At 38.2% G+C, this 72,089-nt stretch overlaps 1 protein-coding gene across 1 annotated transcript; it reads right to left on the reverse strand.

Annotated features, from left to right (window-relative positions):
- Window positions 1-29,223: 29,223 nt before the first annotated feature.
- On the reverse strand, window positions 29,224-36,504 carry hhla2a.1 (HERV-H LTR-associating 2a, tandem duplicate 1). Its single transcript, XM_053476083.1, has 5 exons — window positions 36,432-36,504; window positions 34,157-34,465; window positions 30,039-30,314; window positions 29,603-29,929; window positions 29,224-29,297 (listed from the first exon to the last, which is right to left on the reverse strand). Exons 1-5 carry the CDS (start codon window positions 36,502-36,504, stop codon window positions 29,224-29,226), a joined length of 1,059 nt encoding a protein of 352 aa, XP_053332058.1.
- Between the last annotated feature and the right edge of the window lie 35,585 nt (window positions 36,505-72,089).

Raw genomic sequence — 72,089 nt, forward strand, 5'->3', positions numbered from 1 at the left:
CTCAGACTTAACAGCTATTTATAGAAGATCTAATGAGCTACCTCGGTTTAGGTGAGCACCCACATCACCTGACCGAGGTGCCTTCTGGAAAACTGAATCTGCAAACAAAAACTACAAAAAAAACAAAACAGTGCCCTCTAGTGGCAAACCCTTACAGTTATTGGAGACTCAAGTAGACTTGTAGACTTGTCAAGTTCTCAGAGAAACAGTTGTCAACACCAGTCGAGGCCAGAACTGTCTTCATGGTAGAGAACCAGAAACCATCCCCAGACACCAGACATCCCAAAGAGATACACGGGGCATCCATGTGACAAGATCTCCAACCAGAAATGGGGCACCAGGATGGGTCAGACAGGTCCGGAGGGCAGAGGGAGTCTGGATCACTCGCAGCTCAGGAATGACATGTAGAGAAAGGGAAGGAGAGAAAGGGGGAAAGAGGAAAGAGAGAAAGGGGGAGAGAGAGTAGAAGAGGAGAGAACAGTTAGGTTTGGTCACAGTCATATACACTCACCTAAAGGATTATTAGTAACACCATACTAATGCTGTGTTTGACCCCCTTTCGCCTTCTGAACTGCCTTAATTTTATGTGGCATTGGTTCAACAAGGTGCTGAAAGCATTCTATAGAAATGCTGGCCTATATTGATAGGATAGCATCTTGCAGTTGATGGAGATTTGTGAGATGCACATCCAGGGCACGAAGCTCCAGTTCCACCACATCCCAAAGATGCTCTATTGGGTTGGGATCTGGTGACTGTGGGGGCCATTGTACAGTGAACTCATTGTCATGTTCAAGAAACCAATTCGAAATGATTCGAGCTTTGTGACATGGTGCGTTATCCTGCTGGAAGTAGCCATCAGAGGATGGGTACATGGTGGTCATAAAGGGATGGACATGGTCAGAAACAATGCTCAGGTAGCCTGTGGCATTTAAACGATGCCCAATTATCACTAAGGGGCCTATTATGTGCCAAGAAAACATCCCCCACACCCTTACACCACCACCACCAGCATGATGGATCCATGTTCTCATTCTGTTTATGCCAAATTCTGACTCTACCATTTAAATGTCTCAACAGAAATCGACTCATCAGACCAGGCAACATTTTTCCAGTCTTCAACGGTCCAATTTTGGTAAACTGGTGCTAATTGTAGCCTCTTTTTTCTATTTGTAGTGGAGATAAGTGGTACACGGTAGGGTCTTCTGCCGTTGTAGCCCATCCACCTCAAGGTTGTGCGTATTGTGGCTTCACAAATGCTTTGCTGCATACCTCGGTCATAACGAGTGGTTATTTCAGTAAAAGTTGCTCTTCTATCAGCTTGAAACAGTCGGCCCATTCTCCTCAGACCTCTAGCATCAACAAGGCATTTTCGCCCACAGGACTGCCGCATACTGGCTGTTTTTCCCTTTTCACACCATTCTTTGTAAACCCTAGAAATGGTTGTGCATGAAAATCCCAGTAACTTAGCAGATTGTGAAATACTCGGACCGGCCCATCTGGCAACCATGCCACGCTCAAAATTGCTTAAATCACCTTTCTTTCCCATTCTGACATTCAGTTTGGAGTTCAGGAGATTGTCTTGACCAGGACCACACCCCTAAATGCATTGAAGCAACTGCCATGTGATTGGTTGATTAGATAATTGCATTAATGAGAAATTGAACAGATGTTCCTAATAATCCTTTAGGTGAGTGTATTTAATTTGCAGTTTACAAGATTAACTGTCCCCTGAGGTAGGCTTTTCCAAACAGTTAAACTTCAAGGTGTTTCAACTGTGTTGAAGAAAAAATATCTGGTCTTAAATAAATTTTATAAAATCATCATCTATCGGTAACGATGAATTAAAGTGCCAATGTTTTTCAATTTGAGGGAGATCAGGAAGATTTTTAGACATGGACAACAAATGAACTATGATCCGATATTACAATGCTCTGATAAGCACAAGAATTTACCATTGTATACAGTAGTTACCCAATCGGAATGGTTATTACCATCGTGCTCACCGCCGTGTAAATACGACAGCGGCCAAAATAAATGAATTGCATTTCAAAGTCATTTGTAAAATGGCCGCCAGGTGGCGCAAAGTGAGATTTTCACTAGTCGCAGTAAATACAAAAGTGATGGTCATTTCCACATGAGTACTTTACACAACAAACGATGAAAAATCTGAACCAAAGCTATTGATATGTACTGTACGATAATGAGTAAAAAAAACATTGGTTAAATGTTGTTTAGATCAAGTTCACCAGCTGACAATTTGATTTGTACAAAGTATAAACTGTTATATAGCGTATCTCTGTATCTGTTTATTGTTATTTAAGTTCTGGGTTATTTCAGGTACTTTAAACACATTGTTGGGTTGCTCATGTTGGGTCATATGAGATGTAGTTTACAAACGAACATTTGGTTGTGACCCAACAACTAATTTAATCATTATTCTTTCATTTCTTCAAATGCCAGCCTGCAAAATGCACAAAATATTACTGTTATTGTGTCACAGGTGTAGTTTTAAAAGTTGTTTAGGCAGGAATGCGTGTGTATACAGATCAAAACCTTCATCAGTTATTAAAGACTCTATTTAGAAAAAAATGCCAGAGCGATTTCGGAGCTTCAGGAAATCTTCCCGCGCTCTGCGCATAACACCGGGCCAACTCCTGTCGGAAAGAGTTTATACACAATTTCTAAACGTAGGCTATTGTTTTTTTTACTTATAGTAAAGGCTATATAGTCTTATATAGTTTTATTATATAGTTTTTGCACATCTAAGTCCTGATTTGTTACATTTTTGAGGACAATAGTTTTTTCAGCCTGTCACGGCGTGCGCTCAAATGAATAAATATTGCTCCTCACTCACTAGTTAGGCGGCCTCTCCTTCAGATATGCGAAGGAATTAGGCACGGCTGGTGAGTTGTCCTTGCTAATGATCCCGGGCTTGCACCCCGCTCTATAAAATACTTGGGAAAGTGCGGCATGCAAGCGGAACAAATGGAACGCGCCCCAGGGACTTCAAAGAAGCAAGAGCTGGGAGGGGCCGGTATGGCCATCCGCGGAGAGCAGGGTCAGTGCAAGCTTTACACAACAAACGATGAAAAATCTGAACCAAAGCTATTGATATGTACTGTACGATAATGAGTAAAAAAAACATTGGTTAAATGTTGTTTAGATCAAGTTCACCAGCTGACAATTTGATTTGTACAAAGTATAAACTGTTATATAGCGTATCTCTGTATCTGTTTATTGTTATTTAAGTTCTGGGTTATTTCAGGTACTTTAAACACATTGTTGGGTTGCTCATGTTGGGTCATATGAGATGTAGTTTACAAACGAACATTTGGTTGTGACCCAACAACTAATTTAATCATTATTCTTTCATTTCTTCAAATGCCAGCCTGCAAAATGCACAAAATATTACTGTTATTGTGTCACAGGTGTAGTTTTAAAAGTTGTTTAGGCAGGAATGCGTGTGTATACAGATCAAAACCTTCATCAGTTATTAAAGACTCTATTTAGAAAAAAATGCCAGAGCGATTTCGGAGCTTCAGGAAATCTTCCCGCGCTCTGCGCATAACACCGGGCCAACTCCTGTCGGAAAGAGTTTATACACAATTTCTAAACGTAGGCTATTGTTTTTTTTACTTATAGTAAAGGCTATATAGTCTTATATAGTTTTATTATATAGTTTTTGCACATCTAAGTCCTGATTTGTTACATTTTTGAGGACAATAGTTTTTTCAGCCTGTCACGGCGTGCGCTCAAATGAATAAATATTGCTCCTCACTCACTAGTTAGGCGGCCTCTCCTTCAGATATGCGAAGGAATTAGGCACGGCTGGTGAGTTGTCCTTGCTAATGATCCCGGGCTTGCACCCCGCTCTATAAAATACTTGGGATGTTTCTATGTTTCAAGTGCGGCATGCAAGCGGAACAAATGGAACGCGCCCCAGGGACTTCAAAGAAGCAAGAGCTGGGAGGGGCCGGTATGGCCATCCGCGGAGAGCAGGGTCAGTGCAAGCTGTACGCTGCTCACCACTCACCAGCCCGTGCCCGCATGCCAACCAAACCTGCACATACACATTCCTTCCTTTCCATCTTTACTCCTTTAACCCTTTCTTTCCCATTTTTTTCCCGTAAGTCCTCGCCTCGTGTCCGTGCTTTATGGTGCTGCCCGTGCAACATGGGTCGAACCCGTTACAGATCATAACAGCCTACTGCATTTCATTCTTATAATAATGCAAAAACACAAGCGAGGCTGAATGACCGACATCTGCTGACGCAGTAGAACGTCCTGACAATGTTATAATTTTATGGTCATTTATTTGAGTTAATATATCTACTACAAATTTAAAGAACACAAGATATAAGATGACACAAAACCCTACACACGTCTTTTCTAATTACACGTGATAAAATCTAAAGGCTCACTGTGTTAACATTTATTTTGCTTAAATTTGATCCTAATAAGATTTAATTTAATTTTAATTCTACATTTGTACTGTAATTTTAGTACTGTGATTATAAATTCGTTTAAATACAGTGTTTCACTTGATTTTATCTGCTACTACGTGCAGCTCTAAAGGACCACGGCTCATTAATCCTGCAGAGAATGAACTAAGGCATGAGGCGTCAGTCTGTAGTTATATAGCGCCACTTAGCGTTAAAAGCCGGCAAACGCACAAACCCAAATGCTGCCGCCAAGCGCCGCAGTGGTAAAACCAACATTCTGATTAGGTAACCACTGTAGGTATAGGATTGAGTGATAAATCCAAACAGCAGTTAAAAAGCTCATACTCTCCTCCTAATTGGAAGGGACCATCACTAAAGGTCACTGTTTTGTGTTTTGTAGTTTTTGTTTGCAGACTCAGTTTCCCAGAAGGCACCACGGTCAGGTGATGCGAGTGCACACCTGAGCCGAGGCAGCTCATTAGGTCATCTATAAATAGCTGTTTAGTCTGGAAAACTGGATCGAGCATTGTTAGTTTGTACTACTGTCATTTATGTGGGCATTTTTTTTTGTTTGGTTCAGTTTGTATTTTGAATTTTGTTTTGTTAGGCTCTAGTGTTGGCATTGTCTAGATGTTCAGTGTGTGTCTATGTTTGTGGAGCTGACTCGGTCATGTACCTAGTTGTTTCTGTAGACAAAGTGTTAATTGCTGGAGATTTTAATATTCATTTTGAAAATCCAGAAGACCCTCTGAGAACAGCATTTATGTCCATACTGGACTCGGTAGAAGTAAATCAGTGTGTAGTAGGACCCACTCATAAAGCAGGTCACACTTTATATTTAATAATATTATTCGGATTAAGTATAAGAAATTTATTCACAATTTCACTATCTGAAGTTATCAATGTGTGACCTTGGTGTGATTATAGATTCCAGCCTTTCATTTGAAGCTCATGTAGATAATATTACCAGGATAGCATTCTTTCACCTCAGAAATATTGCCAGGATAAGAAATTTATTGTCGCTAAACGATGCAGAAAAACTAGTTCATGCTTTTATCACCTCTAGGTTGGACTATTGTAATGCGTTACTGTCTGGTTGTTCAGCTAGATGCATAAATAAGCTTCAGCTAGTTCAGAATGCAGCAGCGAGAGTCCTCACTAGAACCAGAAGATATGAGCACATCACCCCTATCTTATCTTCACTGCATCGGCTCCCTGTGAAATGTCGCATTGATTTTAAAATACTACTCTTAACATATAAAGCATTAAATGGTCTTGCGCCGCAGTACTTGAGCGAACTGCTATTGTCTTACGAACCGCCACGCCTACTTCGATCTACGCCTACTTCAGGCTACTTGTCAGTACCGCGTATTATGAAAAATACAGCTGGGGGCAGAGCTTTTTCTTACAAAGCCCCAAAATTATGGAATAGTCTTCCAAATAGTGTTCGGGACTTGAACACAGTCTCAGTGTTTAAGTCCAGGCTAAAAACCTATTTATTTAGCCAAGCCTTTTTATAAATAGATTTGCCTTAGGCAAAGGAGCAGGTCTGGGGGACTCATGGACGTAGAGTATTATGGTGAACTGGTATGTTTGGATGCGGTCTTCCTCACTCTCATTGATCACTCAGGTTTGCTGACGGTGAGGTGATTGTTTGCTTTATATCTCAGAAAGCCCTCATGTTTGTGTTTCCTTCTGGCTCTCCCTTTTAGTTATGCTGTCACAGTTAGTCCTGCCGAAGTCTCTGCTTGCACTCTACAGTTAATATACATTCACATTATACATTGTGTGACTGTGACCATACTTAACTGCCATCTCTCCTCTTCTTCTCTTTCTCCCTCTCTTTCCTCTCTCCTCCTGTCTCCCCCTTTCACTCTCTCTCTCTCTCTGTCGAGCTACACATGTCGTTCCCGAGCTGCCAGTGATCCAGACTCCCTCTGCCCTCCGGACCTGTCTGACCCATCCTGGTGCCCCGCTTCTGGTTGAAGATCTCGTCACATGGATGCCCCGTGTGTCTCTCTGGAATGCGTCAGGTGTCTGGGGATGATTCTCTCTACCTAGAAGATGGTTCTGGCCTCAACTGGTGTTGGCTATTAAAGCTGAACTGCCTGCCACCTAACACACTGTATAAATGCAGATCATTTACTGCTTTCTGTTTCACCCAAATGAGGATGGGTTCCCTGTTGAGTCTGGTTCCTCTCAGGGTTTCTTCCTATTACCATCTCAAGGAGATTTTCCTTGCCACTGTTGCCCTCGGCTTGCTCACCAGGGACAAACTAATCATTTTAATTCATACAAATTCACATTTTATACAAACTTAAATAATTCTTTTAAATGTGTAAAGCTGCTTTGCGGCAATGAAAATTGCTAAAAGCTCTATACAAATAAAATTGAATTGAATTGTGAATGTAAAGTGTGGTGTGTGTTTATTGTTTATGTGAGTTTTGTTATTTGTGTCCTCACAAATAATATTTGTTATTTCCCTGAGTGTTTAGCTAGTTGGTACGTTTAGCTAAGTGTATGTTTGGCTAGGTGCATGTTTAGCTATGAGCATGTGTAGCTAATTATCATGTTTAGCTAACTGCCATGCCTAGCGGATTGCTATGCCTCAAGCCATAGTCCCTTTGTGTCTCTTCATGTCTCTCTGGTCTCTTCGTGTCTCCCTGCGTCACTGGTGTCTCGTTTTTAGTTCCGTCTCCGTGTCTCTAGTCTCTACGTGTCTCTGGTCCTGTCTTTAGTCCCTCCGTGTTTCTAGTCTTGCCTGGTCCCGTATCAGCTCCCTACTTAGTGTTTGTATGTGGCCTGTGTTTTGCCACAGGGCTTATGCTTAGTGTAACAGGTATTAGAGCCTGTATGTGTCCTTAAGCCTGTCTTTCGCCATAGGGCTTATGCTATGTGTCCTTAAGCCTGTGTTTTGCCACAGGGATTATGTTTAGTGTAACAGGTATTAGACCCTGTATGTGTCCTTAAGCCTGTGTTTCGCCATAGGGCTTATGCTTAGTGTAACAGGTATTAGAGCCTGTATGTGTCCTTAAGGCTGTGTTTCGCCATAGGGCTTATGCTATGTGTCCTTAAGCCTGTGTTTCTCCATAGGGGTTATGTTTAGTGTAACAGGTATTTGAGCCTGTATGTGTCCTTAAGCCTGTATTTCGCCATAGGGCTTATACTATGTGTCCTCTAGCCTGTGTTTCACCATAGGGCTTATGCTTAGTGCAGTGGTTCTCAAAGTGTGGGGCGCGCCCCACTAGTGGGGAATACAGATATGACAGGTAGGGCGCAATGAACGAGAGGGAATTCATGGAAAATAATAGGAAAGTACCTATTCTAATTCATGCTTTTGTTTATTGATTTATTTAATCTTTATTTTCCTCATCGGACACTCGAAACTAAATAATGACACAAAAAGAAATGGATCATTAATACAAATAAATTAAAATAACATCAGAGAAAAAGTGGAACCATAGTGCAACAATAACGGTTTAACGTCGGCATGTTAATTGCAGAGGAACAATATATAAGGAAACATTCAGTATTATATATGCCATTTCATTTATTCCAATGTGTATGCTGATGTTTCTGTATTTTTGTTAAACATTAATATTTTATCAGGCAGTACTAGTCTGGCATTTCTAGTTTCCAGTGCGGCAACAAAGTTGCTTTTTGATCCTTCAGACGCTGAACAGAAGGGAAGATCAATATCATTCTACGCTTTTTGTTGGTGTGCGGCATTTTGCGATGATCCCTAAATCATTCGTTGCGCCGTAGAGAATAATGGTGTGTATGCTTTTAAACTTGTATAATTTAAGGCGGATGTAGCTTAAACATAATGTAGAGAGAAAGTATATGTGGGTATCTTATTCTCGGGTTTATTTACGCAGCTATTGAATTCGGAGATGCGAATATCAAACTAACTTTACCGCGGACACAAACAGGTGTTATGCGCTAAAATGCCCCCCTGCCACGGATTGCCCCCCTACATAATCTCTATCAATTATTATATTAGGACATACATTCAAAGGTTTATTATTATCAAATATATTATTACTATTATAATTAACCCTAGGCACGTGACAGCCGTCGAGACGATTAATACAAATCCCCAAAATGATTATTTTATGGCACATTTATTTTGCAGGGGTTTGTCAATGTACAAATAAATTATTTATCACAAATTACACTAAATAAATATTGTTTATGGCGAAAAATTACAGGAAAAGATTTTTATTATAAAATAAGCAATATAAAAATATACATGTAGTATATGAAAAAAATATATAATATATATATTTTTGCCCTATACAACCTTTTTGTTTTATATTGCTTACTTTATAATTAAATTTATTTGATATAATTTGTAATTTGTAAACCATAAACCTATAAATTTAGGTGGGCAAATCGTCGCCTACGTCGGGGGCATTTTAGACCATAACACAGTAGCGTACTGTATGTAGTGAGCATAATAACATCAATGGATACATTTGTTACATGGACCACAAATAAGCAGGTGTTTCAGCACTATCAGCCTAATCAACCAAAAAGCCAGCCGAAAGGAAAACATGATGAAGCCTATGTTGCGCTTGGATTTATGGTGGGGATGGGGGCAGAGGAGAGACCTCTGTGTGTTTTGTGTCTTAAACCGCTGGCAGCAGACAGCATGAGACAAAGTAGGAAGACACTTATCGACAACACACCCCAGTCACGTTAATAAGCCACTTAACTTTTTTGAAAGAAAGCTCTAGATAAGTGACGAAGTAAGCCTGTTATAACGATTGCACGTGTATTTTATTTGTTTTGAACTTGGTGTTATTTGATCTTACTGGTTTAGAAATTGATTTTTCAATAAAAAGTACACTTGGCCGTTTTTGTTATCATTTTGTTGACAAGTGGGGTTTGAAAATTCGCCCACCCCCTTAAGTGGGGAATGACAGAAAATGTTTGAGAACCACTGGCTTAGTGTAACGGGTATGAGAGCCTGTATATGTCTCTGAGTCTGTTTTGCCATAAAGCCTATATTTTACTATATGCTTTTAAGTATTGTTTGAGTTTGTTTGTTTTGTGTCTTTATTTATATTTTGTTATTGATCTTATTTTTTTTTAAACACCCCACTGCACCCCCAAATGCAGTATTAATTTGTCTAAGGTGTGAGAGCACCTTCCTTCTCTTGACTGGATGGTTTAAACCCTTAACATCTCAGCTCACAAAGTTTAAATAACTATTTATTCTCCTTGACAGAAGATGTGGTTAGGTTGTAGCGCAGCCACATAAACACATGTGGCAGTGGTGGCTTAGTGTGTTAAGGCTCTGAGTTACGGATCGGAAGATTGCCGGTTCGAGCCCCAGCTCCGCCAGGTTGCCACTGTTGCCTTAACCCTAATTGCTCCAGGGGTGCCGTAAAAATGGCTGACCCTGCGCTCTGACCCCTGCCTCCTAACAAGAAGCTGGAATATGCGAAGAATAAAGAATTTTACTGTGCAGTAATGTATGTGTGTGACGAATAAAGGCTTAACTTAACTTAAAAAACTTAAAGGGGCATTTTAAACAATAGGGAAATTATTAACGAGCTAATGCTGCTCACCTGTGCACGGAAATATGCCCTATCTGGTTTTATTTGTCCCCATAGACAGTGTTGGTCACAGGGTTAAGCTCTCGCAAGCATGCGCGACAGCGCGCTGCTTTTTTGAGAGAGAGTTTGTTGGATGGTTCAAAAGGAGTACTTTTTCCTGGTTGGATTATTCCTCGTAGACACTAACAATTTACCTCTCATTCCGTTACTCGAGTTACATCTATACCGGTGAGGCCGAGCTAATCTCTCCCGTGCATCATTTCACACACTGCAATAACATTGACTCTGGACAATCATACATGCACTCACACACTCACATACATTGTTTATATTTGTATATATTTTGTATATATTGGTTTTGGTGCACATTGTTTGTTGGTTGGTTTTTGTTTAATACACTTTGGTTTGGTTTACATCTAGTTATTGTGTCGTGTCTTTACTTGTCCTGCCTCGATTGCGCAATACCGGAAGTGTTGTTTAAAAACCCGTTTTTGGTTCTCGACCCCCTAGCAAAGTAACTAGTGGTTTAATTAAATCCAAGCGTTACAAGGTAAACATAAATAATATTGAAATGCCCAGCACCAACCTTAAAACAAAGGTGTAAAACATAGTTAATTTATTTTTGCATCTCTTCTACCGAGTGTAGCCACCTCTTTTGTCCAGTAGAGAGAAAGTTATCCAGACCCGAATTTAACAACTATAGTGATTTAACCACAAAATAATCACAAATTAGGTACCTAAACAGATATTTCTGCTATATTTTATACTGTGCATTATCACTTTTTCCACATTTTGTTATGTTAGCCTTAATTTAAAATGGATTGAATTCATTTTTTCCTTCAGAATTCTACACACAACACCCCATAATAAAAAGGTTTACTTGAAATTTTTGCAAATGTATTAAAAATAATAAAATTGAAAAAGCACTTGCACATAGTATTCACAGTCATGGCCATGAAGCTCAAACTTAAGCTTAGGCGCATCTTGTTTCCCCTGATCATCCTTGAGATGTTTCTGCAGCTTAATTAAAGTCCATCTGTGGTAAATTCAGTTGATTGGACATGATTTGGAAAAGCACACACCTGTCTATATAAGGTCCCACAGTTGACAGTTCATGTCAGAGCACAAACCAAGCATGAAAAGTCAAAGGAATTGTCTGTAGATCGCCGAGACAGGATTGTCTTGAGGCACAAATCTGGGGAAGGGTACAGAAAAATTTCTGCTGCTTTAAAGGTCCCAATAAGCACAGTGGCCTCAATCATCCGTAAGTGGAAGAAGTTCGAAACCACCAGGAATCTTCCTAGAGCTGGCCGCCCATCTAAACTGAGCGATCGGGGGTGAAGGGCCTTAGTCAGGCTGGTGACCAAACCGACATAACAAAACGTGGAAAAAGTGATGCGCTGTAAATACTTTCCGGATGCACTGTATGCGGGGAACAATATAGTACAAAATTTATTATTGTACCCAGTAAAGAGGCTGATGACTTTGGGAGCAGATGCATCCCTCTGTCGGATGGGAGTGCATGGGCAAGTTGTTCAATTAAGTGAGTGATGTTTCCTTTAGCCATAAGATAAACATGTATGAGGGCATTGTGTCTTATGAGAATGAGTAAATCTATGTATTGAAGCATTATATCTTGTTAGAAAAAGAACACGTGTGGGAGTATTGTGTTGGTGGGAACAGGATGTTGAAGAAGTGTCATGTAAACATATATAAGCATGCATCGTGGAAGAGACAAGAGTTTTTCCTCTGCAGAGAAACTGCTCGGCTGTATTCTGGAAAGAATAAAGTCTATTTGCCTCAACATCCCTGGGAGTGATCTTTGGGTAATTGTCCCTGAACTAGCCACAACACGTTCTAGGTCTACAACTTTGGCTGTTAATTTGGAGTTGTTTTCCCAAGGACTAGAGCAGATGTTTTCCAAATTTCTTACACGCTGGCTCAGGCCATCCGTAGCGAGTTCTAATGAGGGTAAGCACTGGCCATGGTCCTCCACTTTCGCTTGAATTTTGTCTAGCTTACCTTCCAATGAACTAAATGAGGATTTAAATTCAGCCGCTAATGCTTCACTGTGTTTATCTAATAGCGCAGAAATAGCCTTGACCGTTAGAGTGGTCGCAATGTCATCCTTTTCCCTGCTTTTAACACTCCAAGTCACCATTGTAAGTAAAAAATAGATGACAGTGGGGTATAAAGTTATTATACACTGAAGAGTACATTTAACATTGATGGATGAATAAGGGAGTGAAGAAATTTAGAATTATTGGAGCACCTATCTACCACGTCTACTCCATGTGGTTGCTCCACAGTTATTTAATGTAATTAGAGCTTAAGACATAAACAAATCATAACAATTTGTTGTGTAAAAGAAATACTACATTGATGGTAGTTTCCACATCCGAGTACTTTATACAACAAACATGAAAAACCAGAGCTAATGACATTTACTTAATAATGAGTAAAAAAAAAAAAAAAAAAAACATTGGTTAAATTTTGTTTAGACAGACTATCAAGTTCACTTGCTGACAATTTAATTTGTACAAAAAAATTACTGTTCTATTTAACAACATTAAACTTTAACTATGGAAATAACTGGAAAATGGGCTTTCAGAATAGATATAAAGTTAATAGAATAAGTAAATAAATAAATTTTCTTACATTTGCGTATTAGACTTGCACCTCCAGGACCCGGGTTTGATTCTCGGCCAGGCTCGATTCCCGTCTCTGTGTGCATGGAGTTTGCATGTTCTCCCCATGCTTGGTGGGTTTCCTCCAGGTACTCCGGTTCCCTCCCACAGTCCAAAGATATGCAGGTTAGGCTGATTGGTGTTTCCAAATTGCCCATAGTTTGTGAATGAGTATGTGGGTGTGTGTGTGCCCTGGGATGGATTGGCACCCTGTCCAGGGTACCCCGCCTTGTGCCCCAAGCCTCATGGGAAAGGCTCCAGGTCCCCGCAACCCTGAATACAGGATAAAGCGGTATAGAAGGTGAGGAAGCAAATAAAATTGTTTTAGTAGAGCCTCTTAACTCGCTATTAATTCTAGGTTGTTGTGTCTGCTTTACAATGTCAGACAACATTTAAATGCAAATAATTCCCCCTTCCCCCTTTTCCCCAGGCGTTCACACCTATACATTTAGATTCCTCACACAAAACAGTAAGGCCAGGGTTAGAAACTAAAAATGCCTCCTTCCCCACTTTAACTCAAGTCAGACCCTGGAACTAGGAATACTTGCAGTGCAGTGCTTTAGCCCTTTTCCTAAATTTGTGTAAATTTCAAATCTTCAGTGTTACTGTTTTTAATCCCTGGAATGGAAAAAATGAAGATTTTCCTTAACATGCGCCGTATTGTTTTTTTAATTACTCTATACACAGTCACTTTTTTGGTATTTTTCAAAAAATAATTTTAATTTTATATTATATTCTAGTGCTGGTCTATTTTAATAAAATATAAAATTTAAAGATTTTATAAAAAATAGCAAAGAAAATAATTCCATTTGTAAAATAGCATAAAAAAATCATGAGTATTATATAGAGTGATTAAAAACAATAAAACGCCTGTAATAATAAAGAAAATGTTTTATCTCTTTTATTCCCGAGGTTAAAAAACTAACAATGCCACTGTAGAATCCGCAGAAGCTCAGGGATCCACGAACAACCTCTCGCAGACGAGCCTTTCTCTGAATATGGCGTTTTCACAGGTGTGGGGCTAAGAAAAGCTCGGTTTATTAATCCGCGCACCTGGTTTAGGTTTAGTACTCAGTGTGCACCGTTTGATCAGTTTGTATATCTCTTATGTTACAATTAGGGTCTCCTAGGACCCCTCCCCATTCACCATCACCGCTGGTCTTACAGTGGTTAGTCAAGGGAAATGCCTATTACTGCCGGGCACTCGGTAAAGCCGGTATAAGACGGAAACAGCCAGAATAAGTCAGTCGCGGTTCAAAGTAATTTGTAAAATGACCGCCAGGTGGAGCAAAGGGACATTTTGCAAAATGGCCGCAATTATTTTTTAGACAGACGCTTTCTATCTGTCTATTGTTATTATTAAAGAAAATAGCACAAACAACAGCTCAAGGGCTTGTAAAAACATTATTATTTAGACTAGCTAATAATTTTATTTGTACAAAGAATGAACTGTTATATAGCTTCTGTTTGTATCGGTTCATTGTTATTATAAAGACATCAAAGTTTAAATATAGAAATAACTGGGAAAATAGACTTTCAGAATAGAACATTAGAATAACTAAAAAAAAAAAAAAACACACATTTCTTCTTTGATATAGTCTGATTATAGTATAACATATCGCGGCTGTGTGACGCATCCTGTACTTTGCGTTCCAGATTCTTTAGTGAAAGTTGTTGATGTTTATTTATTTTTAACGCGCACCCTGTCTGCTTTCATTATGTTTTGTCATCATTGTGAGTGTACTTAAATAAAAAGTCTTATAAAGGCTATGTAGTTTATATAGTTTTATTATATAGTTCTTGCACATTAATCTGACAATAACTTTAGCACACCCACTTTTTTGATGCACACCCAGAGTCTCTTTTCTGGCTACACTAGTGTTACACCTGATAAAATCTAAAGGCTCACTGTATATTTACTCTTTTTTGGGTGAAAATATTTTACTTTTAAAATATTTACTGTGATTTTAATACTGTGATTAGAGTTGGGTAGTAACGAGTTACATTTACTTGAGTTGAGTAACTTTTTATAAAAAAGTAAAGTAGTTTTACTGCACCATACTTTTTACTTTTACTTGAGTAGCTTTGTGAAGAAAAGACGCTACTTCTACTTCGCTACATTCGGCTACTCGACTACACTCGACTTGTTACTTTTCTAACTATTTATTCCACACATGCCGCTGGTGGATCTAGTGCTTGACTGTTTCACTAATCAAATGCAAAACAATGATCACATGACTCCGTTTGACCAGTCAGGTCTGTATCCGGTGTTCTATAAATTCATCCTCTCCGTGAATTCGCCCTGCATACGCTTACTGCGCATGTGCAAACGCAAGTTTCCGCATCTTTCTCTACTTTTGCAGAATGCCCATAAATTCATGCTGTATCTTGCGGTTACTATAGGATGCTTTTTTTATGTTTGCATGATTATATGTTAAGTTTAATTGTACATATAATGTTACTGTAATGTTACTTATATAGTCTATAAATATATGAGTATATTTCAGTACATATTTAAGTGCTAACACACTGTTCTGTATTGTTTTCGGTGAACTTGAACGCGTCACAGAATGAACCGAAACTCAGTGTATACTTGCCTCACAGACGTGAAAAATATATACTTATAGAAATCTGCTTTTATATAAAATAATGCAAAACAAATTATTAGATTATGTAATTCGCATGAAAAGTAAATTGTAGGCGCGTTCTACTGGTGCAGAGGTGACATTATCACCTTCAGCACAGCCGAAACCTAAAATATCACAAATTTATCACTGAATTATTAAAATGGTCAGAGTGAGTTTCCTTGCTGTTTTTCCCGAAGCATCCATAAGCATTACTCTACTTCTGCCGGTGCGCTCTGGAAAACTTCATATAAAAAATAATCCTCCATTTATTTTTAGGTGTGCCAGCTGCCACTGTTCTTATATGGCTCTTTATCGAAGTAAATCATTCAGTAAAAAGCCTGTAACTTTCCATGTAATACAGGTACATCTGTATAAATAAATTGTTTAAATGTATGTATCATGAGCTATTGAGCAGTGACGTATGTAAACGACTCAGTTTAGATGTAAGTAAATGCTGCACTGTTTGGGGGAGGGACGTGCTAATGATGATTTGTTCTGCTGTGTGTGTGTGTGTGTGTGTGTGTGTGAGGTGTCAAGAGGTCTTACATACTCATGAAAAGTCGTGAAATATTCAGTGAAACATAGGCTCTGCTGAAAAAAAGTTAGGCACATCAGTCACTTTACCCCAAATAAAAGGTTGTAAAATTAATAAACCGAGATGCGCGTTTCTTTGCCGCACCCCTGTGAACACAGCATATTCAGAGAAAAGTGCATCCACGAGAGGTTGTGCTCAGACCACTCAGCTTCTGCGGATTCTAAAATTGACAGTGTTACCATTTTTTAATCGCTGGAATAGAAGAGATAGAAAGTTTCATGCCTTGTATTGTTTTTAATCACTCTATAAAACCCGTGTTTTTTATGCTATTTTAGAGATGGAAAATACAAATGGAATATATATATATATATATATATATATATATATATATATATATATATATATATATATATATATACAATATTAACTTTCAATATTTTATAAAAGTACCAAAGAAAATTATTGTGTATAGAGTGATTACAGTCAATACAATTTATGTTATAATAGGGAAAATCTTCATTTCTTCTATTCCAGTAAAACAGTAATAAAGTCAATTTTAAAATCTAGAATCCAGAAGATGACATTTGCAGAAATTTTAAAAGAGGCCTGAATCACTGCAGATTTTTAAAATCCAGGTCTTAAAGTGGGGAGGGGTGCATTTCAGTTTATCTAAATGTATAGGTGAGATCAGCTGATTCACACCTAGGGAGGGTGAATAATTTGCATTTGAATGTTGCCTGCCATAGTAAAGCACACACAGTAACACAAAAAGAACAACATCCCAGGGCAAATAAGAGCCCCTGATTATAAGGCATAAATATTATTAAATATTACAACAAAGTTTGGAGTTAAGTGCGGAAAGTACGTGATGCGGTGGAGCAGAACAGAGTGGCATGCGAGTGAGGCAATGTGATGCGCCCCAGGGACTTTAAATCAGGACACTGGAATTCTGCCCTTTGATCCTCACGCTCCTGCAGCGCCTTCACTCCATGCAGGCGTGCTGCCTCCGCGTGCTCCGTTCTGCCCACCGCCACCTTTCGCCAGCTGTGTGCCCGCATGCCAGCATGGCACAGCCCCCGGATCTGCACGTGCACTTCATTCCTTCCCCTTTCTTTCCGTCCTCCCTTCTTTAACCCTTTCCTTCCCTATTTTACCTAAATAAGGTACCCCTTTCCCCGTAAGACCTCACCTCGTGTCCGTGCTTCATGGTGCCGTCCGTGCAAATAAGCTCGAACCCGTTACACATACCAAACCCTGAGCCCAAACCTCATTTAAATAAAATTAACAAATGCTGTAAGTAAACAACAATAGCCCAAGTTTGGAAAACATTTAGAAATTCTTTCAGAGGCTGCGTGGGCCGGAATTCTGCACAGAGCGCCTGGAGATTTCCTAAAGCTCAAATCTCCGAAAACTACACTTGTGACACAAAAACAGTAATATTTCAAACATTTTGCAGGCTGCCGTTTTGAGAAACCAGAAAATAAAGAATAAACCAGTTGTTGGGTCAAAATAACACAACCAGGTGTTAATTTGTAAATGATACACTACATTTCATATGACCTAACATAAGCAACACAACAATGTGTTTAAAGTACCCAAAATAACCCAGAATTTTGACCCAGCATAAACCACCCAACCATGTTACAGAAACAATACAACATTTTTTGTGCGTCTTTTTTGAGTTATTGTAATGTTTTATTCTGAAAGGCTATTTTACCAGTTATTTCTCGAAGTTTAATGTATTTTTGAATGTAATTTTTAAAATAGCAATAAGCAGATACAAACAGAGATAGGCTATATAACAGTTCATTCTTCGTACAAATAAAATTATGAGCTAGTGAACTTGATATTCTGTCCAAACAACATTTAACTAATGTTTTTTTTTTTTTACTCATTATTATACAATACATATAAATATCTCTGGTTCAGATTTTTCACTTTTGTTTTATAAAGCTCTCAGATGTGTTTTAGAGGGTGACGTAGCTTCCTGTTTTTGTATCGTTGCCGCGAAAGTTTCGCGTTTGTATCAGCGTTTAAATTACATAGCTTTTTCCTTTATAGAATAATAATATTAATAGCAACTAGTTTTTACATCTTCATACTATTTGGCCTCGCCTTTTTCTGCGCTTTTTGGAGAACGCGCGAGTTTCTTCGTCTAAAAACAACAAACGGAATTCAGCTCCAAACAACTAAACTCCGACTCAGGTACGATATAATGTCATATATTCAGCTCGTTTAGTGTGTAGAGTGCAGGATGTTTAGACATTCTTTCTCCGTCGTTAGTGGTAATTTTATTTGTGATAGGTGTGTGTTAGTGAGCACTCTTAGTAAGAATAACTTTATAGAGGTGTTTAAATTAGCGAAGGCGATGTCCGATGAAGTAGTATGCTCTGGTCCCATCCCAATGAGACGTGGCGACATGGCTTACCGATTATGGTCGCTAAACCGCTGGATGTCCAGGTGGTGCTCCGAAAACAACGTGGGCTTCATTGATAATTGGAAGACCTTTGAGGGCAAAACTAGCCTGTTAGGGCGGGACGGTGTCCATCCCACTCGGGAAGGTGCTGCTCTCATTTCTTGCAGTATAGTCTCAGAAGAGGCCTAGTTAATCGGTGACAATCCAGAGCCCAGGCCAGGGAGCAGACAGACAGGCTAAACCAACCGTCTGCTAGCTGCACAGAGTCGTCACTCAGGGTTTATCATATTGAGACTGTGTCTGTTCCCTGAAATAAAAACAAATTTAGAAAGACTCAGAAAGTCTGTTTTAGTTATTTAATTAACATAAAGACCACAAACTCAGATCACACTGAATGCGCAGCCGGCACCTCTGATCTGAAGCTAGGACAGGTAAATATTAGATCTCTTGCATCTAAAGCAGTTATAGTTAATAAAATTATCATGGATCAGGAGTTTAATATACTCTGTTTAACAGAAACCTGGATTAAACAGGACGAGTATGTAGCTCTAAATGAAGCTAGTCCTCCTGGGTACAGCTACATACACCAGCCTCGGTTAACTGGTAGAGGAGAAGGCGTCGCAGTTATTCACAATGATAATTTGACCATTGTACAAAAACATGGACACAAATTTAATTCATTTAAAATTCTTTATAGTAACATAAGTGTATTTAACTATATTAAGTCAGCTCAGTCGATTCCACTAATTGTTATTTACAGACCTCCAGGGCCGTACTCTGAATTTCTTAGTGAATTTGCAGATTTCCTCTCAAACCTAGTCGTTTCTGTAGACAAAGTGTTAATTGCTGGAGATTTTATTATTAATTTTAAGAATCCAGAAGACCCTATGAGAACAGCATTTATGTCCACTGGACTCGGTAGGAGTAAATCAGTGTGTAGTAGGACACACTCATAAAGCAGGTCACACTTTAGATTTAATAATATTATTCGGATTAAGTATAAGAAATTTATTCACAATTCCACTATCTAAAGTTATCTCAGATCACTATCTTGTCTCAATTCAAGTTTGTCACAGTAATAATGTACGCACAGCTACCGTATAAAACGTACATTCACATCAAATACCCAACAGAGTTTTTTCAGTAATCTCCCAGAGTTCCCAACTTCGATTAGGATCACCGTCTGACCCCACAGAACTCGATCAGGCGACTGAGTCGACATTTCGCTACTGGAATTTTCCTTCCAGTTGAAAGGAAAATTATTAGAGATAAGAAACTTGCTACCTGGTATAACGATTACACGCGCACTTTAACACAGACCGCTCGGAAATTAGAACGTAAATGGCGTCAAACTAAATTGTTAGTATTTCAAAAAGCATGGAAGGAGAGCATCCTGAACTATAAAAAAGCTCCTAGTGTAGCTAGATCAACATATCTCTCCACTCTTATAGAAAATAACAAAAATAATCCTAGATTTTATTTTAGATTTAATGCTGTAGCCAAATTAACCAGAAATAAGACCACTGCAGAAATCTCCACAACATCAACATGCAATAGTGAGGACTTCATGAACTTTTTTTAATAATAAAATTGTAAATATTAGGCATAAAATTGAGGTTTTGAAACCAAACAATGTAATTGATGCAGATGTTTATCCAGCCATGTCAGATCAGAACCTAGAATACTTTACTCCTCTTAAAGAGAATGAACTAATTTCACTACTCTCTTTTGCAAATTCATCAACCTGTATATTAGATCCTGTACCGACACATTTACTTAAACAGCAATAACAGAACCCCTGTTGAGAATAATTAATTCTTCACTCAGCATTGGTTATGTTCCAAAATCTTTTAAATTAGCAGTTATCAAACCAATAATTAAGAAACCTGACCTCGACCCCTGTCAGCTGTCCAATTACAGGCCAATATCAAACCTCCCCATTATTTCTAAGATTCTGGAAAAGATAGTAGTGAAGCAGCTGTGCTCATATCTACATAGAAATGGCATACATGAACTGTATCAGTCAGGATTTAGGCCTCATCACAGTACAGAGACAGCGCTCGTTAAAGTAGTAAATGACATTCTATTGGCCCTTGATCAGGGTTGTGTAACTATGCTTGTATTACTTGACCTCAGTGCAGCTTTTGACACCGTTGATCAGGCTATTCTTCTTCACAGATTAGAAAATGTAGTGGGAATTAAGGGTACAGCCCTCTCCTGGCTCAGATCCTATCTGACCCATCGTTATCAGTATGTAGACTTAAATGGTGATTATTCTGCATGTTCTCTAGTGGAGTTTGGCGTTCCGCAGGGTTCAGTTTTAGGTCCACTGCTTTTTTCCCTTTACATGCTTCCTCTGGGCAACATAATCCGTAAGCATGGTATTAGTTTTCATTGTTATGCTGACGATACACAGTTATATGTCTCAGCAAAACCTGATGAGAAAAAACAGCTTACTAAAATTGAGCAATGTGTGCAGGACATAAGAAATTGGATGCTAATTAACTTCCTTCTGCTAAATCCGGATAAGACAGAAGTTCTAGTCATAGGACCGCATACAGCTAGGAGTAAAATTTTAGATCACACCGTAACTTTAGATGGCCTTTCTGTTCCATCAAATGCAACAGTGAAAGACCTTGGTGTGATTATTGATTCCAGCCTTTCATTTGAAGCACATGTAGATAATATTACCAGGATAGCATTCTTTCACCTCAGAAATATTGCCAGAATAAGAAATTTAATGTCGCTAAACGACGCAGAAAAACTAGTTCATGCTTTTATCACCTCTAGGTTGGACTATTGTAATGCCTTACTGTCTGGTTGTTCAGCTAGATGCATAAATAAGCTTCAGCTAGTCCAGAATGCAGCAGCGAGAGTCCTCACCAGAACCAGAAGATATGAGCACATCACCCCTATCTTATCTTCACTTCATTGGCTCCCTGTGAAATTTCGCATTGATTTTAAAATACTACTCTTGACATATAAAGCATTAAATGGTCTCGCGCCGCAGTACCTGAGCAAACTGCTAGTGTCTTACGATCCGCCACGCCTACTTCGATCAAAGGATGCAGGCTGCTTGTCAGTACCGCGTATTATGAAAAATACAGCTGGGGGCAGAGCTTTTTCTTACAAAGCCCCAAAGTGATGAAATAGTCTTCCAAATAGTGTTCGGGATTCAGACACAGTCTCAGTGTTTAAGTCCAGGCTAAAAACCTATTTATTTAGCCAAGCATTTTTATAAATAGATTTGCCATAGGTAAAGGAGCAGATCTGGGGGACTCATGGACGTAGAGTATTATGGTGAACTGGTATGTTTGGATGCTGTCTTCCTCACTCTCATTGATCACTCAGGTTTGCTGACGGTAAGGTGATTGTTTGCTTTACATGTCAGGAAGCCCTCATGTTTGTGTTTCCTTCTGGCTCTCCCTTTTAGTTATGCTGTCATAGTTAGTCCTGCCGGAGTCTCTGCTTGCACTCTACAGTTAATATACATTCACATTATACATTGTGTGACTGTGACCACACCTAACTGCCATCTCTCCTCTTCTTCTTTTCCCCCCTCTTTCTTTTTCCTCTCTCCTCCTGTCCCCCCCTTTCACTCTTTCTCTCTCTCTCTGTTGAGCTACACATGTCGTTCCTGAGCTGCCAGTGATCCAGACTCCCTCTGCCCTCCGGACCTGTCTGACCCATCCTGGTGCCCCGCTTCTGGCTGAAGATCTCGTCACATGGATGCCCCATGTGTCTCTCTGGGATGCGTCTGGTGTCTGGGAATGATTCTCTCTACCTAGAAAATGGTTCTGGCCTTGACTGGTGTTGGCAACTGTTTCTCTGGGGACTTGACAGTTTGATAGTTCATGACTGGAACTCTCTACCTGAAGTCTACCTGGGTCTTCAATAACTACCTGGACTCCATATTAACATCAATTAACATCAGCTATTATAGCTGAACTGCCTCCCACCCTACGCACTGTATAAATGCAGATCATTTACTGCTTTCTGTTTCACCCAAATGAGGATGGGTTTCCTGTTGAGTCTGGTTCCTCTCAAGGTTTCTTCCTACTACCATCTCAGGGAGTTTTTCCTTGCCACTGTTGCCCTCGGCTTGCTTACCAGGGACAAACTGACCATTTTGATTCATACAAATTCACATTTCATACAAACTTAAATAATTCTTTTGACTATGTAAAGCTGCTTTGCGGCAATGAAAATTGCTAAAAGCGCTATACAAATAAAATTGAATTGAATTGAATTTGCTCACTCCCTCAACTGCTAATAAACAGTACTGTTGCTAAATAGGTCTATGTTTCAGTAAAGACAACTAGTGAAGTAGGATAATAAATTTGAGAAATGTGTAAAGGAAATTACTGGTTGTTGAGAAACTTTCTTTTACTTCATTCTGACAAGACAAACATTCCTACCAGCACCATAGACAGCTTAAAATAAGCTGACTGGTTACCTTTTATGCCGCCCTTAGTCACAACGCGAAGGCTGAGGTTCTTTTTACAGATGTTTACTATGTTCATTGACACCGTAAAACTAAATAAACAGGACAACATAACACACATCAGCTAAACATTCAAATACACAGAAAACATGCATACAACAGTAAACTCAGAAGTTAACAAAAATATCTTTACATTCCACTTTTGCCTGCTTGTGAGCTAAGAGAGGGGGTTTAACTTAAAGTTCCTTAGTTGGATGGCTTACATTCATCAGGAAAAACATTCGACACATGCACGCGGCACAATCACTCGTCTTCTCATGCCGATGACAAAACAGGAAGTGGCATACAAAATGCAAGATGGGAATAAAATAAATAAAAGACCAAAGTTCTTGAATATTGTTCAAACAAACAATAACTGAATAAGAAAATCACAAGTGACATTATAAAATAATCAAAATATAAAATTATGCTAATTAAACTAATTAACATTTATATAAACAAGCAAGTTTATATAAACAAATTTACCACTTGCGGGACTAATAAAGGTTTATCTTATCTTAAGTGTTTAAATACACAAGCGCCATCTAGTGGAAATTAAATACATCTTTAAGCAAATACACTCCCACCATCACACTACAATATGTGTGATCTTTAAAATTATGAACACTAAAGTAATGCATCATAAAATTACCAGTTAGAACAAATTTCTGTACACCTTAAGCACACTCAGTTAAAGAACTTCATGAAATGTTACATCTTAATCCGCTTCAAGCAATAACACTGTTTTGTGTATGGGTCTTTCTAAATAGACTAACTTGCTTGTGCGTGCACCCTTGTTATCCAGTGTTGCATCACTAACAAGAAGTTTAATTTTTTCTACTTTTCCATCAGTTCCTGGAAAGACTTCTACAACCTTGGCTAGCTTCCACTGATTTCTTGGTGCTAAGTCATCTTGAAGCAGAACAATATCATTTATTTGAGCATTTCTCCTGCTCTTATTCCACTTATTTCTCTGCTGCAAACTCAACAGATATTCCTTTCTCCACCTGGTCCAAAACTCATTTGAGAGAAATTGAACTCTCTTCCATCTCTTTTGAAGATAGAGGTCTTCCCTTACAAACTCTCCAGGAGGTGGTGCAATGATAGTTGACTTCATTGTTAGTATATGATTCGGTGTCAACGGTTCCCACCGAATCATTGATATGTTCTGCGGTCAATGGTCGACTATTGATAATTGCCATGACCTCATACATGAACATTCATAAGGAAAAAGTGTCCAGTCTTGCGGCAGACTGGTCTAGGATGGACATCAATACACTCCTTATAGTCCGAATCTGTCTCTCCCAGACACCACCCATGCGACTGGAAGCAGGTGGGTTCATGACAAAGGTACAGCCTAACTCCTTCAGATGTTCTTTGTTAATTCCCCTCATCAATTCCTGGAACTCACCCTTTGCACCAATGAAGTTGGTACCTTGATCACTATGCAGCTGACTTACATTGCCACGTATTGCTTTTCTTAATGCTCTGCGTTGTTTCATTGCATCAGTGCTAAGATCGTCTAATACTTTAAGATGAACAGCTCGTGAGCACATGCAGGTGAACAGGAGTCCATATCTTTTCAACTCTTCTCTTCCCAAAATGGGCCGAAATAATCCATGCCACTATAAGTAAAAAGGTTTTGCATCCTCTCCGGTGTTTGCATCTCTCCGGTGGCAAATCTGCCATCTTTTGCTTCTGATTACATTTCCTTAACTTACTACATTTTACACATTTGTAGATAAGAAATGAAACTTCACTACTGCATCCTAAAATCCAAATAACATTGGATCGAATTTCATTCAGTCATCCCTCGCCCTTGATGTTGCACTTTCTCATGGAAATGTTTTATGAGTAGATGAAATACATGACCTTTTGGAAGAATGGCTGGATGCTTAACATAAGGGTGAAGCTCAGACTGTCAATCGGCCTCCTACACGTAAGACATCATGATCATCAATAAAGGGACTTAACTTGTACAGCTTACTAGGTTTATTTGAATGAACTTCCTTTCCTTGTCTTAGAGCTTTAATTTCATCACTGAACACTACCTGTTGTACTGCACGAATTATGAACTGCTCAGCATCCCTTCTCTCTTTAAGCGTTGTGGCATCAGTGGCTCTTTCCACCAAACCTTTTACTCTCCTTGCACAATGTTTGAGTATAGCTATGGCTTTCACTACCCTTTCCCAATTTAAAAATCCTTTTAGGCAATCCAAAAGAGATTTTTGAGAGATCCCTTCCTCTGCCTTAGTTATAAGAACCTGTGCCCTTTTTAGTTCTGGGTCTCCTTCATTAACCTCTCCAACCGTGATGTCTCCCTTGGGGAGTTCCTTTTGCCATAAGAAACCTGGACCAGTAAGCCAGTTAGATTTCATAAGTTCCTTTACAGTGAGCCCCCGAGAGGCATGTTCAGCTGGGTTCTGATCTGAAGCAACATATCTCCACTGACTAGGCTCAGTACATGTCCTGCTCTGCTGAATTCGGTTGGCTACAAATACGTGGAACCTTCTTGCATCATTGTTGATATAACCAAGGACAAACTTGGAATCGGTCCAATAGTATTCACAGACACCATGTCTGGACCATGGTCTTCACCGGTTGTGCTGGTGCGTAAAAAGGGGCCAGCGAGACCTCGAACTCTGTGGAGGCCGGTCCACCTCAGAGAGAGGGTTGCGGCCCTCCTTCCTCCGCAAAAAGACTCGGGCATTCACAATGCCAGCGCCGATCACCGTCACACTTCCAAGACTGAGTCGCCACCGTGACCGGGAACGATCACAGCTCGGGTGGAGGCAGTGTGGCGTGGGCGGGGTTTTGATTGGTAACCACCATGCTTTGCAGGAGGGGTTGTTAGGTGTTCACCCTGTTGGGGAAAGGTGTTTGGGTTAGTGGCTTCGGCCAGGGTGTGTGTGTGGGTTAGATGTGTGTGTGTTTTATGGAGGTTGGATGTGTTGTTATTGTTATTTCGTGCTGGTACAAAATAAATTACTCCCAGCCATTTGCATTGGGCAGCAAAGAAGCTCACTCGTCTCTCTAAGTGCCTTCTTAGCAGTGAAAAATGCTACAATATAAACAAGCAAGTGTTTAAATACACAAGCGCTATCTAGTGGAAATTAAATAAATCTTTGTGTCAGCAAATACACCTTTGAATGGCCTTCCAGTTACTCCATGTTCATCAGTAAAAAAATCTTTAAGGATTTTGGTAAATTTATATAACACATAATAAATCATATAAACACATATAAACCATTAAATGGCCTTTAACTACACTACCTGAGTAAACCTTTGTACTTTTATGAGTCTGCACACCTTTCAGTGAAAGGTGCATGCTCTTTATTAGTACATAAAATAATTACTACAGTAAAGATTTTTCTTATAATGTCACACAATCAAACATTTCTAGCCCTCACAGATAATCTATAGGCTATTTTCAAGAGTAAGATTAGAAGCATCCAACCCAACAAATCAGATAAGCTAAATGCTGCTATCAAAGCAGCCTGGTCTTTAAAAACACCTCAGCTTCATGCTAGAGGAGTCTTAACCAAGTACTGTGTGCATAAGTGAATATAATTTTTCAGAATTTCTGTAATTGTTTTAATTGATATTCTAAGATCAACAGCCTAATATTTTGAAATACTATATATAAAATGGTAGCTTGGTATGTTTATATTAAAATCTGTATATTTCATACAATTCACTCACTTTACCTTTTTTGGATTGGAGCTATAATAAAATAAATAAGGGAAAAACAAGAGTTTAAGTTGTTGTCTTTTTGCTGTTCCCATAGAGGGGTCACCACAGCAGACCATCAATCCGCACAACAACTTGCCACAGTTTTTACACTGGATGCCCTTCCTGATGTAACCCTCCCATTTTATCTTCGCTTGAGACCAGCACTGCATGCAGTGGCTGGGTAGTATGAGGTGTGGAAACCCACCAACAGCAGGGCTCAAACTCGGATCCTCAGATCCCCAAACCAACAACCTACAGCCTTAACCTTCGAAGAGTTTGAGTACAGATAAAAATCAATTGTCATTACATGGCTGTGTTGTAAAATGTGTGTAGTAAGGATTTGCTAACAGAAGGGGTCAAGATGCAGACCTGACCGAGGATCACATACTGATTATTGGATGGCATGGTTCCCAATTAACAAAAATGTCAAGACCTTCAGTGTTAGTGTACTATTTATATATTTATTTTAAAACCACTCAATTGTTAAAAAAATAAGTATTTAAAACATTATGACTGATGCAAATATTACTGCAAAGTAAAGACAACCAGTAATTATAACAAAACATGTTTATTTAGCATATTTATCCCTTTGGCACTTAAATGTGTGTAAGTGTGCTTTTAAGTGTGCATACATTCTGTTTTGACCTGGGAACAAATTCCAAATAATAGAAAACTACATTAATTGGTTTTAAGAAGAAATGTATTCTTTATGCCGCAAGTGGCATATGAGCGGAGCAATGTTGCTCCAGGGAGCACATAAGCTGTACCAGTACTTTCAGTTTCATTTGGAAGCTGTACATCATGACACAGCCACCGAAAGTAAAAAGGCTGCTGCCTTGAAGATAAGGAATCCATTTCCAGTCAAGAGAGCCGTCCAGACGTCGGATAGTCATGTAGACTCACAGGGGCCATGCCAACAGAGGGCTGGGCAGGGCTGGGCTGAGGAGCATGCAAAACCGCTGTCTTCTCTGTCACTCTGCAATTGTAGTTACCTGCTAGCAGCAAGGAGAATGGAACGTGTCAGAAGGGGCTCTAAAAGAGTAAAAAAAATTATCTAACTGTTTAAGTGCCTGCCCAGAAGAATCACAAAAGTGACCAAAGCAGTTTCAGTCTTGCTGTCGCAACACTTCTGGTCAAACAATTAAGGCCACTGCCTCAATGTAAGGCCCCTGTTCCTAGTCAGGAAAACCGTCCACATGTTGGTCCATTATACGTTTGCCCCTATTGGGCTTTTTATCACCCCTTTTGCTTGCCAACCGAGTGCCTACCTGGCAGCTGGGCACTTCCTCCGGACTTATATGTGCACATCTTCATTCTTTTCCTCACCTTTTTTTTCTCCCTCCGCCCTCAAAATCCTTTCTCTTCCAATTTTTTCTTAATACAATACACTTTTTCTGTAAGACTTTATCTTGTGCCTGTGTGTCTGTGGTGCACCCCGAATTATCTTAGAAAGGATAGGAATAGGAATACAGCTTTATACAGTAGATGTGATAAGACTACGCAACTCCCTGGTTCATGACTACCCAAAGTTCATACCTGGGACATTTGTTTCTCAGAAACAATTTATTATTATTATTATTATTATTATTATTATTATTATTATTGTTATTATTATAAGTAAAGTCTGAAAGCCTCTAATACTATTATTGCACTTTTTGCTATTGATCAAACTGTTTGGGAGTTATAAATGTTTGTTCAGGACCGATTTTCTTACTGGATAACATGGGGTATCTTTTTTTTTTAAATGTATCCAAAATAAGACTTTTTGTAAATTGCGATTTTGATCACTTTTTGGGATGCACAGACCATCCTTGCCTTTCGCAAGCTAAAAGCAGATCAATGTACTTCCATATAATGTATGGTTAAGCGGCCGTATTACCTGGCTGTTTCTCTCTGTGAGAGCCCTGTGGCTAGAAATTAGTTTTTTTTTTTTTTTACATTACAATTTCTCCAGAAGCTAAGTCATGTAAACATACAGTTCTATTGGTCTTACTCCATATACAGATAATGATGAAATGGGTTTGCAGTTATGGTTTGCTTGTTTTTTTTTTTTTGGGTAAGTTTTTGTTTTTGTTTTTTTATAAAAAGCTAAAAAAAAAAAAAAGGTAATAAGTCGCTAAATCAATAGTTTAATTACATTTTTTTTATTTTATGTTTGTTGTTAATGTAGGAACCATCCTTAATGATTTGTCCTGTTTATTTTGGGACTGAAATAAAACCAGAACCAAAACTTGTAGATCCTTGTTATCTATCCATCTTTTATTATTGACCATGATGTAGGTGTTTTACAATCAACAGTAATGAAAAAATGCATTGTTCAAACAATTGGTCTATTTTAATACCTGTTTCAAATTAATATTCTCAGCTACCTTTAAAAGACCTGTTTTTTTTTTTTTACTGAACCCATTAGTCTATGATAACACAAACTCTTCTCATTAATATATACCCAGAAACCTGGAATTCTTCTCTTTGGTTAATTCTTACTATAAATGAAATTAATAATTAATTCATTAAATAATTTACACCAGCTTTCTTCTGGAACAGAAGTGGTGTGACAAAGCTAACTCAACTAGATCACACCCATTCTTCCTCTGCTCATATGACTGGATGTAGATAAAAAAAAAAATAAAGTGGAAAGTACATTGGATAGATAGATAGATAGATAGATAGATAGATAGATAGATAGATAGATAGATAGATAGATAGATAGATAGATAGAATAATTGATTGATTGATTTTAGTCACTGTTGCTGTAAGTTCTCTTGGTGAGCTGTCTTTTAACCCCAGCATGTACATGTTTTTCCTGCTGACCTGTAAGCAAATAATGATATACTGTAAAACCAGAAGTTCTCTTTATATTTTATGCTATCTAATATTTGGTTCATGACGATTTCCCATTTTATTAACCTCTGGGTCTGCAGAATCGTGAAAGCATCACTAATATAATTAACACAAATATGAATCCAGAGGCAGTGATTCCCCACCATGACTGTTGACAAACACTTTTATTTTCACCTGTAAAAAGAAAAAGAAAAGAATACATCTGCTCTATACATTTTATGTACTGAAAAATAATCCACATAAGTTGACATTAAAAGCATGGCATTATATTTTACCTGTCATCTGGACTGTAATATTGACCCAAGTGTGGACTTGATGCTTCATCTGGAAGCTTGACAGTGTGCAGGTGTAGATTCCGGTGTGGACAGAGCTTTCAGGATTAAATATTGTAAGAGAACCATTTCCCATGTGTGTCTGCTGTATATTGATTTTAGCCCTCTTTTCCCAAGGGTTATTGATCCTCAGGGTCTGACTATCATAAGTGAAAATTATAATGGAATCAGTGGTTCTTATAAAGGTCCAGGTCAAAGTGAAGCTGTGGCGTGGTTGTGGTAACATACAAGGGATAACCAATGGGTTGCCCTCCTCAGCAAATAACTTATCTAAGGGGGAAAACACACTCAATCTTTGCATTTTGCAAGTTTTTAAAACAACTTCTAAACAAGCAAACAAATAAATATTTTTTAAAAGGACTGTCTGCATTGCTAATACCTTGGTGTTTCACTGATGCCGTCCAAATCTGACTCCTATCCCCAGAGACCACTGAACAGAAATAGGCATGCTGGGAAATGTTACCCAGAACACAAATTGTGCTTTTAATGGTGAACAGGCCTTTTGAGTCAGCTGTGTTGTGAGTGTTGTTATGGAGACTTCCCAGGTTTGTGTGAGGTTCAGTGAACCAGAAAAGTTGAGGTGCAGGGTAGATGTTCTGTGCCAGACAAATTACCTTCTCTTCAATGATATCTATATTTACCACCTGGATCAGAGCTGCAATAAGGAATAATTTTATTAATTTTATAATATAAAAAATAGTATTTATTTAATGTACATAAATAAGCAGCAGATCATAACAGACATAAATAAAAACAACAACAAATGAACAATATTTAAATAATATACTACATATATAAATAACATATATGGTGAAAGGCCATAATGGTTTCTATATTTAGGTGCCTTTCCCACATTCTTGAAATTGATCCCATATCGGCACAATCTCAAGATCATAGGAAACCCCAGGAGGATTATCAAGAAGTTTTTTAGAGTATAATTAATCTTTCCATAATTTTTAAACATTATTAGCAAAAAACAAATTGAAAAAGATTTTTGGCAGGTTTATCATAGGAGTTCTTTGATGGAGCACTGGTGGCTCAATAGTAGGGGTGTTTTGTTCCTTTTTTTTTTATCCCATTATACATCTGAGCAGTTGAGGGTTAAGGACCTTGCTCATGAGCCCAACAGTGGTAAGTTTGGGGTTTGGCTGTGATCTTCCAAACTCTAGTCCAATGCCTTTACCGCTAATGTAAGTACCTTTTGTAAGTCGCTCTGGATAAGAGCATCTGCCAAATGCCTTAATGTAAATTTAAGGTAAGCTTAGCATTATTATGTTACTATTCTGTAGCTAGCTAAATAATTTTGTAGATAAAACTGTATCTATCTTTATTCCCCAATTTTTGCCTTGACTTTTGACCAGCAACAACTTAACTAACGAAAGTTAAAGAAAAACCCAGAAGTGTGTAACAGTTAAGAAATAGTGGTGCTTCAGTGCTCAGTAAGTGATATAAAAATTGCTGTGTTAGTTTAGCTTCATAGTTGCTAATGCTCATCTACAAGTGTTTATATTGGTTAACCTATTTGTATGAAAACCATACTGAGTAGAATTCTGATTAAAAATCAAACCCTTTTAAATATGAAACAATTACAGTGGTAACTTAGTGGTTGTGGGGTTTAAGCCTGTGACCTTCTGAACTTTAGTCCAATGCCCTTACCACTGAGGCAAGCACTTTTTGCAAGCACTGAGGCAAGCACTTTTTGTCACTCTGGATAAGAGGATGCTAAATGTAAATGTAAAGTAAGCTTGGCTAACATTAGGCTTCATCTTACCATTCTGTAACTAGCTAGCTAATTTTAAATAACTATATCTATCCTTTTTTTCCTAATTTTTGCCTTGACATTTGACCAGCAACAGCAAGCACTTAGTTACCGAAAGTTAGAGAAAAACCCGGAAGTGTGTAACAGTTAAGGAGTAGTGGGAGTACATGGAAAAAACCCTAAAGTTACCCAGACATGAACTGTACTTATTTTATAATTAGCTCTCATGTGTATGATAAATAGACAAGATAAGGCGCCAGGTGCTGGACCCGACAGAGACACAAGCATAAGATAAGGCGCCAGGTGTCGGACTTGGCAAAGACATGAGCCCATCTAATGGAGGACTGAAATATGTTTTGGATACACATGCTACACGTGTACCTGCAGTTGCGCACACATGTCTAAGTAAAAATATGGACAAATAACAAAAAGACACACGATCAGTTTAAAGAATACTGAGTTTAATAAGAAACAGAGACAACACAAAATAGCATGTGCATATACATAATGACAAACAAGAAGATACATAAAACATTCGATATAAAAATACAAAGTATAAGGCTGAACATAAAAGTACAAAAAACATAAGGGGGCCTGTGTAAGCATCAATAACAAAATAAAATGCATAAGTAATGACATATCAAGCTTCTTTGAGCCGGAACAACAACCTCAGGGAGATCAGTAAGGGGGACGAAAGGCAGGATATAGTTGTTTAAAAATCTAAAACTCTCTAAAATATATGCTTTTACACTTTCTAGATACTCAGGTGACCTGTCTGTTTCAGGAAGACTGCATCTTGCACTGCAGTTTTATACCCATTGGGGGGGAAGTGATACATTTACATTTAGGCATTTGGCCACTTATCCAGAGTGACTTACATTTTATTTTTATTTTTTATCTCATTACACATCTAAGCAGTTGAGGGTTAAGGGCCTTGCTTAAGGGCCCAACAGTGGCAACTTGGTGGTTGTGGGGTTTGAACCTGGGATCCGAACCGTAGTCCAATGCCTTAACCACTGTGCTACCCCTGGCCCCCTAGGTGAATGTACCTAGGTTTTGGGTAACAAATTCTTGTTTGTGTGGCACATGAGGGAACCATGGGTATCCATGAACCTGTCACAAGTTTAATGGTATATAATTGATAATTAATGTTAATTTGTTAATATTATGTAGTGTTAATGTTACAGCTGAATAGTATAAAGTTGGTGTACAACTAGCTCAATGTAGCATATACAAACTATTTTCACTAAATTGTCAGATTACTTAATACATTGTGATACATTGGTACAAACAACAGATCCCAGTGCACAGTTACTACTATAGCAAAGACCAGTTTGGCCTTCAGGACAAACACTTTAGAGGACGCACTTTCCTGTTTAACCTTCAGTTTGCCCAAGGAAATGCATCTTTAATATTACACAAAGTATGCCGCGGTTCAGAATTGGTGCAGGTGCTGGAGGAAAATCTGTTTGGGTAAATCTGTTTGGCCAACAGTTGAGTTGAGTGGCAACACTCTTGAGTGGCAACACTTACATGACAAACAGACCTTAAAATAGAAGGAGTAACAGTCTCTGGCCTTACAGGCCTAAAGGCATGAGAAGAAGGACTGTTTACCTTTAAACAAAGTCTCTTAGAAGGGGCAGGATTGAAGTCATCCTTCCTGTAGGATGTAAGCCCTCGCTCATGAAGAAACTGCATTGAGGACATAGATGGCTGACACTCAGCCTGGATGATTCCGGCAGAGGCCCGGTCCATGGCAGCGTCAGTAGGGTTGTAATCCGTACTGCCCATGCTGTCTGAGTCATCCAGAGGGATGCAATGAGCACTTGGGCAAGTACAATCAGCTAAAAGATTAAAATAAAATACGTAAGTACAACAAATTGGGAAACAATTCAAAATATTAAAAAGTGCGGAAGAGATACTTACCCATGCTCTGTCTCTTGAGAACTGTAGAATAAATGAGGAAAAAACAGGAATGTATAGTAAAGATAAGCGCCTTCCTTCATTTTTTTATGAACTAAACACAAGAAGTGTAAAGAAAAGGGAAATTAATTTGCAAGAAAACTCAATTATAATAGAAAAAATATAATCACTTGGTACAGATGACATAGGAAGTCAGATGACGAGGTATATGACATAACATACAGTACAGAGCGCATTTACATTTACACATTTGGCAGACACTCTAATCCAGAGCGACTTACATTTTTTTTTTATCTCATTACACATCTGAGCAGTTGAGGGTTAAGGGCCTTGCTCAAGGGCCCAACAGTGGCAACTTGGTGGTTGTGGGGTTTGAACCTGGGATCTTCTGAACCGTAGTCCAATGCCTTATCCACTGAGCTACCCCTGGCCCACTATAATTGCCATAACAAAGAGCACAGATTCCTGAGTCATCCTTTAGTCCTTTTTGACTAGAGATACTGCATTTGTTTAATATTTTTTAATTTAGGTAACATTAACAAGTGGAGGATAAAAATCTCCCACAGTGGCTATTCAAGCTTCTATCTGCACCCGCAAAATAGCTCACGTAAAATCTCTGGATGCATTTTTAATCTCTCCTTAAATCTGTCTCCTGTACTGTCCTGTTTTAAAAAGTCAATCACTATTACTTAATTTTTGTCACTTATGTTCTGTAATATTATAATTCATTAAATGTTTCTATTAAGGGGTATGGGACGAGCTATTTAAGGAGAAAGTATAATATTACACATGGAATCCTTTGGCAAGAAACTAACCTTTTACACCTAGGTTTACAAATGTTTCCTGGTTGCCTTTCCTGGTGCTGGTATAGCATTTATACCGGCCTCTATCCTGCACCTTTACTTTGTGTAACATTAAAGATGCATTTCCTTGTGCAATCTGAAGGTTAAATAGGAAAGTGCGTCCACTAAAATGCTTGTTCTGTAGGCCAAACTGATCTTTGTTATAGTAGTAACTGTGCACTGGGATCTGCTGTTTGTACCAATGGATCACTACCCCACCAGTGGGTATGAAACTGCAGGGCAAGATGCAGTCTTCGTGAAACAGACAGGTCACCTGAGTATCTAGAAAGTAAAAAAGCATATATTTTAGCGAGTTTTAGATTTTAAACAACTATATCCTGCCTTAACCAGAGCAAAAGTAATTTTCTGTTACATATTTCAGTTCATTTCAAAGTGACTTATTTAGCAATGCCACTTATCACCAAGCATGTAAAGACAATATGTTTTATCTTATGATGGCGTGGTTCCTGTTGCTTTCTCTTGAATTTTCTATTACTGTACTTTATATTTTCTATTTTTTTTTAAGTTATTTAAAAGTTCTGTTTTATATTACTTTTTGAGACAGAAAATTAAATATAATAAAAAAAATTTATTCTAAAGGCGGGCTTGTACTCGCCAAAACCCTATCTATAAACATCCAAAATAACTAAGTTGAAATAATGAGTGTCAGTACCCATTGCTTTTGTACAAAACGAATGCATTTGGACATCATTCAAACTACTTAAAGACATAATAACCGGATTAGTATTAAAATATAGTGATCTGACAATTTAGTGAAAATAGTTTGTATATGCTACATTGAGCTAGTTGTACACCAACTTTATACTATTCAGCTGTAACTTTAACACTACATAATATTAACAAATTAACATTAATTATCAATTATATACCATTAAACTTGTGACAGGGTCATGGATACCCATGGTTCCCTCATGTGCCACACAAACAAGTCCAATCCATAGATGACCCACCCCACAACCCATATCACCCAAAGAATTTGTTACCCAAAACCTAGGTGGTTAAAATATTAATGTTTTTAATGTTTTTGCTGATTGGTGTATACTGTACAGGTGCTTTGTCATTGTGGGAACCTTCTAAAGCATAATGAATAATTTATTGATCAAACCATCTACAATCACACCAATGATAACTGTTCCACATAGAAAAATTTAGATCACACATGGTTGTACAAATGTAAAGCATATAAATATGTGTATATCTTATTCCTAATGTGGTAATTATTTTGGTAAATATTGAAGACCTGTAAAATACATAAAAACTATTGACATAAAATGTGTGTCTAAAGCCATGATTGTGGACCTTGTGCAAGAAAGACAGGCGAATCAGGGTAGCCAGATGTAGAATGTTTTACTCATTCTGGAGGAAAAATATGTTTGTTGACTTACATACACTACTGTAAATTACACATATTCGCTTGTATATGTTATATTTGCATTGCATTAACAAAACATTAGAAAGAGAAATGTCCTTACTGTGATGTAGAGCTAAAGAAAATATAAGGTTTGAGGTAGAAGAAAACACAAAAAAAGAGATGTGCAGCGAGCTTAATAACTAGTGTAATTAAATAGGTTTGCCAATTAGAGTTCTCGCCAGTAAAATGTTTTCCTAATAACTGAACCACATTTTTATGATGAAGACCTTGTTTACATACACCCATTTAAAAGACTGTGAGTAAAAGGTGGCTTCCACCAGCATGTCAAACATAGCTTTTTCCATTTTTCTCCGCTATGTCTGAGCGACTTTTAACTTTTTTCTGAACTAGACAAGTATAAATGCATATCCTGGTCCACTGAGGCAGGACCTCATTTTTGGCTGTAAAAGAAGTTTGTTTCTGGAAAGTCAACTTATACTTAAACGAATTGTACTTAATAGAATATTAAAGATTTATTATATGACAAGTAGTTATTGGATCATTTTGTTAAATGATAAATAATATGCTTAAATAACATGTAATTAATCATTTACATCTACAATTGACATATGCTCTTATCCGGACAAAAGTACTGTGAAGTTTCTCTCTTTGGATAAATCCTTACTAGGTTATTAATTATAAATACCATCAGTCAAACACTGTTGGGAAGGTTTGTTTGTTTGTTTGTTTTTGTTGTTGGTATTTAATTTTATTATTACAATGCTGATTTATCACTACAGTATTTTTATTTTTAAAGACTAAATAACTTTTTGGTCAAATTTTCTTTTAATTTACAAGTGAGGTTCTTAGACTTACCCTTTAGTGGACTTGTTATTGATATAGTTGCTTTGAGAAATATCACCAGAGCAGCAAGTGTCTTTAGAAGCATCATGGCAGGAAAACTCACTCAAGACACCACACTCCACGGTCTTTTATTTTTACAGTTAGCCCCAATGTGTTACTTTCTTTTTATGTAACTCCTTGCCTTCTCTTTTTCTGTATATTATAATGTATTTGTTTTCTCTACTGATCTCGTCCTTTGTTTCTCCCACATTGTGAGTTTGTGTGCATGAGAAAAAAGGAAAGAGAGAGAGAAAGAGAGAAAGAGAGATTCCTGTGGACACATCAATTAAATTTGTAAAACTTTAACCTGCGTGAACATGAGCAGACATAAGTAGAGGGTGATTTTATACTTGACTTAATCTTAATGTGTTTTTTACATGGTTACCTGTGCTCTGAAACATGTTTACTAAAAGATAAAAAGTAAATGTGTTTGACATTTAATTTGTTTATACGAAATTGTTTGGAGAGTCAGTTTTCTTAACGAGTAAACTAGATGGCAATCTTTATTATTCTAATACAGTACACATTTATCATACACTTTATGGCCAAACATGCAAAAGCAATGAGAAACAAATTGTCCCAAAAATAAATAAATAAATAAATAAATAAATAGGTAAGAACAAAAAGAAGCCTATGAAAAAGATGTCCAAGACCGTTTAAAAACTCTTAAGGATTTGTAACATCTGGCACTCTTTTTAGCTAGAATTCCAAATAGTAATGTAAAATGATGTAAAAAAAAGAAAAGAAAAAAAATGCACGCGCACACACACGCACGCACACACTCAAAACCAGTCAAAAGTTTGGACGCTTCTTTTAATTCTGTGGTCTTTCCTGAGTTTCCTGCAACTTGCAAAACCACCCACTGTTCATCTGAGAACTTTGACTGTTGCACATGATCCTTTTGCATGCAAGACCCAACAGCTTCGATTTTTTTAAGTGGTAAAAGTGGTTGCTTATGCTGCTTTCTTTTCTGGCATGCAAATATTTTTTTTGTAACTTTTAATTTTGTTTTAGAATTAGTACAACATTGTTACATTCCTTAATGGCCAGCTATTAAAACATTATCTTGGTATATTTTGCCATTTTCATGTCTTTACAAATTAGTTTACATCCCTAAGGGTGTGATGTGGGGTTGCTACGCTTAAATTAATTGAACTGGTAGCGACCACAATGACTTCTGAGCTTTTAAATTGGAAGATGTCGGAAGAGGTCTATAGCAAATCTGGCTCAGTAGAATTGGAGCCTAGGGCTAAAATGCATCAATTTGTGTTTTATTTATCAGTCATTTTATTTTTTGTTAGATAATGTGCAAGTTATTTCAAGAGCTCAGGGTTAACAGTTATAGAGGTAGCAAAGTCAATTGATGTAATAGCTCACTAGCTGTTATTCATCATGCATTTTAATGCATTTCTCAGTGTTATAAATGATCAGTCCTTACACCCTGGTACATCAGCTGCACAAACTAATCATTTTCAGTAGTGTTGTTTGAGTTTAACAACACAGAGATTCTGTAGAACTTAACTACCGTTTGGTACTACAAACACTTTAAAACACAAAGTCATTTTTCCATGTTATAGGGACAAATATGAGTGTTAATTATACCATATGTGATAGAATTAAAAGGACAAGAAAGTGCATGGAAAACCTGTGAAATTAATTCATGATCAACTTGACCATAAAATATGAGTTGCCAAGCCTTTTTTAAGGCACAAATGTGAAAATTTATCACATATACCTAAAAGCATAAATTCATGGACAATGTTTCCTTTTACTTTTCTGCAGCAGTTGCTCAAATAATGTGTTACTCTAGGTCTTAGCATTAAACAAGCTCAGAATCTCAGAGAATTTGCAAAATTAATTCATGGTTTCTAGAAAACAAAGAAACATGAGTTTGTATTTAAAGGAAAAATGTAATAAAAGAATGTTACAAAAGTTTTTACTCTTACTGAGTTGCATAAATTTGTATTCTAATTGATCAGTCCTTTGATTTCTCTGCAGCGAAAGCTCAAATATTTTTCACATTGGGCTCAACTTAGTTTAACAACAGTTTCAGTTTTACAGCACATGTTTTTCTCTAGATGAAACAAAGTAAACACAGCAATTCTGTTATGTGGTGCAGTATGGAGCGCCGCACCACGAGATGTTATAAGGGTTTTAAGAGCCCTGACGCAGGGCTTTAGAGGGAATCAGTGAAATAGGAGGCTGTGAGAGTGCTTGTGATACGCACGGAAAGACCTTCCCGTTTGGAGATAGCGTGGAATTATTAATTAAGGGAACTCAAAAGGAAACAAATAAAAACTAATAACACAAAATAAACAGAGCTCCGCCGTCTACGTAAGAACGGACGGGGCTCTGAAAACAAAACAAAAACTATATCCTCTCGTGGTGTTTGCCCTTACCGAGGATTTAAGGGGAGAGAGAGGGGTTGTGTTTTTTGTGCAAACTTTATACTTAACCCAGGAGCGCACGCTACACAGCTGCGTGACGTTTTCTCCTTCTCTCTCTCTCTCTCTCACCAGTGTCTTAAGGAGGCAGAGGCTGGGGCTTTGCCTCTGTCTCTTTCTGCGCGCTTTTCTTTTCTTGGTCTTGGCCTTGACCCTTAAATAGACGCGCTGCCAGGCAGCCGTGTGCATAAATGGCCGCTTCTTTGCCTTTTTAAGAGCGGCCATTTAGCGCGAGTCGCATCGTTACAAATTCAAACAGAAAATAACCTAGCAGGATTGTCAAATGATGTATATGATGCCGACTATCTTGGTACATAAACTCAGCAAAAAAAGAAACGTCCCTTTTTCAGTACTGTGTATTTCAACAATAATGTTGTAAAAATCCAAATAACTTTACAGATTTTTAATGTAAAGGGTTTAAACAATGTTTTCCATGCATGTTCAATTAACCATAATCAATTAATTAACATGCACCTGTGGAATGGTCGTTAAGACCTTAACAGCTTACAGAAAGTAGGCATTTAAGGTCACAGTTCTAAAAACGCAGGACACTAAAGAGACTTGTCTACCGACTGTGAAAAACACCCAAAGAAAGATGCCCAGGGTCCCTGCTCATCTGCGTGAACATGCATAAGGCATGCTGCAGGGAGGCAGAGGACTGCTGATGTGGCTAGGGCAATAAATTGCCATGTCCGCACTGTGAGACGCCTAAGACAGCGCTACAGGGAGACAGGAAGGACAGCTGATCATCCTCGCAGTGGAAGACCACGTGTAACAGCACCTGCACAGGATTGGTACATCCGAATATTACACATTCGTGACAGGTACAGGATGGCCATAACAACTGCCCGAGTCACACCAGGAACACACCATCCCTCCATCAGTGCTCAGACTGCCTGCAATGGGCTGAGAGAGGCTGGACTGAGGGCTTCTAGGCCTGTTGTAAGGCAGGTCCTTACCAGACATCACCAGCAACAACGCCGCCTATGGGCACAAACCCACCTTCACTGGACCAGACAGGAGTGGCAAAAAGTGCTCTTCACTGATGACTCACGGTTTTGTTTCACCAGGGGTGATGGACAGGTACGTGCATGTTGTTCACAAGTTCTAATGCGTGTCTTTTTTTACACAGTGTCACTGACGACTCCAGACATTTCGTTGATTTCTTTGTCTTTTGTTTATTTTCAACATCAAAGTACAACGGTTGTTACAGTTTCTTGCATAAATCAACTGTAGTCAAGACAAGTCGCTTGCTGTGTTCTATAGCTTCGATATATTACAGGTTTGACAACTCTGCAAATTTTACTGTATTCCTTTTAGCTTACTCTCACGGTCAAAAGCTTGTGTGCTCCACACCTTTCTGTATCCTTCCGTGTCTTTACCAACAACTAACAACTAACGTGCGTGATAGACATGAAACTACATAACTGTGAGATGATGTCATAGAACAAATATGCTTAACTAATAAACTGAAATAAGATAAACATAACAACAAATCACAAGAATGAAATATGGCCCTTACATTTCCAGCCCCTAATTGACAGGCAGGAAGACTGACAATTACACACATTTTTGGTTTTGTTGGCCACAACATTTACTATTAGATTAAAATTTAATTAACTTGGCCTTGGTCAAGCACCGCTTGCTGTAGATCAAGTGCAGATCAGGGAGCTCGGTGCGGATGATGCGCTCAGCTGATCGCACCACCCTCTGTAGAGCTCGTCTGTCCTGCATGGTGCTGTTCCCAAACCAGTGGTACAGGAGTAGAAATTCCTGAGCACCTTGGAGGGCAGTCTAAAGTCTCTTAAGCATCTGAGGTGGTAGAGATGCTGCCGGGCCTTTTTTACCACAATGTTGATGTGACAGGACCATGCCAGATCCTGCGTGATGTGAACACTGAGGTATCTGAAGCTGTCCACTCTCTCCACTGGGCTCCTGTTGATGACGGGGGTCTGGTAGTTCCTCACCTGCTTTGTACTGAAGTCCACTATCAGCTCCTTTGTCTTACTGACGTTTAGGAGGAGATTGTTCCTCTGGCACCAGTTCTCCAGATTTCCAACCTCCTCCAGGTAGGCCGTCTCATCGTTGTTCGTGATCAGGCCCTCCACGACAGTGTCGTCAGTAAACTTGATGACGGTGGTGGAGTTGGTAGTGGCCACGCAGTCATAGGTGTACAGAGAGAACAGCAGGGGGCTCAGAACACAACCCTTGGGGGCTCCAGTGCTAAGAGTGAGGGAGGCTGAGACATGTCCGCCCATCCTTACTGCCTGTGGTCTGCCAGTCAGAAAATTGGAGATCCACTGACACATTGATGAGCTGAGTCCGAGGTGTTCCAGCTTGGTGGTGAGTGTGCAGGAAATTATGGTATTAAATGCAGGGCTGTAGTCGATGAAGAGCATTTTCACAAAATTTCCCCTCCGAGTGTCCAGGTGAGTGAGAGATGTATGGAGGAGATGAGAGATTGCATCGTCCGTGGAATGGTTTGGACGATAAGCGAACTGTAGAGGGTCCAGTGTGTCGGGTAGTGAAGAAATGATGAAGTCTCTGACCAGGCGTTTAAAGCACTACATCACTACTGAGGTGAGGTCTACAGGGCGATAGTCATTGAGGGAAGCAGGATGAGGTTTCTTTGGGACAGGAACAATGATGGACTCTTTGAAGCATGTGGGGATCACCGACTGAGATAAAGAGATGTTGAATATCTCAGTGAACACATGTGCTAGCTGGTCTGCGCAGGCTCTGAGAATACGGCCTGAGATGCCGTCTGGTCCTGCTGCTTTCCTGGTGTTTACTCTCTTGAAGGCTCTCCTCACGTCATGCTCGGTGATGATGAACGCGCTTCCGGTGCTGGCAGTGACTTCCTGTCTGCAGCCGTTAGCGCCGCTAGCATTAGCATCGCTAGCGTCTTTAGCTGCAGCCTCGAAGCGAGCATAGACAGTGTTGAGCTCGTCTGCCAGAGACACGTCTGCATTCATCATACCGGATGTTGGTGCTTTATAGTCCGTAATTGTCCTTAATCCCTGCCACAGGCTCCTAGAGTCACTCTGTTGGAGTTTGACTCTAGTTTTCTCCCATAGCGCTGCTTCGCCTCTTTCACCGCCTTCCAGACGCTGTATGACGCAGCCTTGTACGGTTCCATGTCCCGCGATGGAGGTAAAGCGTTTGCTGCTTCCTTAGCGCTGTACGAGCTCAGGAAAGTGGTTTCCTCTCAAACCTAATGCATGGTCATTGTAAAACATACTAAATGAGTTTATATACAGTTTTATGGTCAAAATCTTTAGAACAATAATTTAAAAAGTTGCTTTTTACCATGTATGCCAAAATACATGAATGTTGTGAAAATTATAATTTATTAGTATTTTTGCCTGTTATACTGTGCCAAAGCGTTTGCTGAGTTCTTAGCGCTGTCCGAGCTCAGAAAAGCGATTTTCTCACACAACCAATGGTTAGTTATGTGAATAATACAAAATAAGTTCATAAGCATTTTTAAATATCAAAACGTGTAAGAGAATAATGAAAAAGTTGTTTTTCAACAGGTATGCCAAAATGCATGAATGTTGTTGAAAATATCTTCTTTTTTTTTACATTGTTATGGTGAGGTAAAGCGTTTGCTGTGTTCTTAGCGCTGTACAAGCTCAGGAAAGCGGTTTTCTCACACACCCTATGGATAGCTATGTGAAACAATAAAGCATTTTTAAATACCAAAATGTGTAAAAGAATAACGAAAAAGTTGTTTTTCACCATGTATGCCAAAATGCATTAATGTTGTTGAAATGACCATTTATTAGATTTTTTTGCCTATTTATGGTGAGGTAAAGCGTTTGCTGAGTTCTTAGCACTGTACGAGCTCAGGAAAGCGGTCTTCTCACACAACCAATGGATAGTTATGTGAAACATACAAAATAAGTTTATAAGCATTTTTAAATATCAAAATGTGTAAATGAATAACAAAAAGTTGTTTTTCACCATGTATGCCAAAATGCATGAATGTTGTTGAAATGATCATTTATTAGATTTTTGTGCATTGTTATACTGTCAAAGCGTTTGCTGAGTTCTTAGCGCTGTCCGAGCTCAGGAAAGCGGTTTTCTCACACAAGCAATGGATAACTATGTGAGACATACATGATAAGTTTAAAAAAGATTTTCAAATATCACAATGTGTAAAAGAATAACCAAAAAGTTGTTTTTCACCATGTATGCCAAAATGCATGAATGATGTGGAAATTATCATTTATTAGATTTTTTGCATTGTTTATTTTGAGATTAAGCTTTTGCTGCGTTCTTAGCGCTGTATGAGCTCTTGATGCTGAGATAATGGGTTTGCATTGTTCTTGTGATGTAAAAAAGAATAAGAAAAAGTTGTTTTTCAACATTCATGCTAGATTTCAGCATTTTTTTTATTTTTGGCTGTTGGTGCTGAAATTATACTGCCGATGCTCAAACAATTAATGACGAATTGTCTGAAAGACATTTTTAACAGATGATTTTGTTAACATGGAACAAGGAATTCTTTGAATTGACACATCATGAACATGGAAGCGGAGGAAGAAGCGTGCCGTCCTCGCAGCCAGGCTGAGGAGCTGGAGCGACATGCGCTACACAGAGCGGCTGTGGAGCCGGAGCGACGTCCTCCACGTCGAGCAGAGGCGGCGGAGGTGGGGGAAACGCGTCCTCGTCGCTGTGCAGCAGCGGCGCGTTGTCCTCAACGTCGAGCAGAGGCGGCGGAGGTGGAGGAAACGCCTCCGTGTTGCCGTGCAGCGGCGGCGCGTAGTCCTTCACGTCAGCCACAGGCGGCGGCGGGAGAGGGAGCATGTCTAAATCGGTGTGTGTGTTTCGGTGGCATAATTGCAGGAGGCGAGCTGGCGTTTAAACAATGGCTTTTATTTTAAATAAACACTGACATAAATCATATATATAACAACTAAAGCTAGACGCCTGACTGAGCTTCAGCGACATGAAGTCCAACTAAAACAAAACTACAACATAACAAAACAAACCCAGGCGCTTTGGCGCCCTCTAGGGGTTAACCGTTACAGTGATGTAAAAAAGAATAAGAAAAAGTTGTTTTTCAACATTCATGCTAGATTTCAGCATTTTTTTTTTTTTTTGGCTGTTGGTGCTGAAATTATACTGCCGATGCTAAAACAATTAATGACGAATTGTCTGAAAGACATTTTTAACAGATATTGAATTAACATTATTTGTGATTTTGTCAACATGGAACAAGGAATTCTTTTAATTGACACATCATGTTGTAGTTATTTAAACACGTTTATGACATTTTCATTTTCAAAAATATTTTTATTGATTTTAAATAGGGATATAACAGAGTAAGCATGTACATGTACATATACATTTTATTACCCCCTTATAAACTCTATAGCATCCACCCCGCCCCTTACTGACTCCACAACAGTTTTAGATGCAAACGTAAGGCTAGATGCCGACTCAAGGGCGGGATGCCGAAATGCTTCATGGCCATCATCTCATAATCATCTACCCTTCAGCAGTCACCGGCGCATGATAAAAGGCTCAACCCTGATGGCCCCTGTGAGTGGGATTCAGATTACTATCTTACTGACATCTGTCTCCTCCCTCCCCCCACAGATTCCGATGCTACTGAGAGTCCAATGCACCAAAAGACACCACAGAGAAGCAGCCACAGTGAGTATCAAGCCTCCGCTGCTCATCTACGTGGCCAGCCACCACACAGGACACTTCTGACTGAGGAGGCTGACTTTTCTGCAATGCTCTACTTCCTCATCTCTGTGAAATCCCAGTACATAAGAGCACTGCGATTGTGTGGATGTGTGTGTAAGCGTGCGAAAACACGTTTTTTTGCCTTTTTTTTTCTTCATGAGCTCTCCTTTTCAAATGCAGATTGAAAGGAGAGAAGAATTTAAATAAACGAGCAAATTTTTTTGTTACACTTTCATGACTCCTATTGTCCTGCGACAATACTATAAATTAAAATTTTAAGTCTGGAAACGGATTGAGTAATACATCTTCTCCAGGGACAAACAGGACTTAATATCTCTGAGGCACTGGGCGTGAGTGGGTGACGTACAGTAGCATCCACTTCCACTTGAATAAAAGAGAACGCCAGGCCAGGAGTGTCGCAAAAGATAATAAACGCTGTTCAGCTGGAGTTAGACGCTTATCTTTCTCTTCAGTGATACCAAAAAAAAAACAATTAGATGATCTGGTTCAAGGTGTCATTTTGATATGTACAACAAGGTTTTAAAAACATCCCTCCAGAATTTTTCCAAATTCGGGCATGTCCAGCACATATGAATAAGAGAAGCCTCTCCGCATTTACATTTATCACAACAAGGATCAACGTCTTGGTAGAAACGGGAAATTTTAAGTTTGGAGAAATGAGCCCTGCGTACAACCTTAAACTGTAATAAGGAGTGGCGGGCATGTAAGGACGTTGAGTTGACAAGTTTTGAATTTCAAGTATCATCTGACAGTGACAAATTTAAATCTTTCTCCCAAGCAGTTTTAATTTTACGCAAAAGGGACTCAGACAAATCAATGCACCAAAAATCGTGAATATTAGGCTAAAAATAGGAGATTATCTAGAATGTTTGCGGCAGGAGCCTCAGGAAAATTTGGTCTTAAAGAGCCAATAAAGAGTGCAGGTATCTGTAAAAATAAGAATTGGGTGGGTTAAACCTTTCAGAAAGCTGCTCAAACAATGCAAACTTATGATCAACAAACAGATCTTTGCAAGCTAGATGCCCTTATTGTACCCTTCCTGAAACACTGAATCATGTAAAGAAGGTTGGAAGAGATGGTTAGAGACGATAGGACTGGAAAGAGAAAAGCCCAGAAGGCCGCTGTGCTTTCTGAACTGAGCCCATGCTCTCAAGGTATGCCTAATACTGAATTACTGATTGATTTAATTGAGGGGATGATGAGTGCCGATCCAAGGAGTGCAGAGACAGAGAGATTTTTTGACAGACTTTATCACATTTATAAAATTTTTATTATTGTTTAATGTGCCATCAAATTTGTTGTGACAAATTGTCAACAAAGTGAAAAAGAATGTTTAAAAAAGTACATTCTTCAATACTTTAATTTAAAGTATAATAAATTAGAGTGAAAGAACTTGTCACTTAAAGCACTTATATCGATTATTTAGTAAAATTATTATAACTGATTATTATAATTGGTAAGCGGACCCACAAAGCACACATTGGTTTACACATTGTTCAAGCTCAGAATCGCAGAGATCTTGCAACACTTTTACATCGTTAAGTAAAATAAAGTTCTGAAAAATATTGTTTGACTAATAATGAATCAGGATTACACACGTAATTGTTTACGAAGTTTTCTACATGTTCATAATAAATCATTACAAGACTTTATGTGGAAGCAGATTTACACGCTTATGTGTTTTAAATACAGTTAAAAAGTAAGCAATATGAAGGACGGAAGTTGCGAACATGGCTTTTATATAATAGATCATGTTAATTTATGTGAATTTTTGTTACAGTACAAATGAAATTCAAATTTCAATGCAGGCCAAATGCCTGAGTACTTTTGATGCAGGGTTAGCCTGGGGTCGGTGTGAGGTAATGTTTCTGTAGTGGAGAGACACATCGAACTGGACCCAGGCATCCCAGGAAAGGGGCGTGCACCAATTTCTATGTGTAGGCTTTCACATGCGGGTCAAAACAAATTATGGGTCTTTAGCTTGTTGTTTGCTTTATTTGTGGTACCAAGTTTAAGTAGGATTTTCTTCTCATTTCGAAAGGAAACAACCTACCTCCAGGACCAAGGTTCTACTTCCAACATAAATTAACAACATAAATGAACAAAAACTAACTATCTTACTAAGCATCCTAGTTAGCTAACTGGCTAAGACAAGACATGTTGACATTTTTAAGTTAACAGAAAACTAAGTTGTATATTAAAAAAAGAGACAACATAAAGTGCTCATGCAAAGAGTGACAAAGTCACAATGCAACAACGTGACACATTTTAATACTTCATGATGATGACATAATGAGGTAATGAGTTGAGGTAGTGGCAGGAGAAACAGTAAACAGGACACATTCCTTTGAAGTAGCAGCAAAGATTTAAAAAAAAAGATCAAATAGGCTTGTGCAAATGACAAGTAATGGATACTATGCAAAAGCTCAATTACCGATTGGTGTGAAAACTTTTTAGATGGTTGTTGATCAGTGCGTTTGTGTCGTTTATCAGTTCAGTCTCAATGTTTTGAGGTAGTTGAGTTATCTGACTTATTGGTAAAACACACACACACAATAACTTACACACAATAACACAATAATTTGTGTTTGTTTATCAGTCCAGTCCCTTTTTGTTGAGGAGACAGATGTTGTGAAAAGAAGCTGTTGCACAGTCTGGATGTCATAGGGTCTGAGCTATCTGAACCACCCACAACTACCTTTCCCAATGTTTCACAAACAGGGGAACTTATCGGCGGTATTCTCAAAGAGGTAGGAAAAAATGCCACCTCCACAAAGAACCTAGGATTGCATGATCAATCTGCACCCTGTAGCCAATTTGGCCACCATTCATGTTCCCAGAGCAAGAGCCCAAGGCCCAGAGACTCACCCAGGACAATGGGTCTGGAAGTTCCCCAAGAACCTCCTGCCGAAGGTGGAAGCCAAGAAGTACATCTGGCCATTTAAGATACAACAACAATTAATTTTGGTTGCGTACTATAGGTCGTGCACTGATTAATGAAGATAAACCCCACCTCAAGGTTGCTCAAGGCAGTCCTGTGATCCCTAAAACGCCCCAGAAAATGATGACACTAAATATGGCATGAATTAAAACTAAATAAGTTTACGGCATCATCACAGTTGGACATGTCTTCTCTTGCATCAATGCCAGTGACTGCTTGACGTCGACTGTAATGGTATGGGTGCCCATCATCATTTTTGTAGGAGGCATAGGGTGTGTGTAGGATGTGTGTAGGATGTGTGTGTGTGTGTGTGTGTGTGTGTGTGTGTGTGTGGTATGTGTACTGTTTGTGTAGGATAAGTAATTTTTGTGTGTCTGTTTCAAAATGGCCGTGGTGCGGTCGGCTGCCGTCACAACTGCTCCAGCCCCTTTTTCTTTTTTTTGTTTTTTAAGTTAGTTTTTAGTGATCTAAAATCGGCAAATTCATCACCATTGAGTTTATTAGGTATGATAGAGACAGACTTGTTTCTATTGGTATACAATGTACTCACAATTTGAAGTTTTTACCTATGGATCCAAGCTGGCCGAGTGAGATCCTGAGGGAGAACAAGGGACGAAGCGGCGGCCCCAAGGGAAACGAGCCGGTGTCAGGAACAGGCTAAAAGCCTGTGCACACAGCACTCCTCTGCCTAGCATCCTGCTCGCCAACGTCCAGTCACCGGAGAACAACCTCGATGAGCTCAGGGCCAGGGTAAAGTTCCAGAGAGACATTCAAGATTGCAATCTCCTCTGCTTTACTGAGACATGGCTGAACCCAGCGGTGCTGGACCATGCCATCCAGCTGGCCGAGTTCTTCTTGGTTCACCGCATGGACAGGACATGAGGCTCGGGGAAGTCAAGGGGTTTATTGGTGAACAACAGCAGCTCACACAGCACCAAACACAACACTGTGCTTATTGTGGCGGGGGACTGTAACAGGGCCAACCTCAAACACGTACCAGCAAACTTTCATCAACACATCACCTGCCCCACGAGGGGCAAAAGGACACTGGAACATTATACTACATCATCTGTCCTATACTACAGTCAAGGACAGCTACAAGGCAAAATCTCGCCCCCCATTTGGGAAATCGGACCACGTCGCCATCTTCTTCATGCCAAAATACAAACAAAGACTCAAACAGGATGTTCTACGGACTAATCCGTGGCCAAACCAAATGATACCATCGAAAAAACAAACATCAGAACATTTCCCAATCAGAAGCCATGAATGGATAAAACCAAGGCTGCATCATACAACGTCCGGAAGGTGGTAAAGGAGGAAAAGCAATGCTACAGGAGAAAATTAGAGTCACAACTCTAACAGAGTGACTCTAGGAGCCTGTGGCAGGGAAAAAGAACGATAACTGACTACAAAGCACCAACATCCGGCATGACGAACGCTGATGTGACCCTGGCAGAAGAGTATGACGTGCGACGATGCGTTCATCATCTCCGAGCATGACGTCCTCACGAGAGCCTTCAGGAAAGTGGACACCAGGAACGCAGCAGGACCAGCTAGCACCTGTGTTCACAGATATATTCAATCTCTCCTTATCTCAGTCGGTGATCCCTACATGCTTTATAGAGTCCATCATTGTTACTGTTCCGAAGAAACCCCATTCTGCTTCCCTCAATGACTATCACCTTGTAGCCCTCACCTCAGTAGTGATGAAGTGCTTTGAATGGCTGGTCACATTTCTTCACTACCTGACACACTGGACACATTACAGTTTGCATACCACCGAACCGCTCTACAGATGATGCCATCTCTCATCTCCTCCATACATCTCTCACTGACCTGGACACCCGAAGAGGGAATTATGTTAAAATCCATTATCCGCACCGAGCTTCCTGACCTGCACTCAATCTACAGCAAAAATCAGAAAGTAGACCCAAGAAAGTGAGTACTTACAAAATGGCAGCCGGACGATCTGAACCGACATGGGCGAACTCAATGACTGAGCGATGTGAAGCGCCATCTTGTCTCCTTTTATGCTTCCTGTTTTGCGACCGTACTACTTCCAGGTCCTAGTGCCGGTCGCAGAACGGGTGTGTGTGACAGTACTGACACAGTCCCGACGGTCATGGGGTGGAGGATACCCGACGACGGTAGTCCCTGATGAGCTCGGGGTCGAGGATAAACCGGGCCGGAATCCAAGATTGCTCTTCGGGACCTTAGCCTTCCCAGCTGACCAGGTACTGGGTGCCTCGGCCCCTAGGTCGCGAATCAAGGATCCGGTGTATGGTGTAAAGCAGGGCCACCATCAATGATTCAGGGAGAAGGAGCAGGGGGGAGGGTGGAATCTGGTGAGATGTGACAAAGGGCTTCAGTTGTGAGGTGTGGAACACTGGATGGATTCGGGGGCGCTGCAGGCAGCTGGTGACAGGATTGATCCGGAGTGTGATGCGATAGGGACCAATGAATCTGGGCGGGAGTTTTCGTGCTTCTGTATGGAGGTGAAGATTTTTAGTTAGGTCAAAATATCTTTTACATTTGCTCTTTTACTCTTGTTGTCGGGCTGCATGATTACTCAAAATAAAATAAAATGTAAAAATCTATTTATTCATACACGCAATGGAAATTTGTGACAGTGATTCACTTAAGTATTTTTCTGCAATAATGTGTTCATTTATTTACTTGACAACATCCCCCGATGCAGTATCGGTCACACTCACTTCCTTTATCTTGCTTCCTCATTTATGGCATTCTGCTTACTCACTTGCCATATAACAAGGAGGCAGACCTAAACAGACTAGTCAGTTTGCCTGGTAAAGTTATAGTAGTATGCCCTTATTTTTGTGTGCAAAAACTTGAGGATCAAATACAATTTTGCATTCAGATTTTATTTTCACTCACTTAAGCTCTCATTTTACACACATACTCAAATGTACAGTCTCTACCTTCCCTATACTCAAGATAAAGAAAAATGTATCTCCTCATAATACAAAACAGAAGCTAAATGTTCAATAATAGTGGAGGTAACGTTGTGGCCTAATAGATGATGCTAATTGGCCACTTGACAAAGAAAGTATAAAAAAAAAGTTGAATGCAAAGTGAAAAATAATTTCTTCTAATTCTTTGATTTGTGCCATAAACATTTGCCGTTACAAGTATTCACAATTCACATTTATGACAGTTTGCAGTCATAAAATTTGCAGTCTATTTGTTAAAATAGATTTATAAAAAGCATAAAAGGTGTATTCAGGACCTGAGTCTATTTGCTAAGGTTGGGGTTTGGACCACCCTTAGGTGGTGAGGTTAAGTTTAAATGGCTCTTATATATATATGATTTAGGGGGGCACTGCTCACACCTGTGCAACATATAGTCACGAGAATCCAAAGAACAGACAAGCTTTGCCATCAAGTCTTTGTAATCAGATTGTGACTTAGATAACAAACTACATTGGATGAAACACACTCACCTGCTTTTGTTTTTCTGCACTTAATTAGTACCAAGAAAAAGATGATGCAATCACCAAGTTCCGTGAGTGCGAGGTCACTCATGGAGTTGGTTGGAGATAATTCAACTTTCTGATCAGTATGAACCTGAATGGTTCAGTTACAGGATACTGTTTGACAGTGATACATGTATCTTACATGTACCACGATAAAATGACACATTTACTGGTAGATGAGGCCTATTGTGTAGATCCATGTACATTCTCTGTAAATAAAATGTGTATCAAATCGTAAAACATTTGCAAAACCTGGACAATTAATTTTTTGATGATTTCTATAAAACAGGGCATAACACACCCCTGGTTTTTATTTATTTTCAAGATGAGGTGATGTGAAGTAACCCCCATTTTTTTTTGAGTAACATATATACATGCAGACCGTGGGTTCTGGGGGGTCAAAAAGGGGTACCACCAAAAATTATTTTCAGAAATATCTTCATAACCACAGCAGATAGCCAAATTCTGATTGCAGAATCTGAATCTACATTAAAAAGTACATAAATATGACATATAGCAAGTGAGTTATCAAGGAAAAGAGGATTTCAAAAAGGGGCGTGGCATGTCTTGAAGCACTTTGAGGCCAAAAATTAAGATGGCTGCCATTTTTTAACGAGTGAGAGTTGGGACAAAAAAATTGGGTGTTTTTATTTTCATGCCAATACCAATTTATCATTGGTGAAAAAAACAGCAAAATCTGAGAAGTGATGGTGGAAAATTTCTCTTCCATTGGTTGATTTGAGATGGAATTACTCATATATTCTAGCAACAAAATATTTAATAATTGCAGTTGCATGCCCATACAACCCCTAACACCAAGAGATGGCTTTGTAATCACTCTGCATTGTGTGTTGAAATAATCTACATTCCTATGCAAAGGTTTTTTCTTCTAGATTTTACAATGTCGCTGAGGGGATTTGCCATTTTCGTTCATCCCCAAGGTGTTCAGTAGCATTATACGGTCAGGGATATCTAAAGGCCACTAGGATAACTTCACCCCAACATTCACAGCTATGTCTTTATTTAGTTTATTCTTTTACAGGGGAATTCTGCAACAAGTTTTGCCTTATTCAAGTGTAGGGTAATCTTTTTGGCATAGCATGCCTACAAAAACATTCTAGACATTTGTTTGTGGCAATAGTGTGTGACATGCAAACATACTGTATGGATGTCTCAGAAACAGTGTGACCTTTTCAGACCAAATTTTGTAGGTAAAATAATTGTGAAATTTAATACACTGATACACATAACTCTAATTTTGAGTTCTGTCTCTTAATGTCTCTAGTGGCATTATTTGGTAAAAATTTGCTAAAAATTTTGCCAATAAAAATTGGCATTATTTGGTAAAAAAAATGCTTTTGAATTAACACATTAACTTTTGAAAGTACAGTTATAATGGAATTTCCTATATTTTTGAGTCAGGCCGAGTTTTGCAGCCTATTAAAAAGATTTTATGGCTATTTTTTCATCATTTAAAGTTTTCCTGAGAAAATCTTAATTTTCGGAGCGTACAATTGTTTCAGTTTTCTCTACATTTGGCTCAGACGATTGTGAGACTAATCTGTCTAAAATGTATTAAAGTTATGTAATATTTTAAATATATATCACAAATCGATTTTTTTATATTTTTATACACCTGGTCACACCGCTAACATTTATCTAGCATCGCCTTAACACCGGCTCAGATGATAAAACACCATGGGTCCATATTTTTCACTTCTCTGTCATTAGCACAATGGAATGCTAAAACTTAAGAAAAGGTATGTTTTTTTTTTTGTTTTTTTTTTACTTTAAAATTATTTGGAATATTGGCGTCATTTAATTTCTGACATGGTGCCTCAATGCAATGTCAAATATCATGCTTTTTCAGTTCTGCCCATAAATTGTCTGTTGGCCACTCCAATACCTCAACTTTATTGACATTTTGGAGGTATGCTTCGGGTTATTTTCCATTTAGATGGACTTCTTTGCAACCCATCATGTCTAAATAAATTTTGTTTTCCTAAAGTATTGTTGCTGTAACAATTGTTGACTGCTGGGTGCAGTTTAAAATAACAAACGAATTGAGTTAGAGTATTTGTTTTTTACTTGTTTGCTCTTTTTTTTTTTTTTTGTTAATCCTGATCAAGCTTACTATGGTTCAAGTTTGTGTTGTATGTATTGTACAACCTTCTTAAAGTCATTACAGTACAAGCAATTGTTTATTGGACCAACATTACGGATCAGTAATGACAATAGTTAGCAAGGAATGAAACTGAGGTTTCTCCTGGTGGCCACAATGGCTTACTAACTGTGACAATTATTCTGGACTTAAAATATGACTTAATTTAAATTAAGTTCATATTTGTGTATTTGCAGTACAAATACTATATCAATTGCAGTAATCATTTAATATTATATTGCAGTATTACAGTAGTATTAGAATGAAGATTAAAATGTTTCCAAATTGTATTATTGTAATATGTAAATACAACTGCAGTTTTGACACTTAAAAATGGTTATTTTTTGTAAATATGAAAGGAGCTCCAACCTCCATGCTCTTCCAACAACCTGGTGTTGTTGTTCAGTGTTATTCACCTGATCCATGTTTTCACCAACACAATGTAGAAATGCAATTACACTTAAACGAAAAATGTAATTTATTGGCATGGCAACTGAGGGTGACTTAACTATGAGTGTGTTCAGTCATCTATCACTGTACTGTATAACTGGACACACCCACAGTGTTTTTTTTTTTTTAGTTGTTACAGTATCCAGTTGTCAAATAAATAAAAAATATTATTTAATTATTCTTTAGAAAAAAAGGTATGTAAGTATACAGTATTACAAGGTTGAGGTCTATATATGAGGTCAATGCAAGTACAGTAGATATAGTACTGTATTTTTGTGATTAACAATGTGTTTCTTGTTGTAAATATAAATGTAATTCTGATGCAACTTGTAGAATGTGCTTTTATTGTAAATAGGATTTGGGATGTTTGGGATGTTTTTCAAAGTTTTCGATTATTTCTGTTATTTCTCTGTTATGTGAAATAATTTCTGTTATATGAGACATTACTGGGGCGTAAATGAAAAATTAAGAAGGGAGCCGCCAGCCAAAATTTTTGAACTTGCTCTAATTTTCCACCCAACACTGGGTGCATGACTTGAGCATTACTTAATTCACGGCAACCTCTACTGAGCTCTCCAGACATTGTAACAAATTTGCACAGTGTTGATTTGGTAGCAAATTCTGCTGAGTGAAATGGGGTATTAATCAGCTGCAGTCAAAAATGTTTCAAACAGGTAAAAAGGTAACACCCACTTTAAAGTTCTGTTTAAAGATTCAGTGATTCGTGTTTAATTGTTTAATTCAGTAAGAGAACATAGCACTGTGTTTAAAGAGTGTTTTAAAATCTTACGGTAAATTTGTTATGCACATCACTGAAATTTATCAGACAAAGTGAGTGGGTTGAGAGAAATGGCAAATATATGTGTAGCTGTTAATTAATACATTTAAATACAGTACAACTTGGCTTACAGTTCAATAATTCTTAATAGACAACAGATATATTCAGAATTGTTGTAATTTAAGATTATACAACCAAAATATAATAAAATACACTGGTTATTTTTGAGATATCATCTAATAATATGAAGATGTTGTGAAGAACTGACTAAGCTATAATGATTTTTTCCCTTCTCTTTGCTTAAGGAACTGAACAGCTAAACCCATAACAGGTTAGTATGCTGTGCTAACAATGATACTAATATAGCTTGCTTATTTGTTTTTGCATTTAAATTTTTCTTAAATGAAAGGAAAAAATACATGGCACATAGCATATAACTGTAGACATTTTAAATACAAAAAATATTTCATTGCATTTACTGCAACAAGCCAGGAAATTATGTATAAATATAATTTTCTGTGTAAGAGCAACGAATAACCCATTCAAACCCTGTACGTTCTGGAAAGGAATTTCACATGTGTTTTGGACTCTTTGAAAGCCCTGCCACCTTTCTTCATCACATATTAGTAATATACTGACTCTTAGTAATCTATTATTTTTCTTCTTAGAAGATTCGTAAATACTTTTTGTTAATAGAAAATGTTGGTATCAGTTCATGTAAAATAGAATAGTAGAAAGTATGTTCAATACCACAGGGTGGCCCGAAAGTCTAAATCCATAGAAATATTTCTTGTATATGAAATTTGAAGCTTTTATTTCAGAACCAAGATGGCATTAAAACTAACAGTAAAATATTAAATAGAACCACTTACGCCACTTTTATGTTTTCTTTGGGGCCAACTAAAATGTTTTGTTTTACTGAAGTAATTGGAAATGGCCCAGAACAATCATTGCAATGAAGGAAAAGAATATTTTTCTGCATGAAAGGTTTGTTATTGTAGATATGTTTAACTTTGTTGCGGTCTGAGTGTGACAAATGCCACAATGTTGGGAGGCTATCATATGAGCTTTTGCTGAAATATGTTCTTTTAGATAAAATTATCCCAAACCCTTAGTTAACAGTATGATAACATGGGCATTATGTTGGGACAAAAAAAAAGAAAGTCAAAGGTGGACATAGACATTCAATGAAATCATCTGGCTCTATACCCTAACCTCTGTCTCCTCTTCTCTAACACCAACTCATGTCATCTCTCACTACATAAATCTCATATTTGGTCTTCCTCTAGACCCTTCTAGACCCTCTTGACCCTGGTGGTTCAAGCTGTAGGGATGGTTTTAATAAGGTGATTTGCAGTGCCTGATTTCCTGATTCCAAATAGTTCTGAATAATAAATATTTATAACATCACAACCCTTCTGTGCTTTTTGGCTCCCAGCCAGCAGTCTTTTAGTGAGAAGGGCTGCCTTTCTGTAGTTCTCTCCTATTTTTACACAGTAACTCTGGTTCTCATTTATAGTAACCATTAGGTTCTTGGTTACTCTCAGATTACTCAGTTGGGTGGCCAGATCTGGAATAACTGTTTGGTTGTTACAAATCTTTTCTATTTAAGAATGCTCTTGAGTGTTTTCAATGCAGCTGAATGTTTCTTGTATCCTTCCCAATCCTGTCTCTTGGATATACAGTTAATTTTCTCAACCTCATGCATTTGTTTTCACTCTGACATGCATAATCTACTGTCATATCCAATGTTAGGCACAGGCAGACTCCAGTCATGTTGTAGATCTTAAACTTTTTGCAAGTATCATAAAATGCCTAAATGGGATATTTTAGTGTTTTTAATAAATCAACAGAACTTACCAAGCACATTTCTTACTTTGTGGAGTATTGTGCATAAAATGATGATGGGAATTCGATTTGAATCTATTTTAAGATAAGTGTGTAACCTTACAAAATGTGGAAAACTTAAAAGTGTCTAAAAACTTTCTGTTGACCGAAAAAGATGAAGCCTAATCAACAGATTAAAATGCAGAGTACTGCTATCCAAGGGCATCTTGCATGCCTTAACCTTATGTATTTGTTCAATTGCATTAAGTAAAAAAAGAAGAAATGCCCAGCCTTAGTTGTACTGTATTTATGTTGACTTACGGTTTTGTCTTTTTTTTTCCAGGGATTAACATGGGAAGGCTCATCTTTACATTAACATTGGATATGCCATGTAATTATTGGTCAATGTGATGACAGAAGAACAGGGTTTATACTTGCATATTATGACATCTAAAAATGTCATGATATTTACTTATAAAATTGCATACTTTTGTAGTGTGACAACTGGACAGAATATGTTTACAAGGGAAAATAAATCAAATCTATTTTTGTGGGTGGTCATGGTTTCAAATTGCTAATTTGAGTAATTTCGTAGGTCTAGAATTGTTTTATTATTAAAAATGTTTTTAATCTTCTATGCAATTAAAAAAGATAAAGGGTAATAGCATTTAACACTGGTTTAAGCATGCTCCTTTGTTTTGCAGTGGGTTAACAGCAATTTAGTGGTTTACCATAATGTTTATCATTGATTTTTTTCCAACATCTGGGGCTTTATGGGGGTCTTAACATGTTCACAAAGTCATGTAAAATCGGATTCTGCTGTCATTAGGATGCTTTAGAGTCTATGCCCTTATCCCCCTGCCAAGATGAGCACTTGCTAATTTATTGTATGCAAACACTTCTACTATTCAGAATGTTACCTGTTAGCAATTAAACAGATTCTCACCTGGGGTTCTGGACTTAGGAGCACGATTTTATAAAAGGAAGATTTGGAAAAGATTTAAAACAGACAAAGAATTGAGAATGCAGATTCAGGGGGAAAAAGAATCTTTTTTGAGGCTGAAAGAAAAGGGATGCAGTTTTATAATGATGGCATTACATGTTAAGCATTGGTTTAGATGAATTGTTTAAAAAAACAATTAGGACAGATGGTTTAGTCATTCTATATAATACACACAGACCCTAACAACACAGGTTTTTTAGATCTTATTGAAGTTTCAACATTGCTTGAACACAGCACAACAATACACACGTCAGAGAGAAGCACTCAGCATGGGAGCAGTCCAGGTAAACTTGTAGAAAAAGGAGAGCAACAACCATACACTTTTGTGAGAGCAATCTACAATACAGTTAAATCTTACTTTAAGTCCTTGGAGGAAAATTTTACTGACATTATCTAAGACTAAAGGTAACTCCAAGTGAATTTTTTTTTTTGATAATTGGTCCTCAACAATGAGCGTTTATTGATTGGAAAGCGGCAGCTTACATTTTCTAAACGACCAAGCCTACATTATAAGGTAAATTAGTACCTCACTTTTCTGCAGCCCATTCATGGACATGCATATACTGTCCACATATATGCAGTTTAAGGTACAAATGTGAAACAGACTTTAAAAAAGTTGTTACTCATGTATGCTGGAATGCATAAAGGAGTTGAAATTGACCACTTCAGCTGCAGGTGCTAAAGAAATAAAGCATTTTCCGAGGTCTAAGTTTTGTACGAGCTCAGTAAACCATGCAAAATAAGTTTTTATTCAATTTTCAAGGTAAAAATGTAAAAAAGACTGTTTAAAAAGTTGCTATCCATTATGTATGCTGAAATTAAAAAATGTGTTAGAAATTTTCATTTCTTTCAGTTTTCGGCTGCGTTTTCTGAGGTCTTTGCGTTGTACAAGGTCAGGAACATGGAAAACTAATGCATAATCGAGTAAAACTTGCACATAAACATACGTTTACATGCAGTTTTCAAGGTCTGTTAAAAAAGTTATTCTTTTATATTATACCAATATATAAATACATATCATATTTGAAATTCTTCTATATGATGGAATGTATGAATGTGTTGTAAATGACCATTTCTTTCACTTCAAGGCTGCGGATGTTGAATAAAGCGTTTCTTACGAGCTAAGGAAAATGGAGATCATACAAAACTAATGCATGGTCAAGTAAAACATGCAAAATAAGATGATACACAAGTTTCAAGGTAAAAATGTAAAACAGGAACACAGAGATTTTACAGAACTTGTGCATGATCAAGTAAAACATGCAAAATTAGTTTTGTATATTGTACTGTTATAAAAGTTGTTACTGATTTCACTGCGGCTGCTGAAATAAAGCATTTCCTAAAGTCTTGGAATTATACAAGCTCTGGAACACCAAAAGTAAAAAGTCCAAAGTCAAATAAAACGTTTTCAAGGTAAAAATGTGAAACAGACAGTTAAAAATGTTTTAAAAAGTAGTTTTTTATCATGTACAGGAATGTGTTAGAAATTATCATTCTTTTCACTTTTAGGCTGCTGATGCTAAAATAAAGCGTTTCCCGAAGTCCTAGCACTGTACAAGTTCAAGATAGAGGAGATCTCACACAACTAATGCATGGTCAAGGAAATTAGTTCGCATGTTAATTTTATAGTTAAAATGTAAAACAGACTTTTTAAAAAGTTGTTGGAATGTGTCTGAATAAAGCATTCCCAATGAGTTCTGGATATTGTCGATCTTACAATCCTGGCTATAATGCATCATGTTCTCATACTATCTTCAAGTAAAATGATGTTCTGAAAGACATTTTTAACATACATTAGCATTATGCATACATTAGCATTATGCATATGGTTGTAAACAAGGATCTTGCAACACTTGTACATCGTTAAGTAAAATAAAGTTCTAAAAAATATTTTTTGACAAAATACTAATTGATTAGGATTACACGTGTGGTTGTTTACAGAACAATCTTTAAACCACCCCAGTCAGGTAATCCAAAATTAAGAACTTTGCATTGCATGAAGTTTTCTACATGTTCATAATAAATATTTACAAGAAATCAGATTTTCACTTTGTGTAAGCTAATTTTTACCCTTATGTGTTGACATACAGTTACAAAGCAATATTAAAATGAATGACAGAGGTCGCTAACATGTTAATAAATGTAAATTTTTCAGTTCGAATCAAATGAAAAAATTGTTTGTCATATACACAGTCATACACAATATGATATGCAGAGAAATGCTTTTACAACCGCCCATGACATACTGTAACATTAAAAAAAAGGAAAGTAGAGTATCCAAATTAAGAATATGATTATAATAATAAAAAAGTAGAATATGTATAAGAAAATATTTACATGAAGGATATAAAATAGGAAATAAGAATATAATAAAAAGGTATATAAATACAGAAAATATAGACAACTTCTAGTTGTTATATAGTTTACAGTTCAATATGTGTTGACATACAGTTAAAAGTGCAACAATGTCAAAAATAATTTTTAAAAAGTTATTTATCATGGATGCTCAAATGCAAGAATTTGTATCCTCCTTTTACTCCTTTGCTCTTGATGTGCAAACTATGCATTTCTGAAGGTAATGCTATAGTATACCATGGAACCTCGGATTACGAGCATAATTCTTTTTGGAAGCAGGCTCGTATTCCAAAACACTTGTAAACCAAATGTAATTTTTCCATAAGAAATAATGGAAACTTCAATTATTCGCTCTACAGCCCCCCCCCCCCAAAAAAAATGCATAAAGATAATTAATACAAAATATAAAGTAAAAATAAAAAACCTTGCACTTTACTTTTAAAAAAAGTTAAAATAAATCCTGACAGATAAGTGTTTCCGTTTGTGCACGCAGACGCTGTGTGTGTGCAGAGAGTGTCCGTCTTTATCTGTGTGTGAAGCCGAGAGGAGGAGGGGGGGGGGTCGGGGGGCTGTAAAGGCGAAAGTGTGTGTGTGTCTGTGTGTGTGTAATGTGCGCGCACACACACACACACACATTAATGGAGAGACTGTTTTATCTGAAACATTACCAAGGAACATCACTAGTACACTCGCGCGAGCGCATACCAACAGGATCACTGCTGTAAAGTAAAAAAACAAAAAAACAACAAAAAACTAATAAACCAGCACTTTACCTTTGAAAAGAACTTTCAAACTTTTCTACTTTACAGCAGTGATTCCGTTAGTGAGCACACACGCGCGCTGTACAAACACGCTTACAAACACAAAATAAAATATGTTTCACACACACACACACGCGTGCACTGATGTTGTTTATACCAGTAAGAGACAAGCACTAAGACCCAGCAAGGGAGACGATTACCTTTAATTCCGCAGAGCAAAACAATAATGCGTGAAACATGATACTCCATGATTGTAAACCAAGACAATGCTCTTTGTTTAAGTCAAAATTTATTAAAAATCTTTGCGCGAACAATTGTAAACCGTGTTACTTGTAATCCGAGGTTCCACTGTACTACATCAGGAATGTAACAGTCATAAGTGTTAAAGTCCTGTGCAAGTCCTTAACCACATTAATAGCATATCTATCTTAAAACAAACAAACTATTTTTGTGACAACAAAGACGATTCCGCATGAATGAGGAATTCCCAGTAAGCATGAAAGGTTGCATTGATGCCTGCCATTTGTCCACACAGCCTGTTGGTACTACTTCAATTCAATTCAATTTTGTTTATATAGCGCTTTTAACAATGGTCATTGTCTCAAAGCAGCTTCACAAAAATGAAATAATCTTTTTTTAATAAAATTTTTAGAAGTGTGTATGTGAGAAAAATGTGACTAAATTATAATGAGATAAATGAATAAATGATGAATGAAATGTCAGAAGATCAGAGGATGAGCAAGCCAAGGGTGACGGCGACAGTGGCAAGAAAAAAACTCCCTGTGATGGCAATAGGTAGAAACTTTGAGAGGAACCACTTAACAGGGAACCCATCCTCATTTGGGTGATAACAGATAGAATTGATATAACATCATGTGTGTTATGCAGCTGAATGTTCAATATAACAGAATTTATTTAAATTAACATGAAGTCTAGTTCAGCATAGGGAAGAGTCAGTAGGTGCAAAGGGCAGATGGGGTCTGGATTACTGGAAGCACAGGAGCAGCATGTGGCATGCGTAGCTCCAACCATCATAAAGCAGAATCCAGCTGGAGCTGGTCCTTCTCTGGATGCTTCATTTGTCTACTGAAGCTTGCACAATCTCCAGATTCCTCGGGATGGCTAGAAAAATACAGAACAGATGGAGAGAATTAGCGTAGTTGCCATTCAGGATAGATATACTGGAGTATGAAGTTATGGGATGAGTTACGCGTATGCCAGATTAAAGAGATGCGTCTTGAGTCTTCTTTTAAACTGGGAAACTGTGTCTGAGCCCCAAACACTGTCTGGAAGGCTATTCCAAAGCTTTGGAGCTAAATATGAAAAAGCACTACCCCCTTTTGTAAATTTTAAATTTCTGGGAATTACCGGAAATCCAAAGTTTTGTGATCTTAGGGAGCATGGTGGATTGTTGCTTATCAGAAGACTGGTTAGGTATGCGGGAGCTAAACCATTTATAGCCTTGTATGTAAGTAATACTATTTTGTAATTAATTCTAAACTGAACAGGTAGCCAGTACAGGGATGATAATATTGGGGTTATGTGATCATATTTTCTGGATCTAGTGAGAACCCTGGCAGCTGCATTTTGGACAAACTGAAGCTTGTTTATTGAGGATGCAGGGCAACCACCTAGTAATGCATTACAATAGTCCAGTATGAAGGTCATAAATGCATGAACTAGCTTTTCTGCATCAGATACGGTTAAGATGCTCCTAAGTTTGGCAATATTTCTAAGTGTTTTACTGTTGAGCTGGTAGTAACAGTGCATCCTTCTAAATGCAGACTGAATTTCGAAAGCTGTTGTGTGCTGGTTTTTGGGCTGATAAGATATATCTCTGTCTTATCTAAATTTAGTAAAAGAAGTAAAAGGTCCTAAAACTGACTCTTATGGGACCCCAAATTCTACTGGCATTACACCAGACGGTTCTCCATTTAGATCTACAAAATGGTATCGATCAGACAGGTATGATTTAAACCATTTTAATGCCTGTCCCTAAATACTTGTGATTTTGTAAGCAATCTATGAGAATATTATGATCTATAGTGTTGAATGCAGCACTAAGATCAAGTAAAACTATTATTGAGATGCAGCCTTGGTCCGAAGCTAAAAACAAGTCGTTTGGAATATTAACTAGTACGGTTTTTGTATTATGATGTCGCCTAAAACCTGACTGAAATTCTTCAAGGATGTTGTTTTCCTGCAAGAATGTGCATATTTGAGCTGATACTACTTTTCATAATATTTTTGATATAAACGGAAGATTTGAAATCGGTCTGTAATTTGTTATTTCATTCACGTTTAAATAAGATTTTTTAAGAAGCGGCTTAATAACTGCCAACTTAAAAGGTTTAGGGACATGAACAAGATATAATGAGGAATTAATAATGTTTAGTAATGTTTAATAATGTGGCTCTTCAACCGTATTCAATTCAATTCAATTTTATTTGTATAGCGCTTTTAGCAATTTTCATTGCCGCAAAGCAGCTTTACACAGTCAAAAGAATTATTTAAGTTTGTATGAAATGTGAATTAGTATGAATCAAAATGGTCAGTTTGTCCCTGGTGAGCAAGCCGAGGGCGACAGTGGCAAGGAAAAACTCCCTGAGATGGTAATAGGAAGAAACCTTGAGAGGAACCAGACTCAACAGGGAACCCATCCTCATTTGGGTGAAACAGAAAGCAGTAAATGATCTGCATTTATACAGTGTGTAGGGTGGAAGGCAGTTCAGCTATAATAGTTGATGTTAACTGATGTTAATATGGAGTCCAGGTAGTTATTGAAGACCCAGGTAGACTTGTAAGAAGTTCCAGTCATGAACTATCGAACTGTCAAGTCCCCAGAGAAACAGTTGCCAACACCAGTCAAGGCCAGAACCATTTTCTAGGTAGAGAGAATCATTCCCAGACACCAGACGCATCCCAGAGAGACACACGGGGCATCCATGTGACGAGATCTTCAGCCAGAAGCGGGGCACCAGGATGGGTCAGACAGGTCCGGAGGGCAGAGGAAGTCTGGATCACTGGCAGCTCAGGAACGACATGTGTAGCTCGACAGAGAGAGAGAGAAAGAGTGAAAGGGGGAGACAGGAGGAGAGAGGAAAGAGAAAGAGGGGGGGGAAGAGAAGAAGAGGAGAGATGGCAGTTAGGTATGGTCACAGTCACACAATGTATAATGTGAATGTATATTAACTGTAGAGTGCAAGCAGAGACTCCGGCAGGACTAACTATGACAGCATAACTAAAAGGGAGAGCCAGAAGGAAACACAAACATGAGGGCTTCCTGACATGTAAAGCAAACAATCACCTCACCGTCAGCAAACCTGAGTGATCAATGAGAGTGAGGAAGACAGCATCCAAACATACCAGTTCACCATAATACTCTACGTCCATGAGTCCCCCAGATCTGCTCCTTTACCTATGGCAAATCTATTTATAAAAATGCTTGGCTAAATAAATAGGTTTTTAGCCTGGACTTAAACACTGAGACTGTGTCTGAGTCCCGAACACTATTTGGAAGACTATTCCATAATTTTGGGGCTTTGTAAGAAAAAGCTCTGCCCCCAGCGGTATTTTTCATAATATGCGGTACTGACAAGCAGCCTGCATCCTTTGATCAAAGTAGGCGTGGCGGATCGTAAGACACTAGCAGTTCGCTCAGGTACTGCGGCGCGAGACCATTTAATGCTTTATATGTCAAGAGTAGTATTTTAAAATCAATGCGAAATTTCACAGGGAGCCAATGGAGTGAAGATAAGATAGGGGTGATGTGCTCATATCTTCTGGTTCTAGTGAGGACTCTCGCTGCTGCATTCTGGACTAACTGAAGCTTATTTATGCATCTAGCTGAACAACCAAACAGTAACGCATTACAATAGTCCAACCTAGAGGTGATAAAAGCATGAACTAGTTTTTCTGCATCGTTTAGCGACAATACATTACTTATCCTGGCAATATTTCTGAGGTAAAAGAATGCTATCCTGGTAATATTATCTACATGTGCTTCAAATGAAAGACTGGAGTCAATAATCACACCAAGGTCTTTCACTGTTGCATTTGATGGAACAGAAAGGCCATCTAAAGTTACGGTGTGATCTAAAATTTTACTCCTAGCTGTATGCGGTCCTATGACTGGAACTTCTGTCTTATCCGGATTTAGCAGAAGGAAGTTAATTAGCATCCAATTTCTTATGTCCTGCACACATTGCTCAATTTTAGTAAGCTGTTTTTTCTCATCAGGTTTTGCTGAGACATATAACTGTGTATCGTCAGCATAACAATGAAAACTAATACCATGCTTACGGATTATGTTGCCCAGAGGAAGCATTTAAAGGGAAAAAAGCAGTGGACCTAAAACTGAACCCTGCGGAACGCCAAACTCCACTAGAGAACATGCAGAATAATCACCATTTAAGTCTACATACTGATAACGATGGGTCAGATAGGATCTGAGCCAGGAGAGGGCTGTACCCTTAATTCCTACTAAATTTTCTAATCTGTGAAGAAGAATAGCGTGATCAACGGTGTCAAAAGCTGCACTGAGGTCAAGTAATACAAGCATAGTTACACAACCCTGATCAGAGGCCAATAGAATGTCATTTACTACTTTAACGAGTGCTGTCTCTGTACTGTGATGAGGCCTAAATCCTGACTGATACAGTTCATGTATGCCATTTCTATGTAGATATGAGCATAGCTGCTCCGCTACTATCTTTTCCAGAATCTTAGAGATAAAGGGGAGGTTTGATATTGGCCTGTAACTGGACAGCTGACAGGGGTCGAGGCCAGGTTTCTTAATTATTGGTTTGATAACTGCTAATTTAAAAGATTTTGGAACATAACCAATGCTGAGTGAAGAATTAATTATTCTCAACAGGGGTTCTGTTATTGCTGGTACTATCTGTTTAAGAAAATGTGTCGGTACAGGATCTAATATACAGGTTGATGAATTTGAAGAAGAGATGAGTGAAATTAGTTCATTCTCTTCAAGGGGAGTAAAGTATTCTAGGTTCTGATCTGACATGGCTAGATTAACATCTGCATCAATTACATTGTTCGGTTTCAAAACCTCAATTTTATGCCTAATATTTACAATTTTATTATTAAAAAAGTTCATGAAGTCCTCACTATTGCATGATGTTGTTGTGGAGATTTCTGCAGTGGTCTTATTTCTGGTTAATTTGGCTACAGCATTAAATTAGAATCTAGGATTATTTTTGTTATTTTCTATAAGAGTGGAGAGATATGTTGATCTAGCTACACTAAGAGCTTTTCTATAGTTCAGGATGCTCTCCTTCCATGCTATTTGAAATACTAGTAATTTAGTTTGACGCCATTTACGTTCTAATTTCCGAGCGGTCTGTTTTAAAGTGCGCGTGTGATCGTTACACCAGGGAGCCGTATACACCACTTCTTTTAAAAATCTGGTTCTGGTTGGGTCTAACTGGCACGTTGTTGATTTAGCTGAGGTGATATGTTTATACAGCTCTTCCTGTCCTATACCTGTAAAGCACTGAAAATCTAAATGTGAAGCTAGGCTGAACTGGATCATGATATACTATTAGAGGTTGAACCTCCGTTATTTTCTTCCTGATACTATTGATTTTTTTCATTAAAGAAGTCCATCACTTCTAAACTGTGATGGGATACTCTCTGTTGGGATCTTAGGTTTTGTTAGGCGAGCCACTGTACTAAATAAGAACCTGGGATTGTTTTGGTTTCTTGCTATCAGTTGGCTAAGATGCTCGGTCCTAGCAGTTTTTAGAGCCTGTCTATAGCTGCACATACTGTCTTTATACGCTATTCGAAAAACTTCTAATTTAGTTTCCGTGAGGCAGAGTGCGTCAAGGCAATAATCTGAGATCATTTCATTGACAATAAGTGCTTTAGGCACAAGGGATCTAATGTTGAGAAGTCCAAACTTTAGAGGTAGATGTTGATTACTTATTTACTCTTTTCTGGTTTTATGGTTATCAGATTGTTTAGGGCGAATTTATTCTTTTTTCTCACTATTCGGGGAACAGACACAATTTCTATAGGACAAGCTATGTGTGTGCATCTATCAGTATGGTGAGTTGCATTGTGGCTAATATCTAAGGAATCTAAGGTATGACTTACCGCCAGTCAAATGGTTCGTAAGGTCCTGGAGATGTTGTCAGAGAGGACCGCTGCTCCAGCTCTGCTAGAATGCAGGCCATCGATGTGGTAGAGGAGGACGCTTCCAGAAAACATTCCAATTATCCAAATTCCAATTACTAGCTCCAAATCCACCGGGTGCAGCTCCAATGTATCCTCACCTGCACTCAGAGGCAGAGACACAACCGACATGGTGTTTAAAAATGGAAATAATCGATGTGAAAAAGCGTAAGCAAACTTGTGATAGCTGGGCTAACGAGCTAGCGATGCTAATGAAAAGCCGGCTAGAAGCGGTGTGCTGCAAAACAATTAAAATTTAACAATTGACAGGCATTTCGAGTAAATATATTATAAGATACTATAAGATACTTATCTGTTATATGTTCACTCTTCGTAAGGGGACAGAAAAGTTGAAAAATTGGTCAGCCTGGCGGAGCTTGGAAAGAAGCAGCGTCTCATTCAACTAGTTGTATCGAGTAACTAGTCAACTACTGATTAGATGATTTAGCAATTAGTGCATAAATGTCTTGGAAATTATGACTTCTTTGACTTTTTGGCTGCTGATGCAGATATAAAGATATCTGATCTGAAGCTAGGATTGTTAAATATTAGATCTCTCGCATCTAAAGCAGTTATAGTTAATGAAACTATCACAGATCAGGAGTTTGATATACTCTGTTTAACAGAAACCTGGATTAAACAGGACGAGTATGTAGCTCTAAATGAAGCTAGTCCTCCTGGATACAGCTACATACACCAGCCTCGGTTAACTGGTAGAGGAGGAGGCGTCGCAGTTATTCACAATGATAATTTGACTATTGTACAAAAACACGCACACAAATTTAATTCATTTGAAATTCTTTATAGTAACATAAGTGTATTTAAATATATTAAGTCAGCTCAGTCGATCCCGCTAATTGTCATTTACAGACCTCCAGGGCCGTACTCTGAATTTCTTAGTAAATTTGCAGATTTCCTCTCAAACCTAGTCGTTTCTGTAGACTAAGTGTTAATTGCTGGAGATTTTAATATTCATTTTAAAAACCCAGGAGACCCTCTGAGAACAGCATTTATGTCCATACTGGACTCGGTAGGAGTAAATCAGTGTGTAGTAGGACCCACTCATAAAGCAGGTCACACTTTCGATTTAATAATACTATTCGGATTAAGTATAAGAAATTTATTCACAATTCCACTATCTGAAGTTATCTCAGATCACTATCTTGTCTTAATTCAAGTGTGTCACAGTAATAATGTACGCACAGCGCCGCGCTACCGTATGATACGCACATTCACATCAACTACCAAACAGAGTTTTATCAGTAATCTCTCAGAGTTCCCAACTTCGATTAGATCACCGTCTGACCCCACAGAACTCGATCAGGCGACTGAATATTTAGAGTCGACATTTCGCTATACCTTAGATAATGTAGCTCCAGTCAAAAGAAAAATTATTAGAGATAAGAAACTTGCTCCCTGGTATAACGATCACACACGCACTTTGAAACAGACCGCTCGGATATTAGAACGTAAATGGCGTCAAACTAAATTGCTAGTATTTCAAATAGCATGGAAGGAGAGCATCTTGAACTATAGAAAAGCTCTTAGTGTAGCTAGATCAACATATCTTTCCACTCTTATAGAAAATAACAAAAATAATCCTAGATTCTTATTTAATGCTGTAGCCAAATTAACCAGAAATAAGACCACTGCAGAAATCTCCACAACAACATCATGCAATAGTGAGGACTTCATGAACTTTTTTAATAATAAAATTGTAAATATTAGGCATAAAATTGAGGTTTTGAAACCGAACAATGTAATTGATGCAGATGTTAATCTAGCCATGTCAAATCAGAACATAGAATACTTTACTCCCCTTGAAGAGAATGAACTAATTTCACTCATCTCTTCTTCAAATTCATCAACCTGTATATTAGATCCTGTACCGACACATTTTCTTAAACAGATAGTACCAGCAATGACAGAACCCCTGTTGAGAATAATTAATTCTTCACTCAGCATTGGTTATGTTCCAAAATCTTTTAAATTAGCAGTTATCAAACCAATAATTAAGAAACCTGACCTCGACCCCTGTCAGCTGTCCAGTTACAGGCCAATATCAAACCTCCCCTTTATCTCTAAGATTCTGGAAAAGATAGTAGTGGAGCAGCTATGCTCATATCTACATAGAAATGGCATACATGAACTGTATCAGTCAGGATTTAGGCCTCATCACAGTACAGAGACAGCACTCGTTAAAGTAGTAAATGACATTCTATTGGCCTCTGATCAGGGTTGTGTAACTATGCTTGTATTACTTGACCTCAGTGCAGCTTTTGACACCGTTGATCACGCTATTCTTCTTCACAGATTAGAAAATTTAGTAGGAATTAAAGGTACAGCCCTCTCCTGGCTCAGATCCTATCTGACCCATCGTTATCAGTATGTAGACTTAAATGGTGATTATTCTGCATGTTCTCTAGTGGAGTTTGGCGTTCCGCAGGGTTCAGTTTTAGGTCCACTGCTTTTTTCCCTTTACATGCTTCCTCTGGGCAACATAATCCGTAAGCATGGTATTAGTTTTCATTGTTATGCTGACGATACACAGTTATATGTCTCAGCAAAACCTGATGAGAAAAAACAGCTTACTAAAATTGAGCAATGTGTGCAGGACATAAGAAATTGGATGCTAATTAACTTCCTTCTGCTAAATCCGGATAAGACAGAAGTTCTAGTCATAGGACCGCATACAGCTAGGAGTAAAATTTTAGATCACACCGTAACTTTAGATGGCCTTTCTGTTCCATCAAATGCAACAGTGAAAGACCTTGGTGTGATTATTGATTCCAGCCTTTCATTTGAAGCTCATGTTGATAATATTACCAGGATAGCATTCTTTCACCTTAGAAATATTGCCAGGATAAGAAATTTGTTGTCGCTAAACGATGCAGAAAAACTAGTTCATGCTTTTATCACCTCTAGGTTGGACTATTGTAATGCATTACTGTCTGGTTGTTCAGCTAGATGCATAAATAAGCTTCAGCTAGTCCAGAATGCAGCAGCAAGAGTCCTCACTAGAACCAGAAGATATGAGCACATCACCCCTATCTTATCTTCACTGCATCGGCTCCCTGTGAAATGTCGCATTGATTTTAAAATACTACTCTTAACATATAAAGCATTAAATGGTCTCGCGCCGCAGTACCTGAGCGAACTGCTAGTGTCCGCCACGCCTACTTCGATCAAAGGATGCAGGCTGCTTGTCAGTACCGCGTATTATGAAAAATACTGCTGGGGGTAGAGCTTTTTCTTACAAAGCCCCAAAATTATGGAATAGTCTTCCAAATAGTATTCGGGATTCAGACACAGTCTCAATGTTTAAGTCCAGGCTAAAAACCTATTTATTTAGCCAAGCATTTTTATAAATAGATTAGCCTTAGGTAAAGGAGCAGATCTGGGGGACTCATGGACGTAGAGTATTATGGTGAACTGGTATGTTTGGATGCTGTCTTCCTCACTCTCACTGATCACTCAGGTTTGCTGACGGTGAGGTGATTGTTTGCTTTACATGTCAGGAAGCCCTCATGTTTGTGTTTCCTTCTGGCTCTCCCTTTTAGTTATGCTGTCATAGTTAGTCCTGCCGGAGTCTCTGCTTGCACTCTACAGTTAATATACATTCACATTATACATTGTGTGACTGTGACCATACCTAACTGCCATCTCTCCTCTTCTTTTCTTTCCCCCCCTCTTTCTCTTTCCTCTCTCCTCCTGTCTTCCCCTTTCACTCTTTCTCTCTCTCTGTCGAGCTACACATGTCGGTCCTAAGCTGCCAGTGATCCAGACTCCCTCTGCCCTCCGGACCTGTCTGACCCATCCTGGTGCCCCGCTTCTGGCTGAAGATCTCGTCACATGGATGCCCCGTGTGTCTCTCTGGGATGCTTTGGTGTCTGGGGATGATTCTCTCTACCTAGAAAATGGTTCTGGCCTTGACTGGTGTTGGCAACTGTTTCTCTGGGGACTTGACAGTTCGATAGTTCAGGACTGGAACTTCTTACAAGTCTACCTGGGTCTTCAATAACTACCTGGACTCCATATTAACATCAATTAACATCAGCTATTATAGCTGAACTGCCTCCCACCCTACACACTGTATAAATGCAGATCATTTACTGCTTTCTGTTTCACCCAAATAAGGATGGGTTCCCTGTTGAGTCTGGTTCCTCTCAAGGTTTCTTCCTACTACCATCTCAGGGAGTTTTTCCTTGCCACTGTCGCCCTCGGCTTGCTCACCAGGGACAAACTGACCATTTTGATTCATACAAATTCACATTTCATAGAAACTTAAATAATTCTTTTGACTGTTTAAAGCTGCTTTGCGGCAATGAAAATTGCTAAAAGCGCTATAGAAATAAAATTGAATTGAATTGAATAATCATTGCTTTTACTTTCAGGCTGCTGATGAGAAAAAGCATTTCTCATGTTCTAAGCGCTGTACAAACTCAGGAAAGCGATTTTCTCACACAGCTAATGCAGGGTCATGTTAAACGTAAAAAACGAGTTGATATACAATTTTCATGGTCAAAATGTGAAAAGAATAACAAGAGTTGTTTTTCACCATGTATGCAAGAATGCAAGAATGTGTTGGAAATGATCCTTGCTTTCACTTTCAAGTTGCTGAAGAAGAGAAAAAGTGTTTCCCCTGCTCTAAGCGCTGTACGAGCTCAGGAAAGTGGTGTTCTCACACAACAAATGCATGGTCATGTAAAACATACAAAACGGGTTGATATACGGATTTCATGGTCAAAATGTGAAAAAGAATAACAAAAAATTTGTTTTTTACCATGTATGCAAGAATGCATGAATGTGTTGGAATTTATTATTTCTTTCAGCTTTAAACTTCTGATGATGAGAAAAAACATTTCCTGTGCTCTTAGCGCTGTAAGAGCTCAGGAAAGCGATTTTCTCACACAATTAATGCAGGGTCATATTAAACGTAAAAAACGAGTTGATATACAGTTTTCATGGTCAAAATGTGAAAAAGAATAACAAAAAAGTTGTTTTCATTGCTTTCACTTCCAAGTTGAAACTGAGAAAAAGCGTTTCCTGTGGTCAGGAAAGCGGTTTTCATGTATGCAAGAATGCATGAATGTGTTGGAAATGATCATTCAAAGTCAAAAATAATGTCATGAAGTTGTCAGTCATCATAAGTGATACTCAAATGTATCAATTTGTGTCCCTCTTTTACTCTTTTGCTATTGATGTGCAAACTATGCATTTATGAAGGTAATGCTATTTTAAATTCACAGTAAGTGTGAGAAGCTCGCGTTAATTAAGGTGAAGGTAGAGGTGGCAAAGGCCAAACAAAGAGCAAATCAGGACTTATGCCTCGGTTAAAGCGAGGCATTATTAATCAGGATTAATTAATAATAATCTTATTTGCAAAAATTTTACATTTTCATTGACTAAAACTAGACTAAAATACTTATGGCTTCCTCTTGACTAGACTAAAAGACTTTTGGTCAACTAAATATTGACTAAACAAAAATAGTAGGGAT

This window comes from Clarias gariepinus, chromosome 17 (assembly GCF_024256425.1).
Source record: "Clarias gariepinus isolate MV-2021 ecotype Netherlands chromosome 17, CGAR_prim_01v2, whole genome shotgun sequence".
NCBI classification, from domain to species: domain Eukaryota; kingdom Metazoa; phylum Chordata; class Actinopteri; order Siluriformes; family Clariidae; genus Clarias; species Clarias gariepinus.

What these genes read in the sequence shown, in the direction of transcription:
- hhla2a.1 (XM_053476083.1), bottom strand. Translation starts at nt 36,504, where the DNA reads ATGCTTCTAAAGACACTTGCTGCTCTGGTGATATTTCTCAAAGCAACT. An exon ending in AATAACAAGTCCACTAAAGG is followed by an intron (nt 34,466 to 36,431) that starts GTAAGTCTAAGA and finishes TTTACTTTCTAG; the next exon opens with ATACTCAGGTGACCTGTCTG. An exon ending in TGTAAACCTAGGTGTAAAAG is followed by an intron (nt 30,315 to 34,156) that starts GTTAGTTTCTTG and finishes TCCTTATTGCAG; the next exon opens with CTCTGATCCAGGTGGTAAAT.